This window comes from Enoplosus armatus, chromosome 9, assembly GCF_043641665.1.
Source record: "Enoplosus armatus isolate fEnoArm2 chromosome 9, fEnoArm2.hap1, whole genome shotgun sequence".
NCBI classification, from domain to species: domain Eukaryota; kingdom Metazoa; phylum Chordata; class Actinopteri; order Centrarchiformes; family Enoplosidae; genus Enoplosus; species Enoplosus armatus.
In genome coordinates, this window is record NC_092188.1 from 11,581,674 (window position 1) to 11,652,218 (window position 70,545).

At 42.3% G+C, this 70,545-nt stretch overlaps 5 protein-coding genes across 6 annotated transcripts; 2 read left to right on the plus strand and 3 right to left on the minus strand.

Moving 5' to 3' along the window:
* Positions 1–1,132: 1,132 nt before the first annotated feature.
* Positions 1,133–18,637, minus strand: chrnb2 (cholinergic receptor, nicotinic, beta 2). The gene is made up of 6 exons (XM_070912595.1): positions 18,586–18,637; positions 9,031–9,176; positions 8,140–8,184; positions 6,309–6,418; positions 3,027–4,155; positions 1,133–1,285 (listed from the first exon to the last, which is right to left on the minus strand). Exons 1-6 carry the CDS (start codon positions 18,635–18,637, stop codon positions 1,133–1,135), a joined length of 1,635 nt encoding a protein of 544 aa, XP_070768696.1.
* Positions 18,638–22,385: 3,748 nt separating this feature from the next.
* she (Src homology 2 domain containing E) lies at positions 22,386–30,248 on the minus strand. Its single transcript, XM_070912231.1, has 7 exons — positions 29,802–30,248; positions 29,136–29,262; positions 26,661–26,915; positions 26,201–26,426; positions 26,051–26,110; positions 24,436–24,555; positions 22,386–23,613 (listed from the first exon to the last, which is right to left on the minus strand). The coding sequence occupies exons 1-7, from the start codon at positions 30,246–30,248 to the stop codon at positions 23,421–23,423; spliced, it is 1,428 nt and encodes a 475-aa protein (XP_070768332.1). The 3' UTR covers positions 22,386–23,420.
* Positions 30,249–37,351: 7,103 nt separating this feature from the next.
* On the plus strand, positions 37,352–46,668 carry LOC139290384 (cingulin). The gene is made up of 20 exons (XM_070912154.1): positions 37,352–38,255; positions 38,352–38,449; positions 38,572–38,641; positions 38,767–38,862; positions 39,547–39,668; positions 40,003–40,114; positions 40,448–40,660; positions 41,576–41,724; positions 41,924–41,950; positions 42,487–42,607; positions 42,712–42,924; positions 43,144–43,365; positions 43,457–43,705; positions 43,867–44,037; positions 44,277–44,438; positions 44,723–44,896; positions 45,110–45,228; positions 45,600–45,708; positions 45,803–45,966; positions 46,533–46,668. Exons 1-20 carry the CDS (start codon positions 37,353–37,355, stop codon positions 46,666–46,668), a joined length of 3,630 nt encoding a protein of 1,209 aa, XP_070768255.1. The 5' UTR covers position 37,352.
* Positions 46,669–54,840: 8,172 nt separating this feature from the next.
* tuft1a (tuftelin 1a) lies at positions 54,841–66,272 on the plus strand. Its single transcript, XM_070912660.1, has 12 exons — positions 54,841–54,991; positions 60,836–60,913; positions 61,885–61,986; positions 62,094–62,180; positions 62,456–62,506; positions 62,646–62,732; positions 63,836–63,946; positions 64,058–64,281; positions 64,370–64,475; positions 64,582–64,665; positions 64,879–64,973; positions 65,309–66,272. The coding sequence occupies exons 1-12, from the start codon at positions 54,932–54,934 to the stop codon at positions 65,379–65,381; spliced, it is 1,158 nt and encodes a 385-aa protein (XP_070768761.1). The 5' UTR covers positions 54,841–54,931; the 3' UTR covers positions 65,382–66,272.
* A 116-nt stretch (positions 66,273–66,388) lies between these two features.
* c9h1orf43 (chromosome 9 C1orf43 homolog) lies at positions 66,389–69,258 on the minus strand. Of its 2 annotated transcripts, none has more exons than XM_070912661.1 (7): positions 69,196–69,258; positions 68,809–68,910; positions 68,590–68,698; positions 68,392–68,445; positions 68,135–68,301; positions 67,581–67,639; positions 66,389–67,460 (listed from the first exon to the last, which is right to left on the minus strand). In XM_070912661.1, exons 1-7 carry the CDS (start codon positions 69,256–69,258, stop codon positions 67,244–67,246), a joined length of 771 nt encoding a protein of 256 aa, XP_070768762.1. In that variant the 3' UTR covers positions 66,389–67,243. The 2 variants fall into 2 exon arrangements, with proteins under 2 accessions (XP_070768762.1, XP_070768763.1); XM_070912662.1 differs by having other exon boundaries at positions 68,581–68,698.
* Positions 69,259–70,545: the final 1,287 nt, after the last annotated feature.

Genomic DNA, 70,545 nt, shown 5'->3' on the forward strand with positions numbered 1-70,545 from the left:
AGCTTCATTTCCATGGTAAAAGCCTCATCCATCCCCACCCGTCCATCAATGTAATTTGATTCACGTTACTTTTCCCAATTCTGATCTTTGCTCCATACGTACTCCATCTTGGAGAAATCATGTTCCACAGTCCATCATATAGGAGGTCCTATCCACCATATCCACCACCACCTCAGGAGCTAGACTCATCTCACTGCAGCGGTGCACTCTGGCACAGCAGGCCGCTGCTGTTCTCTACTTAATGTGCACAACTCTCTAAGCAAAAACCTGTCCATGCATAATCTATTACTTCATCCCCTTGACTTGCATCTATTAATGCAACCTGGCTCCTTCTTTAATTCAAGCCCCCTCTATGTATGTTCCTTCACAATCTGTTGCTTTTACACATATTGTGTTAGTGTGCGCATCACAGGCTGTGTAGAGTTTATATCACATTCTTGTTTAATCTATACAATCATACAACACACCGTAGCCTCTCTATCAGCAACAGACCCTCGCATGAGCTAACACATAGAGAAATCTTAATAATATATTCCTAATGCTATACTGTGGTAAGCCGCTACGCTATGATAAAATATACTGAATCAGTTCACTGACGTAGTGGATTTCTGAAAAAATAAAATAAATGTATAAGAACCTTGATATGAACCTCCCTTCCCTTTCTGATTAGCTCCCTCTGACATCAGTCAAACGTGTGAATGAGTAATGTCATAGTTGAAGGCGGGCATGTCATGTGTCAATTAAGCAGTCAGCGCCGAGCGGGAAAATTGGCTGCCGTAAGGTTCAACAAGGAGTAAATCAGAGCATCCTCGCTCCCTGACTGGTTGAGGAGGAGAGCAGGGAGGGACCTTTCCACCAGAAAGGGGAGGTCAGTCCATCAAACATCTGGACAAAAAACTGCAGGTAAGAGTATGATGGTGTTTTTCCTTTTTCTTCATACAAGAAAAAACTGTTCGTTGCAAAAAACGTTACTATAAAGGTAATGGGCGTGATTGCTGTTCAGTTCCAGTTCTGGTTCCAGTTCAATAGACACAATAAAACCCAGACCCGCACCCCCAACCTCCAGCCCTTGTCCTGCTGTGCTGATTGGTCGGGGGAGCTGTCCATCGTCGTGTTCGCGGCCTGGGAATGGTCAGCCTGGCGAGCTGGTGATGGTCTTGACTGTGTAATTCTGGAAGAGCGGCTGCATGAACATGCCCACCGTGCCGAACACGCACACAAACACAAAGATCCACAGGAAGAGGCGGTCGATCACCATGGCAACGTACTTCCAGTCCTCGCTCACCTGTGGACAGGGATGGGACAAAAGGGGATTTGGGATGGGCCGAAGAGAAAGATTAAGGTGAGCAGACATACACTCTCTCATGTCCTCTCATTCTCTCTATATCTATCCCTCTGCCTTTCCCTATGCAGAGGGTTAATGGAGGTGAAGGGTTAATGTGAGCGGAGACTGGTTCTGCCACACAGCTCTGATGAGGTCCCACACGAGTCAAGGAGGAGGAGAAGGACGTGAGAGAGAGTGATGGAGGGCAGAAAGACGGAGGGTGTGCTGACACTGTAACCCCTGCAATGATGACTTGGGGAGGAGGGGGAGGAAGAGGAGGAGGAGAAGGGGAAGGGCTGACACGCCATGCAATGTGCCAGGAGAGGGAGGATTTTAAAGCTGTCGGCATGGCAACAGGATGGCAACTATGTTGGTGACGGACAGAATTACAGAGGATTGTTAATTCCCGTGTCAGTTTCTTTCATTCCAGGAGAGAAGGCTGGTTTCCTAAGATGCCTTGAGGGAAAGCGATAAAACATACCACCCTCACTCTGCTGTCTTGGCTCCTCTATTCCAGCGCCTCGCCAGTTGTACTCCTTCTCTATGCACACGTCATGCCGCTGCTATAATTACATGTCTGTGTTGAATATTCAGAGGGCTGTGATTGCGTCACCAGACCTGTCTCCTTTGCTTATGCTCTGGTGTAGTCCCCCATGCGTTTCAAATGGCAGAGCTAAACGGCACTGCTGCACCGCTCTATCGTCACTATGACTTGATATGGCACTGAGAGGACAGATCTGCGCTGCTCAGGATGCTGTTTGTGGTTAGTAACGTATGCACATAAAATAAGATGATTTATGCTGCGATTCTATCCACACAGAGACAAGATAATAATTCATGTCAATGTGGAGAAGAGCCCAAGTGATACTTTGGCAGGCTGGTATTATCCGCTGATATCAGTTATACAGTATCTTTATTTAAGTGTATGTTGGCAAGAAATTGCAGAGCAGTAAACTGCAGCAATAAAGGATTTATTGGCAGCATCGCCAGCCTGTATATTTTACTTTGTCTATTTGTGTTTAAATTTAAAAAATATAGTTAAAAAATCTCACCTGTTTAATGTGTTTTTATGGTGCAGACCAAACAGATGTAACCCGTAACTGTGACATTATCACGTTATAAAGTTGATATGGCGAACAAGTTAGCTATCAGTTACCTATTTACACATCCAGCAGTCACGGAGCAACAAATGTAAGCCAAGTATTTACTCTCATTTTAGCTTTGTTTCTACCAAACCAGAAATCTCTGGCTCTTTAGCTGCTAAACGCTCCAACGCTATGTTCACCAGCTAGTTGCTAACTTTGTCTGTCTGTTTTTGGTGTTGCGCAGGTAGCATACAGTACAGCGTACTGCCCGGTGTGTCTGGAAATGACACTGATGAGAATGGTGAGAGGGAACCAAAAGAGTAAAGGTTGCAAAACCAAACCAGTGAGCTAAAATAATAGAACTGAGGGGGTTTGTGACTATGAGCGTCATCTTTCACATTACTCACATATATGATATAAAGATATTCATTACAGCAGCTTTAAATCATTTGTTTATATAAATTTTTTTTATATCAGCTGATATATCGTTATCTAATTTTTGTTTTGTCAAGTATCAATATCGCTGTCACCCAAAAAAGTCCAGTATTGGTCGTGATCTGATAAGGACTATTACTGTAATGGTGTAAATGGTATCATTCAGGTAATATCATACTCACACTCTGATCATCATCCTCGCTCTTCATGTGGTTGGCGATGAAGCGTACTCCTTCCACAGCCTCCTCAAAGCCCGGACAGGCTTGAGCCAGCAGGGCCTGAGTCAGAGCAGGGCCTCCTGGTGCTTGCTTCCCACGCGGCAGGTTTCCAGAGCCCCCTTCCCGGCCCTCCCTCACCCTGTTCAGACCATCCATGGATCCCCCTCCTGCACCTCCCAGATCCCCTCCAAACTGTTTAACAGACGCCCGGTTCACATAGCAGGTACAAGGGTCATTGTCCTCCTTGCCGAACACCCCTGTGGAGGTGGCCCCTCCGTTCCCGCCAGCACTGCCTAGCCCGAGCCCCACCATCAAGGCCCCCGCCTCCCCACTGCGCCCACCCTCTTTCTGTTCCTGGGCCCTCCTTCTTTGGCGCAGCCGTTGGCGCTCACAGCTGTTCCTGGGCTGGCGCATGAAGAGCAAGGCAGGAAGCTTGTTGAGGAACACCAGTTTAACCCAAGGGGGCATGGTGTGTGTGGTGGGCGAGCGGTGGTGTACGTTGAGCACACACACACTGGTGACAATAGAGAAAGTGACCAGGACCATGGTGAACATCAGGTACTTCCCCACGAGAGGGACGTCTAGTGAGGTGGGTGGGACGATCTTGGAGATCAGCAGCAGGAACACAGTGAGAGCCAGCAGCACAGAGATGCAGAGCGTCATCTTCTCTCCGCAGTCAGACGGCAGGTAGAAGACCAGGATCGCCAGCGAGGTGATGAGCACACACGGGATGATGAGGTTGATGGTGTAAAAAAGAGGCTTCCTGCGAATGATGAAGTCATACGTGATGTCCACGTAGGTGGGGTCGGCTGGGTTCTCGTTTCGTCTGCCTGGCAGGGCGATGATGTCCCACTCCCCGCTGGGCGTGAAGTCGTCCATGCTGGCCACGTCAGCACGGAGCACCAGGTCAATCTCAGTACGGTCGTAAGTCCAGGAGCGGAAACGTAGCGTGCAGTTCTGCTGGTCAAAGGGGAAGTGCTTGACCTCAATCTTACAGGCTGACTTATAGATAGCCGGGGGCAACCAGAAGATACTGCCGTCGTAGGAGACCACCGCGTTAGAGTAGAATGACACCTCGTAAACCCCATCAGCACTGAGTGACAGAGTGAGAGACAAAAAAGAGAAGGAGTGTCAGACATGAACAGAAACCTGTGTGTGATGATTTAATTAAAAAATATATATAAACAAAAAACATAATGAGAGGCCATGTTTCCCCCCGAGTCTCATGAACAGTGGAACATGACGCATCTCATTATGCAATACAGGTGTGTTAAAGAGCTCGAGGACACACGGATGTGGAGGTTACGGGGGGTGAGGCTTTGAAGTGTCTCAGGGCAGCAGGGTCACACACACCTGCTTCTACAAACACAAGGAACAGCATGAACACGCAGTCTAGACAGGAAACACGACTCACAGGTCAGACCGGGTCCAGTTAAACAGCTCGAATTAGACACTTCGGTCAGAAGTCAGCTGATAACATTAAAGCTGTAGATTGAATTTCCATTTAACTCAAGTTTTGGCAAGAGAACTAATTAATGATGGCTAATGCTGTGAGATGTGACACATGCAAGAGGATAATTCACAAGTTTTGACTGATTGACCCACCTGCTAAAGTACACTCTGAGGAACAGCGACTTTCCTGCAAATTTAGAGATTTCAAAATTGGCAGGTCTTGTGCTGCTGTATCCAGGGCTAATCCTCCTGTTTATGTGACTGACATGAGTTCGAAGACTTGGAGGATAGCGTGTCGACCTGGGGTTTGTGGAATTAACGGGATCATTTTATCCGGAGGTCAGTGGGTCAGGGATCTTTTAATCTTTAGTAAAGTAAGGAGTGAGGCAGGGAAAGAGGAGAAGGCCAGACAGATCACTGTACTCTGATGAGCTGATTTACATACTGTAGGCTGACACTCACTTTCCATTGCATTGAGTGGTCTGCAACATCCTTACCTCCCTCAGACATGCAGGCAAATTCTAATTAAAGATGACACGAGACAGATTTCTGTTTTACACATGTGACGAGTTTTGTGTTACATAATGCATTACAGTGGAACACAGTTAATTGCATTGAAAATAAAATGTACATGTATGTGATTTTGCATACATTTGTCATATGGTTGAGTGTAACCATATCACCCAAACCTACACTTAAGTCTGGATTAACAAGTGGGCAAAGTGGGCAACAGCCCGGGGACCCCAAAAGCCCCGGGTTCACTTTCAACCGTTTTTAGGTAATTTAATTAATTGCAAATTCTGTCAGGGAATTTGCACCACATAAGTAAAATTTCGACAAAGGTATTGGTGGTCCCTGTGTCTAAATATAGTTTTAAGACTTAATTAAAACTAGATTTATAGTTTATTGTGCTCCCATGGTGCATATTCTTAAGTAAATTGGTGTTTAATTAAATTACCTCAAAGTATTCCAGCATCAGAGCACTAGTTGGTTTCTGTGTTTCTGTGCGCACTGATGCGCCTGATGGGAACTTGAAGGTGACAGGGTGCATGCACAATGCACAGAGGGCGGAAATGGGGGTCAAAAGGGCTCAACAGCAAATGTTTGCCCCTGGAGGCCCCTTATAGATTCATACTGGTCTACACTGTAGGCAGTAGAATACAAACTAACAGCAGCATATTTTAGAAAGGAGTAATGCAAATTGTACTTGATGTCATAAATACGACATGGTCTTTTAGAGTACAGACTCTAAATCAAAATGCAATATTTATCAAGCATCGCTGCATGCAGGACACATAAACATCACACATTTTAAACAAGCCAAAAAGAAAAAAGAGCAGTTTGTGTTTGGATGTGTGTAAATATAAATATAAATGCCTCTTACAGGTTAACTGTACGCATCTACTGCATTTGAATACATCTACTGTACATGTATTTGCGCTTACCTATTTGCGTGTGTAGTGCAGATGACTCTATCTTTGTGTGTCTCATGAGACGTGGAGGTACTGTACAGTAATGTAGCATGACTGATATGTGCAGATTACAGTGGACATACTCAGCCATGTGTGACGGTGCTGCATGTATTACACAATAAGACTTCTGGCTTTTAATTGATGTTCTTATCCAAAGAGATTTGTAATGATGGCAGCTGGGTCAAATCACCTGGGTTAGCTTTAAAACATCATTAGTATAATATGAGAATTGTATTTGCTTTTGTTGTGCATGTTTATGAGCCCATGTGTGTCTTCTAAGAGCCATCTGAAATGAGGACAGGAGGGTAAGTGAGTGACTCACTTGTTGTAGAGCACCACGTCAGGCAGCCAGATGTGTTTTGAGGGCAGCCTGACCTTCATCATTCCATCAAACTCCTCAGGGACCCAAGTCAGACGATAGTCCTGCCACTCCTGAGGGCCAATAAAAACAAAATGCTTAGTCACTCATTCACCAATCGCACTGCAGCAAGAAGACATCTTGAGAGGAGAAGGTCTGTCTGTCTGCCCGTCTTTGTGTCCGTCCGTCAGTCAGTCGGTGGTCAATATGACACATCACAAGCCACGTAAGCCTGAGGAACATCCTGTGCTGCCTGTCCCTCTACTCTTACATCATACTTTGAGCCAAAGAGAGAGAGAGAGAGAGAGAGAGAGAGAGAGAGTGAAGCGCTCATGTCAACCCTGACCCTGAATGGTCTTTTAAACGCACCCAGCCACAAACCAATCAGCATGATTAAAATGGGATCTACAGTGAGGCTGTCCCTGTGTGTGTGTGTGTGTGTGTGTGTGTGTGTGTGTGTGTGTGTGTGTGTGTGTGTGTGTGTGCATCAGTAAACATCCTCTTGTCCTCTGTGTAACCTTTTGTAAAAGACAGCATTATCTTGTTCTGTATGTTGTGTATCAGTCTGTGACATTGCCACACTGAAGCCTCTGCGACCTGCGACAGCAGCTCTTCTATGTTATGGCCATGTTGGAGCTGTAATGCTCATGCTAGGTCATCTATAGTAACTGTGATGCATTATGGTCGTTACAGTTTGTCTTGGCTCAGGACAGCTGTCCTTGGCCCCCCTTCTTACAGACAACGAGGGATCCATAGAGCACTGATGGCCACTCTACGCTCCGTTACATGTCATAAATCCTAACATGCTCAGGTGCAAGTGTGTGTGTGTGTGAACATAAGACAGACAAAATACATGAAGCTATAAACAATCTAATCAGAAATGCAGCATCCATGATGGTGACATTATACACATAAGGGTGTTTAGAGAACTGTCTGTTTCATATAGATCAAAATGTACGTCCAAATTGAACACGTCTGTGTAACACCTGCCCTCAAAAGCAAGCACATATGTTGAGGGTGTGTGTGGGTGAGTGACTTCATATACCTAGTGTGTGTAAATGTGTCCATCTACATGTTCTACCATGTTATAGGCCTCAGCTGTAAGCACATAAAGAGCCAGCCATGTAGAAGAGGGTCACAGCTCAGTCACAGGTTATCATTCACAGGTTTCACAGGGTGGGGTTATGGTAGGTCTCAACTACCCAGTTCACCAACTGAGAAATAGGGGTTCAGCATGTATGCAATGCATTTTTGATATCATCAGTTATCTGTGTTTTGTGTGTTTCCTGCTCATAAATTTCAACTCACTTCTCATATGTCTCCTGTCGGATTTTGGGCTGTCGAGGACGTGTATTGTCTGATGTCTTTCTCAATGTGTGACACTTCACCAGTCATGTCCGCTCTCAGAGCTGCTGCTCCACATGAGTATAGGCAGGATTACACTCTGACAGCTACCAGCGAAACATGGGATGCCTCTTTCCCCTCCAGTAACTGGACCACTGCTCATATTCTATGGTCTACTGGTGTGATAACTCTGTGGCCCATGATTATATTATGTAACTCAGCATGCATACTGTAGTATATCGTAGAGAGAGCATTATTCAGTGTACTTGTCACTACCATCCAAGTCCCTTGTGGTATGTGATTAACTTCCCAAAATCAAATTTAGTTTAATATTTAATTCACTGTTTGGTCTATATTTTAATAAGCTTTCTGTCGTCATTTAATTTTTCTCTGTGGCAGAATGTTTACTATGTTACGACGGTAAGATGAGGAGAAGAGTGGGAAGTCTCACCTGTGTTAGCCAGACGTTGGTGGTCATCACCTGCTCTCTTTCATGCTGCAGAAAAAGAAGACATATACTGCACATTACAAACTATGACTAAAGGGGTACCTCAGTGATTCACTACAGCACAACAAACACAACAAGATGAAGGATGTGTTTTTACAGATTTTTTAAAAATGGCATAAGTAGCAAATCCGAGATGTCCTGACCTTTAGTCCCTATAGGCTGAGTCAAGGTTCGATATGTTTAAAATGAGCGGAGTGGCCCTTTAACTTGCACAAAGCTAAAAGGCTAAACTAATAGATTTCAGTGGAGTCATTTTAAATTTATTCTTGAGCTTGTTTGCAGAGGTGGAAAATCAATAAATTTACTAAGAACTTAAGTACAATTGACTTGAGTTACTTGTTCTTTACTCGAGTATTTTAACTTTATGCTACTTTATACTTAAACTCCACTGCATTGATTTGACAGCTGCAGATACTAGTTACTTTGCAGAACCTATAATGAGCATACTGTATAAATACAATGCATTTTATACATTGAAACCACTCAACAGTATATGAAATGAGTATTATTAGCTCTGCCGCAGCCCGCTACAAGATTCAAATGCAGTTTATAGATTATAGTGAGATTTCCTGGGATTTACATCATTAGACAACTTCATTTTCAGCCTTAACCATGTGACCTGAATACAAAATGATTTGTGAAAGTCTCCAGCAGTAACAGCATTAGTCCAGTTTTTGCACCTCTACATGCAATTCTTATAATCTTTTGGAGTCTTTTTTATGTGTAATTCAAATAAAATGATGAATATCATATTTGATTGTCCTCATGCTGTGAAGCATGCACACAGATTCACACACACACACACACACAAGGGCGAGACATGAGCACACTCACCACACTGATGAGTTGGGCCAACGACACCATCAGCTGCACAGTAACCAGCTCGGAGCCATTAGTTGCAGGACGGATCAGTTTGTTGTAGTGGGCTGGGTTTAGGAGATGCTCCACCAACCGCTCCTCTGTGTCTGCCCCGAGGCCGCCTGTAATGAGAACACATTATCATCACCGTCATCTTCCTCTATCATGAGACAAAAATGTTGCGGCCATCTGTGTCTCTCTCTACGTTTTTTCGAAATCGGATATTAAGTGTAATCATACAAGAGCAGGAAATCAGTGGTTGAGTTTGAGCTGTTGAGTTTCTCTGTTTTTGCCACTGTCCTCACTGCTAGCATTGAGAGCTGGCTATCCCTGTGTATTGAGAATGCAAAGCCTTTGAACCATGGCATTACTCATCACTGCCGGCTGGAGCACGTCAGCACAGCTCGATACACACTTCTTACAAGATCTGACATCATAAGAATGAGTCAACCAGTCTGAATGTCTCTATCGCTATCCTTTCTGTCTCTATCGCTCTCTTCGTGCCTCTGTTCTGTTTCCATCTATTCTCCTCTGCTGTGTTGCACTTCTCCCCAACTGCCAGTCTTTTGTAGCTTTGGGTTATTTTCACTCCATCTCTCACTTCGTCTCCCCTGTCCCACCCCCCCGTCCCTCCCTCCCTCCCTCCCTCCCGCCATCCCTCCATCTGTAGCAGACTGTAGTCGTATCTGTGTGAGTGGTCGAGTTCGGGCAGAGCTGTCACAACACCACACAGAGGAGGGGAGGCGTTTTACTGAGAGACGTGATGCATAGAGGAAAACAACTGTTCTGCACCTTCTTCTTCCTTCCTCTCTCTCCTGCTATTCACTCCCTGCCTCTCTGGCATCTGCTCGTTCCTGTGCTGCATCTTTTCCCTCTCACAATTCTCTGACACGTTCCCCCTGAAGATAAACACAGGCTGCTTGCTGTTAACGTGGTACCAATGTTGTCATATTTAAAACCTGCTATTTTAGAGGCTATTAACGGAGCAGGAAAACAAACATGTTAAACCTCATGTGGGCAGAGCGAATGTTTAATTTCTATCTTTTCAAAATGTATGGATAAACCACTTAAGAAGAACCCTTTCGATTTCAAGAGAGTCGTTACATGCAAACAGACAATAAAAAAAACAATACAAACGGAAAAAGAGAACAATCTAGATAATATAGAATAAAAGACCCACGTTTTAAACTCAAATGTATAAACTACAAATGACAAAAAAAGGATTTATAGATAGATACATGAAGGTAGATCCAAGCAAAGAGAAGAACATGTTGAGATAAGCAAATATGTTGCAGTAGTGATGTAAAAATATGGAAATTACTCCACTGATGTTATTTTTCCTGCACTTCTGAATTCTGAATGTCTCTCTGACACTCTGCCCCCCCCCCCCCCCCCCGCCCCCCCCGCCTTGTAGCAGTGCTGTGTTCACTGAACAGGAATGATGGCCTCTGTCTCTGGATCAATGAGGACTCTATTCATGCCCCGTAAACTAAACACGCAACCCCCCCCCCTCCCCCCTTTTTAATCTCCTGCTCTTTCCTGTGTCCCGTCTCTCCCGTCTCATTTTCTTTTACACTTTCTCCGTCTTTCCATCATCCGAGCCAGCCCATATTTTCTTCTCACTCCCCCGACTGTCTCCATCGCTCTCTCCTTCTTGTTATCTCCATCTCCCCGCTGCTGACAGCTACTGTCCATTTATTGCCCCTTCCCTCGCTAATCCAACATCATCAATACACATCCTGTCAGCACATGCATGTAGCACTCTGGTTGTTTATTGTGCACGAGCGCCGGTTAGCTTTTTTATGTGAATATGTATGTGTGTCCTTCTGTGTGCACATACTCATGAGGGAAATAAGCATTACTGTCTGCGTCTGAATCATATGAGTAATGTATATTATTCCCAGAAGCACAAGGCAATAACACTGTCGGATGAGACAGAAAGCTAATACAGTTCACTTAAACAATGATGAGGCAGAAAAGGTCTTCATTTCCATCAGCCATGCTCATAATGTAAAAGGTAGTTTCATGCTCAAACTAACTATGACTAATATAACTTAAATGTCTTGCTAATTTGTCAAAATGATATTTAGTTTTTCTTCTTCAAATTAGATTTGCTATGTATCTTACATTACATTGAGCCTCTGGAGGGATCTTTGCACTTAAATCTATGAAAAAGAAGATTTTAAATCAAGGTCTTTGCTCCAAATCTCACCAAACTGACCCCAGCACCTCAACTAAACCTTATAAGAGGATCATATCATGTGAGTAGCTGCATTAGGAGGAATTATGTGGCCTTTTTACAGCAGTGAAGAGCTCCTCAGTCAGATACCATAGAAGATGACTAAGACCAACTTTACAAGGAGCCACAACAAAGCCAAGGCCAAACTGATTCAGTTGAACTATTGTGTACAATTATTACATAATTCAGTTTCAAACGTCATCTCTGTCAGCCTTTGGCTCTTCCTGTCTTTGACGTTATGATGAGATCTCAACAAATTTCAACAGGCCAAGGAACAAGTGTTTCATTTTTTGTGTAGGTGTGGAAACAGCTACATATATTTCATCTTACAGGATATTAACATCGTGATCGAGGTTGTGTTACATATAATATTGTCACATCAACTACAGCACTATGATAAAAAACAGTCTGGCATATGTATCCCACTACTATGTATGTTGACGCAAATTCCAAATCAGGACATTTTCTATCTATTAAAATAGAATAATACATTTAGGATATTGCGCAGTCTTGGCGTACATATCCACTCTCACTGAGTCTTTGTGTTTCCTGCTTATTTTTAGTTTCACTAAAATATCTGCATGCATGGGCTCAGGATGAAAGTCTAGACTAATGTTTTACGGCACTGAGACAAATTAGAGACCCAAGCAGAGAGCTTTAGTCTATTCTGTTTTTTTTCTTATCTCAAGAACAAGACTGCAAAAAATACCCACACGCCAGCCAGCCTGATCACTGCACAAACACGTTAACTGCTCGTCTTCAGCACTTCGGCTAATGCTTTTAAACAAAGACTGATCTCCCTCCTTCTCCGTGTCCACATACGACGCTCATGCTAAAGGCCGAGCTGAGTGCTTGTACTGTAATGTTGCTGGTAGCTCAGGTTGTTTTCCAGTGCAAATATTGCAAACTTAATGTGACACTATGAATATTTCAGCAGGGCTCCCCATTAGACTCCACAGCTAGGGAAGTTACACACCACATGCACATGCAAACACACACACACACACATCTCAGTGACACAGCACAGGAACAGACGAGATGGTAGCCATGTTCAGTGTTCGATTGCTTCACATCCATTTCTCTCTCCTTCCTTTAAATAGCCACCGATCTCAGAATGCTGATCAACCTCAGAAGGTGTATCGGTCTCATGGTTTTCATAAAAGTAACTTGTTTGATCATATAAAATCATTAATCATTACATTTTACAGCATGTGTTGTCTGCAGTTCACAAGGCCACTACGAGGCCAGAGTCCACACACACCGTAAAGACAAATGTGGAGAAAATGAGGGCGAAGCGAGAGCTAAATTGAATTATCCCGCTAAGACTATTACGGTGATGAACTCTATTTATACAGCTCGCTCAAATGAGAAAAGGTTGAAGGGGAAAGGAGGGTCGCTTTCTGCTCTTCTCTCCGCGCTCTGCCAAAGAGGCTTTTTGGCTGCAGCTGGGACCTTTTATGCTGAAATATTCTCAAATCAATAATGGAGAGATCCATTGATCTACTGGCAACACCCAATTGGCTCTGTAGTGCCCATAGAACTGAGATATTAATATTGATCCTCCATCCGGCCGCAATATCACAGCACTTCAAAAACAAAGCCATCCCACGGTGGACTAACTGAGGGCGGAAGCTTTATTGTCGCCAAATCCAACAAACTCCACAGTCAAGAAAAGCACGGCCAGATGAGTTTGTGCTATTTCAATCACTTATAATGATGAGGAGACATACTTTCCTCTCCAACAACATCACTAACAACCTTTAAGTATGTATCTACATCATGTCTGTTCTCATGAACAACATCATACTACTAATACTAAGGCTGTTTCTAATACTAATATACACTTAATCACAAAGGCCTTGTTTGATTTTATGTTGTATTTGCAGAAATGAAACACAAAGAAAGGGAAAAAAAGATGCACACAAATGAACAGGTTATCATAGTAATAAATACACAAAGACGATTATAGAAGAAACAGGATGGAAAGTTGGCAAGCGTAAAACACTGACATATAAATAAAAAGCAAGAGTGCATTGAAGGATGGGAGTCATGGCTTTTTATAGGTTAACACCTGATGGCACAAATACAATCAATTTTCAGATAAGTTTGAGAAGAGTTTATTAATCCATCAAAAGAAAACTATTCAAATAATCTATTAATAAGTAATTTTTCATTCACTGGTTCCAGCTTTTCAAATGTGAAGATGTGCTGTCGGTTTTACATCATTGTAAATTGATTATCGTCGGGTTTTGGACTGTTGGTCGAACAAAACAAGACATGTGAAGACGTCACCTTGGGGTCTGGGAATGGGCATTTTCCACTATTTTATGACATTTTATATAGACAAACCAACTAATTAGTTAAAATTATTAATCGAAAGAGTAATCTGCTGACTGATCAATAATGAAAATAATCATTAGTTACAGACAGTGATGAAGAATCAGCCATATTAAACTTCAGAGTAAAAGTGGACAGCAGTCTGTGGATCACTGCATTTGTTGAGGAACACGTCTTAGATATCTTTGTAGTGTGAATGTTTTAGCAGTAATGTACCATCATAGTTACAAATAGGCCTTAACGTCCACTTTTGTCTGACCCATTATCATATTAGCATACTGTGGGGCTGATCATTGATCTAACCACTGAAATAAAAATGTACTATTTTACATCTAGAGTTTGAACCCACAAAGCTCCTTTTCTCATTCTAGTCAACACCTCAAAGTTTCCAATGAATCTAAACATACAAATGTTTGCCATTTATTGTTATACAGCAGTTTTTAAAAAACGGCATCTTAGGTTTGAATATTTTTGAATATACAATATACAGTCAAACATTGTGGACAGCGTTTCCCCTAATTTTGAAACCACATCAGGTGAAATATAAAGAGAACACGTCAAAGCAGTTTAGACGACTAAAGAATCTACAGTGTAAATGTATTGTGTGATTTAAAATGTCCAGAAATCCTCCTATTGGGGATAGAAAGTATGGCTTATTTGTGTTATTTACAGCCCAAGGAGCTCGGCTGTTGGATGAAAGACGGTATAGCTTTCTAACTATAGTGGTGCATATTTCAGGGATTGCAATAAAATACATCATTTGAACTGCATAATGCCTCTCATAACAGCTATAATTTGAGCTATTATTTGGGCGCCCATAAATCCTGAGGCCATGTTATCACCAGGTCGAAGCCAGCTCCCGGGAAATGATGTGTGCACATGAAGAGATAGGAGGTTGCCTGTCTAACAGCAATACATGTATCTGGATCACATTTAAGGGCGTGTGTCTTATCTTGCAGAACTGCTGATCGAAGTCATGACAAATATGTATTTTATTTCACTTTTTTACTTTCTATTCATGAGCATATTTTTCTCTTATTTTATTGTACTTTTCCAGGCCAGTGTGCTTTTAGATGTATGTGACTACAAGATAAAATCTTTCATACATGTTATCACCAGAGGAAGGTTATCTTAAATACGCTTCTACATACACCCGCATCAGAGCATCACAAGCACAGCTTTGCCTCAATGTAAGTCAACCTTCCTTTTTTTATATATGTTCTTAGACAAAGTCAAAATTAAAACTCTTAACTTTCCAAATGTCTCTTATCTGCCTCTTCTTCTCCACTGCTTAAGTTTCTATTAAACCTCTGTGCTCTCCCTCTGCTTCCCTCTAATCTCCAGGGCCACACACTGCTGCACGCTGCTACTACTGCTGCGCATACATTCACACAAAACACACTGACTCACGCACACAATCTTGCACAAATCACACATGAGAGCACACAGTTTTACACACGGAATCACACACGTTCTCACATACAAACGCAGGCCTCTGTTGTGTGACCGCTGGGCATTTCTAATCGCAGATCCGCCGATCTGATCCTGTTGCTGTTGTGTATTGGGACTCAGTCCAAAGAGATAGAGACAGAGAAAATGAGAGAGCGAGATAAAGACAGAAAGTGACAGAAAGAGCGAGAGAGAGAGAGAGAGAGAGAGAGAGAGAGAGAGAGAGAGAATGGGAGGGCTGTGGTAATGTGCAGGTTGAGATGCTGCAGAGATCAGTGGGCTGGAACAGTGCAGCACAAAAGTGATGACAGGCTAAACTGACCGAGCAGAACTTTCTAGACTGTATCACTGCCAAGGAAATGGTTAGTTGATATTCACTAAGTGCATTCATAGAGCAGAGGACAGAGATTACACATGCAAAGAGGATGACTTGGCTGCGCCTCAAACACATCTGTTTTGAGATACAGCCGATAAAAGTGTTGCTGTAAAACTAATCCAAGTACACTTCACGTCCTTGGTTGATGAGACTGTCGCACAGCGTGCTCCATATCCAGTAACCCCCGCATCAGGTCAACTCAGCACCACAGACCTGTTTATTATGCATGGCCTGCAGGGGAAATGACAAGAGGCATCCTCCTCACACAACAGGACCGGCCACATCCTCACGGCAGTGTCTGAGACAGGTGGTGAGATGTCCTTGAGCGTCCTTGCACAGCCACTGAATGTTTGTGTATCTGTGTATGTTCAAAGTCTTATGTAAGAAAGTATTATTGTACGTCTGGAGGTGTAAAGTTGTGACTTTTTCTCCTTGTGATTCCGTCACCACCACCAATATTTGCGCTGACATTATTGTGCGTGCATTGTGCATGAAAGAGAACACATGTCTCTTCTCTTCCACTCCTCTCATGTGAGAATGTGATATGAAGGGCTGCCATCATGGGCTAATGTGAATAAATGATAATATAATTTAGTCTGATGTTGTCTTTTCTAAGTACGTATTTCACAATTATGTGTTGTGCTGCGTCTTTGTCGGGGGATTCTCTGAAATGTGTTATCATAAGCTTGTGCTCCAGGTGTGCAAGCAACGTGTGTGTGTGTGTGTGTGTGTGTGTGTGTGTGTGTGTGTGTGCGTGTGTTTGTGTGTGGATTGAGTTTATAGTCTCTGAGGATGATGCTAATCAGATTTTCTCCCTTAAGGGAAGATGACTCATTAGTACTCCACTGCTTGTGAAGCTCCTTAAAGTGATATTTCATGTGCATTTTCTCTTTTAGTACACATACCTCTGTTTGAACTCAGGAACGATCAACCAGCAAAACTGATCTTACTGCTCGGGGGGGGGGGGGGGGGGGGGGGGCAACCAGATTATTATGCACCAAGTTTAGAACAACAACAACACACATTCTTGTCACATCTGATATCATATTAGTTAGTTCTATTTGTAGTTTTCTATTAGTTTTAATTCCTTATATTTGTGCTAACATTATTTCATTTTGTTTAATTTGTATTGTGATTCAAAGAGACCTCAACCTCTTAAACTAAACATTTTACTCCTGTACACTTATATTTTCAATTTATTTTATGTGCTCTTGTGAGTATTTATTAACCAATTTATATCTGCACGGTAAAACACTTTTGTATAGTATTATTAACAAAATCAAACATTAACTTACTACTACTACTATGAAAATATTATGTGAGTTTGCTGTGTGTGTGTCCATGTTAGTGCTTGAACGTAATCTAAAGGTGGTGCTTGAAATTATATTCTTATATCTGTATGTATATCTCAACGTTCTTATATCTGTAGAACCCTTTATATATAAGTTATTATAACTAAAATCAAACATAAGTCTACCATTAAAATGCTGCATGTGTTTGCTTTGTGCGTGTGTGTGTGTGTATGAGTCTGGAGCGGGTGCTTGAAAAGATAAATGGCGGGTTAATGGAGGTCAGAGCGTTTGATCAGTTACTGTATGTCTTTGCGATTGCTTCTGGATGTAATGTGATGAACTGCGTGGTGTAAAGCTCTTTTCCTGTGTGTTTGTGTGTGTGTGTGTGTGTGTGTGTGTGTGTGTGTGTGACAGAAAGAATGAGAGTTTACGTGTGACAGAGAGAAAGCAGGAGCATGTTGTCGCCATGGGTGATGATGAACAGTTAGTCAATGCTAGGCAGATGGCCAGGCATGTGTGTGTGTGTGTGTGTGTGTGGATGGAGGTGTGTTAGTGTGCACTGTTACACAGTCAGCGACAAACCACCTTTTTTGCTTGGAGGCACTGAGCTGGCCTCTGCCCTGTCACTACTATGGATTGGCTGAAAATCTGAAGGCAGCTGTAATTCAACCAATCAGCTGATGTGTTTTCCGCTCTGCTTGGGGCAAAACCCTCGCTGAGCAGAAATTAACACCAAATTAGAGCCAATTTACGGAGGTAAAATATGTCCAAACACCCTAATAGCTTTACACTTAACACATACCTCATTAGATCCCAATGCACTACAGCGGCAACAGCGTCGTAAATAAGACTCATCCGCTCAATGCATGTCCTCCATAAAGACAAACACCATTCATCTGTTATACAGAGGCAGAAGGCTTTTCCCGCACTGCTGGATGACACATCATTTGTCCTTTGATGACAGGATGTAGAAGTTGTTTTAGCTCAACTGTGCCTCTCATTAACCTGCCCACTCAATGCAGGACCTCAGTGTTAATGAGGGAGAGGGAGAGAGAGGGAGGGAGGGGGGTATAGGTGGGTGATAAATAACATAATTTCTTCCTCCCTCTCCCTCTCTAATGTATATTTAGGGAGAAAATGATGCTACAGTGGCTCAGGGGCTTTTTTTGTGTAAGACGTAGGTTAATGTTTTGTAGATTGGATGCTCATTGACATACTATACCTGCTGTGTGTGTTATTTCATGCAACTAATTCAGACATTTAGCAGCAAAAACAATGTGTGTGCTACATTTAAATGCTTTAAAATGTGACATATTCTACTTATTCTATGTGTTGCCAAAGTGTGATTTACTACCAACAAAACCCCCCAAAATACAAGTCCATACAATAATATTACTGTGATACAATTTCACATGGTGTTACTTTATAAAGTCAGGTCTCTAAACGCAGCATACTGAGTACAACAGATACCCTAAATTAAAGGATTTCTTGTAGGTTTTAAACTGATAACGCAGATGATGATAGCTATTGCATTTGCTAGTGTTTCTACATTGTGCGCATGTGATATATGGAGTGGGCAATATTTCTCCACTACATCATTCCGTCGCGCTCGCTGCTGTTATGAGAAAGATGGTGACACAGCAGTGAAAGAGTCATTTTCTCTGCCTCCCTTCAGCATCTAACCACTCCTTTTGTTTTCTCGCTCCCTCCGTACTTTGACGAAACCCATTCAGATCCCCTTGGATGCACAAACGCGCGGTGGGGTTTTGGCCCAAATAAAGGTGACGATTCACACAAAAGCGCGTCGATGGAGGCATTCAGACGGACAAGTTACTCACCTCCCGCAATGGCGAGCAGAGCCAGCAGCAGCGGCGACCAGCCGTCCATCATCTTGCGTGCGTCCGAGCGCGCTCCGAGTCCGAAAGGTGTTCACCGCGATGGAGAGGCCACCCCAAGCACACCCGCAGTGTTACTCCCCTCCTCCTCACGACCCAAACCTCCCTTCAGTCTCTACCTGGCATGGTGACGTCAGGGCTTTCCGACGGTCCACGCTTCTTCGCCCGAAAGGGGGGAAAATAGAAATATCTCGGCGGGGCCAGGTGAGCTCTGCGCTGGGTCGTGCGGTGCTGGCTGTCCGTGCTGAACACCGCTCAGCGATGCGACGCGCTGGAGAGGCGGAGGCGGGCGGGGGGCGCGCGGAGGAGCAGGGGGGGGAGGAGGCGGGAGGGGAGGATGTGGCATACCTCAGAGGCTCCACGGCTCAGCTAACGGTGCCAGTGTCTTCCCCGCACTGAAGTCACACATCACCATATAATATTCAGCACTCCTAGGCACGTAGAGCGTGTTTGTGCTGCTAATAGCGACTTTATAGTGACCTTGTCAAACTTAATGGCATATTTGATCTCTTTCTGCCTTATCATTAATATTAGCCACAGGCCAAATAGTTGTGGCTGAAGTGGTATTTTATATCTTCTACAATTGATTTTTCATCAAGCAGCCATAAGGACACGCAGGCCACATGTAGCACGTGTGATAACGTCTGCATCAAGGCCTTTTTGCCTACATGCAAAATAGTTTACTGAGAAAATAAATTAAAACATATAATCATTTAAAGCAATAAAATGAATATCGTATCTATATGTATATGTCTGTCACACCTCACATCTTTGCCCATTCAAATAACCTCACACCACCTTTCTTTCCAGGACTGCCTGAGCCTAATGTAGTCATTATTCTGTGAATAATCTTCACCCTCTAAAAGCTGGAGGGGCATGTCTTGCTGTCTCCTATGTGATCTCTTCTTCTTTCTAGTGTTCTCTCCCTGTCACTTATCTTTCATTAAATGTCCATTTTACTTTCTTCCCCTCTAGGCCACTGACCTCTAATCCCCGTCCAGAAACAGGCAGGAGCCGGACCGGGAGGGAAGAAAGAACATGGCATGGGGGAAGGAGTTGAGAAGGAAGTGTAGCCAGGTAGACATAAGTTGGGATGAACATATAGAAGCTTGCCGCTCGGCATGCTCAGAGTTGGATGAAATAAGATAAAAGAAATACAGCAACTGATTTGGATGATGAGGGGCGGAGGGAATGCAGCAAATAAAAAGATGGGTACAGGACTCAAAATGCAAGTGGGAGGGAGGGGAGGGGAGTCAAAATAGCGTGGGAGGCAGGGAGGGATGGATGGGGGAAGAGTAAACTAAGTAAACAGGAGTGCAGGACGGAGGGGGGAGGCGGTTGCCGTGGTGACTAAGAGAAACCAGAAAGCTCCAGGAGGAAACGACCTGTTTCTCCTTCATTTTGTCTATTTTCATCGCAGACACACACAAAGAATACACATGCGCAGCTGGCACACAGCACACACGCACACACTCACACGATGCACAATGCATACCCACACAAACGTACATATGCATGCAGTCAAACTCTTCCACTGTAATGTCGTCCTCTCTCATGCTATCTTTATACACCCTCCCTCTCTCCCTCTCCCCGTACAGTCCTTTCTACCTCTCCTCTGCAGTGAATGAGCTGACCTGACAGTGCTCCTCCTCTGCACTGAGTGCTGTGAGTCTCTCTGAATTATTTAAAAGCTGGGACCCCCACAAGTGCTTGTCTTCCCCTAACACCCCCTCTTCTTTGCTCTATCCCTTCCTCTCTTGCTGTCATTCTGTCTTCTGGTGGCTGCAATTACTTCCTGTGGTTCTGTCATATCTAGGCAACACTTTGATTAACAACATACAAATCTGATCTATAAATCACAGACTGATTAATAGTGTAAGACAAAAGAATAAGAAATTATTACTTAGTAAGATACTTATAAAATGTGATACACTGTCATATACTGAGCAATCCAATGGTATAAAAAATTGTAGTCTCTGCCTCAACTAGATGCAACATCAAAACAATTATAATCAATTAATATAATATATAACAAAATAACACTGAAATAACATGGTCATTTTGCTGCATAATAATCAGGCCTACTTTTGATAGTTTTCTGTGAGTATTTTTTGCTGATAATACTACTGTAATTATACTTATGTAACAAACAATAACAAAGGAAGCACTTTTAGTTTAATTTCTTAAATATTTTTGTATTGCTACTATTAGTATTGCATCTCAATAATTCTTCTACCACTGATACATTATAAACTGGTGCAGGTGATTATGCATATCATCCCTGTGAAAATCATGTATCTCCAAAAAGTGTTGCGCTATGAAAAAACATTTTCAATTATGTGACGATGCAGTTTTCAGATCCTCCAAGGGTTTTTAAATGGTATATTTAGCTTAAGAAGTAAGATAATTTTCTCAGGCCATAAAGGAACGCATGATCCTTCAGTTTATCCCAAAAAAAATCAAAACTCTAAAAGCGAGGATGCATGGTTCTCATTGGACAGCGATGATATTTAACAAGCATTTAAGTTGCAGACTAGATTACCGAATGCAACATTCCCAAAAAACAGACAGACAAGCACTGCAATAATCATGTGTCCAGCACCCCGGGCCTCTTGTTTGTTTTGACCTACTTTGTGATTTAATTAAGAGAACATAGAGGACTAAGCACAACAGATCTCATGGATGGAAGGAGGGGTGATAGTTAGCGGTGTCTGTTGTTGTGTAACATTGCCATTTGTGACACGCTGGGTAGCAGAATGGCCAAAATTAGGGATGGTTCCTCAACCGGAAAGTCTGGGTTCGGGCTCGTGCAAAACACATATTTGTTCTGGAGTCGACCCTTCACTTTGACCTCAAAGGGTCAAAGTGAAGGGTCGAAGAGGCTCTGCTTTGTGAGCTGACAGTAAGAGGTGTGAATCACTTTTTACTCACTAATTTCTTGCACAGCTCTGGCATTACATGTTGCTGCTCTCCATTCACAAACCAAGCAGGCTATTCTGTGGGGGAGCTACATTGCTACTATGGCACTATGGCCACGGTTATTCATAGCTCTTTTTATATTGCAGCCTGTCTCTCCTCCCTCTTTCTCTTCCTCTCTCCTCCCTCTCCTCATTCCCCGTAGAGATGGCCCTACCTCACTCTAACTAATCACCATGGCAACCTGGTAATCCCTACACAGAAAAATTCTCTCTCTCACACACACACACACACACATACATAACAGGACTGCATGCACACACTCATAAATGCACACATGGGTGCACACATGGGCACACTCACGGTTGCACTCACGCGCACACACACACACACACACACTCTCTCTCTCTCTCTCTCTAAGAGATACTCATGCAAACCAATACACTGGTGTTTACTGGTAAGAGATATCTTATGCTTTATTTTGTGAGAAGCTTCGTGTGTGTTGGTGAGGATTTAAATACACCACCTTTTGAGTAAATGCTATTTCTGTGTACACTATTTTATGCATGCATTCTGCATGTGTGCGCTCATGTTTGTCTGTATTTGTTGACAACAAATAGGTGACTGCGTATGCATGCGTGAGGTTGCATGTGTGTGTGTAACTGTAATTGATTTCACACTCAGGTCAATGGTTTTACAGCTAGAAGAGAAAAACACACAGATTCACTCTGGTTAGCTTCTCATCTCTGTTCCAGTGCCTTTTTTTCTTGAACCCTCCTCTGACCTTTGCTGCCGGCATGTCTATTAATAACACTGTTTGTCCACAGTTGATATGAATTTTATTTTATTTTCTGAATAAAAGTCTTACAACAATAATATACAGCCCACATCAGTGTGTGGCTGGTGTAAAAAAAATCTGACAATATCCAACAATCACTTCATACATACATCATTTATGCATAGGTACATTTTAGAGTAAAGCAGTTCATTCACAATAAAGTAAGATAGCTTCTTAATCATAACAACCTCATCTTTAGATTACAGTGAAGGCACGTGAATGGACGATGATATTCACATATTCATTTTGCACACTTAAACACACTCAAACAATTTTGCTGACTAGGGTGCTGTAACATTATAAGACCCCTCCCACTACACTTGTTCTAATCATCTGATCAATACAGTCTTTTCTCTTGACAGATAGAGTGGTTGGCAAATGAGCCTGATTTTCAAGATAGATCAATAGACTGATTGACATGTCAGATGGATGAATGAATATACTCCAATCAGGTGTATTGATCTCAGAGACCGGGTCTAACTGGATAGCATGGATGGTGATAATTGATGATGCCAGCACCTCCGTGTAAGGGCATCCCATGAGGAGATTGTAAACCTCTCTGCTTGATTCAAATATCTGATTGGTTATAGTAAGTGCAGAGCTTCAGGTGCATTGTTTCAGGTATTACAAAAATCAATTTGGTTTGCATGGTATGGTCTGTAGTGTCAATGGACAAGACAATGGGGCAAAAACACCCAGCTGTGGAAGAAGGGATCCTGTTACTTTAAGTACATTCATGAGGGCTTGTGTGTTGATTGGAAACAATTCTCACTATAACAATGTGATCAATGGCTATTGTACTGTATGCCTTTGACCACTAGGGAGCGCCTGGAAGAGATACAAACATACTAACTTATTAAGGTAGTACACAGGACAATCCAAAGCAGCATATCTTTGAGTATGTGTGTATGTATTAACAAGTTAATGAGTGTGTCTGTGCGCATCTTTGTGCATAAGTGTGTGATACATGTCTCTGCGCATGTGTACTTATGTCCCGGTGTGTTTGTTTGTCCTTTACGCATGTTCAGTGTGGCCTGGGCACAGGATGCTGCAGGGTCATGTGCTCTGCTCCAGTGAAAGGCAGCCTGTGTGTGCAGTAGTGGTGGACCAGCTCAGGGATACTGGAGAAGACGCAGCTACTCTGATCCAATGTGAAGCCCAAGCCCTTAACGCTCTTAGTCTGGGCCACAATGATGTGCACACAACTCTGACTGGTCCTAATGGAACAAGACAGAATGAAAGACACAAAATAAAAAGATGTATCGTCAGTAGAGCAACAGTTACAGTTAAGAGTTATAAGATGTTGAAGAATGCAAACAAAATATAGATGTCGTAACTCAGAAATTTGCTCACTTATCTCCTCGAATGAGACTGTGCATTTTCCGAGTTCAGTGGATGTGTAAATGGGGTTAATGATGTGGACTCTCAAATGAATGAGCAGCATACAACAAATGTGCACTCAGGCGCATGCACACACACACATACACACTATTGCACCACAGGATTTCAGCCTTTATCCTAGAGAACCTGTTCCTGGCACGCTTATGGGCAGCATCTACTCTACAAATGACACACATTCTCATGCATTAACGCCTTAGAGGCTGCCAGCACTGTGCCAGTTACTGTAGCTCCTTAGTAATTCCTAATAAAAATTAAAAAAAAATAGCAAAACAGAGGTTCAATCACTGTTGAAGGCAAAATCAGTGGGCACCAACACCTAAATACATTTTGTCTATAAAATAAATCAAATGTGCCATGCCATGCTCATTTTTAAAAAGGGCTGTTTAATGTCAAATTGAAGAGACAGAAAGACATGTGGTACTATAAAAGTAAATATTAAAATCAGAAAATGTTTCCCACTGTGATGCTGTATTTCAGCTGAAGAAAAACTGAGATTGTGATGCAGCAAAACAAAAGTGGATAAAAATAGAGCTATAAATAAACATGTACATGTTGCATTATATAGCGTGCTTGTACTGTGTTCAACAAACACACACATGCTCGACAGGAAATACACGTACACACATCGGCACACTCACTTCAGAGCGATGGAGTACTTGCTGGTTCCTGATTCGCTGTCTCTCACCAGGAAGCTGGCTTCCCTGCAGCGGTGCAGCTGAGCCTCAGCCTGCTGCCGACTCACACTGCCATGGTACCAGCTTGGAGAGGCGAGGGAGGGAGGGAGGGAAGGGGGGGTGCAGAGAGAGACAGCAGATCACTGACATATAGCACGGTGACATATGGAGACAAGTCAGATGTCAAGTTAATGATAGGTGATGATGGTGAGAGAGAGAAAAAAAGAGAAGTCGGGAGACTGACGGGAGGAACGCACCGACACCGACAAAGATTTACAGTCGAAATACATTAAACAGACGGCTGCATATCATGGACTGAATGAGTTAACAATGTCAAAGGTCAACGTGGGAGGGCAAATAGATAAATAAAATGGACAACCATAATGTATGTGGCTGTACAGAGTGTCGAGGGAGGCCTGTTTGGACACAAGGTGGTGCTGACAGTGGCTGCAGGTCAGAGCCATATATAAACAGGCTGTGTGTGGCCTTGATGCTGGGAGGCAAAACACACTGACATTCAGCCACAACATGAGAGGAACAAATGCTAACATGCTCTAAGGATGTTCCCCACATGTTCCATCTGAAAAGGAAGGCCATGCTCAATGAGATGAGGATTTCAGTGTTTATGTTCAGTACCTTATCATTGAGGGTGTCCTCAAGGGCTGCTGCTGGCTTACACTCTTAGTGGGAAATGCCAAATTTCACTCAAAAAGTGCCAAGTGTAAAATACAAGTGAGATTTTAGCCAAGAAGACTGGCAGCCTCTGTACTGTATTTGACATTGTGAGTGACCAGATGAGATGTTGAAGGAAATCTGCTTGATTGCTTTTACAACTTTTACTAAATTGATTTTCAGTCAAAACTGAGGAGGGCGCTGTTCTTACAGCGTTTCTTAGAAGCATAGATGGTAAAGTCAAGGCCAAAGGAAAAGAAAAAAAATGCATATTCTTTACTGTCATAACAAATGCAAGCAGGAGGACAGGAAGTGCCATTTACTCTGCAGACTTTATGAGAAATGTGGTGTTAATTTTGATAAGCACTAGTAATACACTGACATGAGATAAAGGCAGCCACATGTCTCAACCCTCATCTCATTTGTTTAATTCTTTCAGTGTTCAAGGTTGAGTGTGCAGTGGGTGAGAGGCAGATCACAAGTCTATCAAAAGACGATTATATAAACAGAACAAACGCTTTCTGTCCTGTGGGTATTTTAGAGTTTCCAATTCACCTGACCTGCATGTCTTTGGACTGAGGGAATAAACCAGGAGGAAACCTGCACAAACCCAGCTTGGATTTGAACCCAGGACTTGTTTGCTGTATCCAGAGCCACAATGGCACTCTTTATATATTAATATTTACCAAATGATGTGTTATTTATTCCAAGGTATATGCAAATTTCACAATAATATGTTGAAATGTATAAAGTTAACTATAATTGTAATGGTTTCCTCCATTTTTTGGGAGTACAATGATGATGACCTGATCAAAATGTTGCCTGTTTCAGTTTGGGAGCTATAATCCGTCATATGCAACATTTCCTTCCTCCTGCCCATGGATAAGTATGTCTTCTCCCTCCTTACCTCTGCTTCTCCAGGGGCAGGCTGGGCTCCACTTTGGCTGCCTCCCCATCCAGTGGGGCACTTGGGGAGGTAGGAGACGGAGGGGAAAGTTTGTTAGGACTAGAAGAGGGTGAGAGTGGTGAGAGTTTGAGGGTGGGGAAAGAGGGAGACGGGGGCGTGAGAGGGGAGAGTTTGAGAATAGGAGAGGAGGGAAAGGAGGGAGAAGAGGAGGAGGATGGAGAAGATGGTACAAGAGTTTTATGGTTCCAGTTCTTCTGCCTCAGGGTGTGTTGTTGTTGCTGCTGCTGCTGCTGCTGCTGCTGCTGCTGCTGCTGCTGGCGGCTGGAGGTTGAACCGTTGTCTTTACTGGGAGAACAATCCACTGCCTCGAACTGAGCTGAAGTAAGCAGGAGAGACAATATCAACCTTTCATAATAAAATTCTATCAAAGCATGCCAGAGCTACCAAAGTAAACACGTCTCTGGAAATTGATTCAGCAGGATTGTTTTGTTTCCACTCTAAAGCAAACACAAAATTGTTGTGGCATTGCTGTACAAATAAAACTCATGGCATCCTTCCTCCACACCCTAAACCCCCACCCTTCCCATCATCCCTCTCTCTCTTTCTCTACCTGACAGCGCTCTAACAATGTCCTCCTTTCTCCACTCCCAGGGCAGTTCGTACTCTCCAGCGGGGCGGACGTCAGACTCTGGCCGTGTGACAGGGATCCACACCCCCCCACTGTCGCCTTCCAGCCCGCCCTCATATGGTGTGTCGTAGATATTTGGGGGCGTGGGCTTTCCCTCTTCTCCCTTCCCCTCTCTCTGGCCTCGATCCAGCAGGACACACACTTTCAGGAGGTCTTTGGAGCCCCGTCTACGAACCTCTACAGCAGAATGATCACGTGATTAGTTAACAGTGTTGAGACGAAGGATTTTTACTTGTCATAATAGACAAAGCATTGTATCTCCTTTCTTTCTTTCTTTCTTTTTTTTTTTTTTTTTAGAAAAGTGTAATGTTTTGACCTCAAATTGGCTCTTCTGTGTTTTGATAGAATTTTTTAAAATGGCCATGCATCTGACAAAGAGCTGATTTGGCCTCAAAACGTCATAAAGAAGAAGCTTTAAATGAAGCAGGTTGAGTCCTTTGAGGGAGAGAATTCATTGTTACAGTTTTTAATAGACAAAGCAGTCATCAGTATGATGTCGTATCACTGTTTTCAGTAGATGAACTGCTTTCTAGGCACATAGTTTAAAGGGTACTTTTATTTTTACATATTTGGGGGTCTAAATGACTAATAGGTACAAAACGTTTTGGAATTGGTCCAGTAGATTGCCTCAGCTGTGCTGCAACGTAATCTTTGGGGGCAATTGCACCCGTCTAAAATATGTCTATTAAAAGTGCTTGTTTTTGCCAGTGACAGGCTCAGATTGTTTGTATCTGGCAACATTATGGAAAGGATCCCTACAGAGATAGACCTTTTTGTTAAAGAGTAAGATCCTTTTTGTTTAACCAGAAACACCATTGTCTTCCTCCAGCTCATCTCGCGAGATTACTTCTCCTTGAGCGAGACTTCTGTTTCTGGTTAAACAAGAAGGATCTTACTCTTTAACATAAAGGCATATATCCAGGTTTGCCTTGAAAGTAAACACTCAGCTGCCAGTTTGTTAGGTACAACTCTCAGTATAGTGCAACACAATTCAACAACACCATACAGCCTTCAAAATGACCATAATGTTTAATCAACATCTCTCTACAATAGTATAAACTAAAATGGAACATTATAACCCTCATGATGGTACAATTTATTGCAGGGCTGTTGTATTAGACTGCATTAGCTTTGGTCAGGTGCACCTAATAAACTGGCAACCGAGTGTATTTCAAATGTAAAATATGGATTTTACAATGAAAATAAATAGATTCACTTCATTCAGTTTCACGTAAGTAAGCTTGTAGTCATACATCAGCTATCAGGTAGAGCAGGAAACTTTACAACAGAGAAACTTAACAGGTACATTTAAAATACACTCCTATTTTTATTACTTTAGAGTAATTTTTTTGTCCATCAACTCAAAGTAAGTGGCATGTTCATTTGTGGTTGTAGGTTTTTTTTTAGATTTCAGTTATACAGAAACTTAATGCATGGTATCCTCACTAGTTTTGTAATATACTTGTGTTCATTGGGCCAGCTGGATTGACCAAATCTGTCAGTCCACTGTGGTTTGCTCTCTAAATTGCATTTGTTTTGACAAGCAGTTAATTTTTGGGGGACTTTCACTTGTTGTATTTCTTTGCTGTCTGACAGGTAGCCTGTGTGTCTGCACTATTGTGTGACCAAACAATGGAGCTACAGGAAGAAAAGGTCAACACAGCCGCTGATTGGCTGGCTGACCAGGCCACTTCCTGGCTGCTGGGAAGTGATTGGGCGAGACCAAGGGGGGGACCTGCAGCTTTTGGGAAGGGGTCTTTCAATTCTCTTCACACGTAAGAGACCATAAATGTGTGTGTGTTGAGGGGGGGGCACTGGGGCCAACTTCCTATCGAGAGAATGGGGCAAAGGAAACAGAGGCAGGAGACAGGAAGTTGGAAGAGGAAGCTGCACCCATTGTCCCTGCACAACACTGTTCCTATGACAACCGCCAGCAGGGAGGGAAGTCAGCAGAGAGACTGAGGGTCCAGTTTGGCTGCAAGTCCCTATAAAATGGCCCTTTAGCAAGAATGTGGCATAGTGAGTGCAGAGAAACTTAGCTAGGATATGGAAAAAAAGTCCCTTGTCCCTTGGCTCGCATATAAGTTACTGAGCTCTTCAAAGATGATGTTTTAAGAGTGTTAAGAGGTAAATAAATAATAAATAATGTTGATGATGTGTTATACTCAACTTCTTTCGTAAAGGCATGAAATGACACAATCATTATAACATGCAGTTTTGGTTTGGTTTGAACATATTAGCTCTTCAAAGTCAATCTCTGAGAAAACAGTCCAACACTCTGGAGAACAGCAGTGAATCACAGAAGGATTGCTTTGAAATATGTGCAGTCAAGATGCCACACTGACCCTGCCGTAATGTAATTGTAATTGCTGTGGTAGATGATGACCATGACCTCACCTGTGATGATGACCTGGGCATCATAGGGCTCCATGTATCCATCATTCACTCCTGCTCTCTCAGCCTCTCTCTGCTCCTTGGTTTTCTCTGCATCAAAGGGATCTGCGTAGTCCTCCAGGATAATCAGCTGTGAGAAGGAAGAGACCCGTCAGAAAGCACAAGGCTGGGCTGCTGTACCTATTCAGATGTTACATTTAACTGGAGACAACAGAGCAGGCAGGGGGAGAGGGATCTGATACAGTGTGTGTGTGTGTGTGTGTGTGTGTGTGTGTGTGTGTATGTGTGTGTGTGTGTGTGTGTGTGTGTGTGTGTGGTGTCTATGACTGAGTGACACCTAACGGAAGGACAAGCAGAGATACTTGTGCAAAGAGGTCAGCGCATTGTGTTTGCCCGTTTGATCTGACACAATGTAGAGAAACTGCATTGTGTTCTTTTGAGCGCAGATGGAAATTGAATACAGGGTTATGAACTGAGGTGGGGAGGGGAAACACAAAGGAAAGCACTGACCTCAAGCACTGTACAGTATATTGACTTTTAATCTGCATGCTGTTATAGCCTCTGTCTGGTTTTGTTTGATTCTTAATAAAAAGCAGGTGAAATATGAAGATCAAAAAGTGGGATGTGTTGGTTGCATTAGCTTTGGTTCCATCTCTAGAAGTTACTCACCGTTGTTTTAATGTCAGACCTTCCCTTTTCGTTCTCGGGCTGCTTCTGTTCACTTATCCCGTTGAGTTTGGGGGTCTTGTCTTGTTTATCCACTTTGATCATCCTGCTGATGTACGCTTGCGCCAAACTAGAGGTCCTGACCTGGCGGTTCTCATCTAATGTCCCGGTCTCGACCTTGGAGTTCTTGCGACTTTTTCCAGTTGTGAGAGTGTCCCAGACTGTCCCACCAGAGCCAGCGTTGTTACGACCCAATTCCGTAGCCGAATTTTTCCTATTTCTCCCTGCCAATAAACCCCCCACTCCCCCATCTTTGCGCTGATTCCCTTTCAGACTATCACGAGAAAACGAGGGTTTGGGTCGAGTTTGTGGACCCGATTCAGAGGCCGAACGCACCCTTTCATTTCCGTTCTTCAGGTTGATGGGAAAATCTCTGAACCATTTTGCCATGGCTGTCAAGGTAGTCACGCTTTTCACCGATTTAAAGTCTAACAAATATGATGTATTTTATACGTTCTCACATTGGCTGCCCCACTTTAACTAAATTTGAACCGCGCGCAACAGCTCCAACTTTACGCACAGATATTTTACGCACGCCTCGGTTGAAGTTACTGTGGTCTGAAATGACAAGAATCTCCTAGTCGTCAAATTTAGAGAGTCCACTTCATGGTGTTACACTGATTTCTAGCGTCTGAGTCTCCCTGACAATTGCTGGTGCGTCTTGGAAGTCATTGGCCAGTGACTCTTTGTTGCTGGCACTTGCAGTAACAACTATCCCTGCAGTTTGAAAAGTAGCTTCTGGAGAGCGTAAACTCGAAAGAACTCGAAGTTTTTCTTTGAACCCAGTGAAGATCCCATTCCCGGAGCGTGAGATGGTGCGTCCAGTCTGCAGACCAGATGAAGTGATGAGATGGAGAGGGAAGTCGTGTGCTCAGACTGTTGGGATGTCGCTGGATTTGGGGGAGGGGCTGTGTGTACGGGACGGGGTAGGAGATTTACTGTAATGGTTTCAATGGATACACAACTGAAGCATCTGAAAATCTCCAAACTTTATCAGAAGTTGGTCTAATGCCAATAGATGCCTAGCAATAAGAACAATGCATGAATCCAACATGTACCAGTTAAGTGTACTGCACTACAGCTGAAATCATATTTGTGCAATTTGGAGTTTGCATTTGCAGTGAATTATCACTAAGAACTGAGGAGTTATCCTTTGCCTAATTTTCCTGGCCAAGATAGGCAGCGATAACAATGGATTACAGACAACACTAAATATTTCACAAATTGGACAGAAATTAAATTAGCTATAAAATCATAAAAATCAATACAAAAGACAAATCATGTAAAAGATTGCATCATAGAAACAAGCTACATGGCATCTTAAAACAACCCAACACATACTTTCCGGAATAAAATGTCTGTAGAGTAACAGTACTTCCACTGGATTAGGATATTGCATGTGCTTTCAACTGCTGCTAATTTTTGTAGTCAGTTAATGTTGTTGGATGTCTTGCAGCAGAGGGTTGGAGCTTTTTGTCAAGGGCCCTGTATGATGCTGCTCGATAGTTGCGCCATCTACTGGTAAATTGAAGAAACAAACATATGGAGGCACCAGTCTGTACTCACCTTGGTCCATCACTGATCCTGAAAAATGTTTGTTTATCTGGGCCACACCGGTAGTTTTTTTGTTTATTTCATCTGGAGTAGAAATACAGGCTTCCGTTTTTCAGCAGAAAGAGTGGTGAGTGGTCCAGCACAATGAATGGCTGGCGTCGAGAGCTCACCAATGGCAAACGTAGCCGATATCTATAGTCCCGCCTCCTTACGCTCGCTGGTCCAATCACAGCGCTCCATCCGGAGAGGCTGGGCGGGACGGTTACATCCCCGACAAAGGTAACAGGTTGCAGTCGTCGCGTAATGAACTTGTTTCTGTGTTAATTTGCGAAGGAGTTGTTTTTCCGCCTACTTTTCTGCGTGGACTTTGATGAATGTCTGCGAACATATTTCACTTATCATCGACATAAAGGAAGCGAAGTGTCAAAGATTAGCAGAGGAGTAACTTCAGAGAAAGAGGTAACTTTAACTGTTACGCTTGGTTTTTTGGACTTCACACAGCCAGACAGCTAAACCAGACAGACGCGACCTGTCAGACAGTTATGCTCTTTGTGGGAGGTAGTTTGGTGCTTTGTGGCGCTTGTGTCTTCGTTTAAGTTAGTTGTTTGGTCATTTCTTATAGCATTGTGTCACTGAGGTTTTTCTGTTAGCCAGTTTAGCTTGGTAGCTAACGTTAGTTTGATGGGATAGGGATCAGTGCTCCCAGCTAGCGTTACTTGAGGATAGCCTTTGAATGTGCCTGTCTTATGTTATGAGAGAGATGTGTTCAAAAGTATAAATGCTCTCAGGGTGACTGCACGTTTCTGCAAGTAAAATATAAGACTTATACAGGTCGTTTAATGTCTATGAATTCAAATTTTAAAGCTGTTTCAGTCCAAAGGAGGTGTTATTTCTATACATAAGCTGTGTCTCTGCCCAGTGCTACCAGGGGGATTTGTCACTGGAAAAACTGCAGTGAGAGACCTCTGAGACAGTCTGTAAGACTCCAAGGCTACATGTAACCACATTTCAAATACTTCAAGGCCTTGAATCTATTCGTACATAATAATAAAATAGCCTGACATGTACCCTCTGCGAACTCTGTAGGACATTTTGAAGAGCAGGTCTACAATACACAGATGCTCTTCAAGATTGAGCTTCAGACAGGTGAAACTGATGATGCGAGCAAGAAAGAAGTGCAGATTATAGTTTTGAAGTTCAATAATTATAGCACAGACCTTGCTAAGCCTTTGACCATGCTGACACAGTTTCACTTTAATACAGAGTGGCAAAAAGTTTAACCTGGTAGCAATTCCTAATTCTGGACAGAGTGGTGAAGGTAAGTCCAATGTTATAGGTACAAATACTCAAGTCTTAAAATAAAATCCCATAAATCTCTCTCACACACTCACACATACACACACACACACACACACACACACACACACAGACACACACACTCTCAGTCTGTGTAAGTGAGAAGGACAGAGTGAAACAAGTGTCTGGAATGTGGAGCAAGGGAGGGGCGTATTTATGTGCTCCTAATATGGTGTAATTTGTGTACTATTTGGTAACACTGAAGTCTCTCTTTGTTATGCCAATGAGTGGATTGGATTGGATTTGAAAAGAGGAATAAATGGCTGTTTGTTTGAGTGTGAAAGAGGAGCAGTGGCAAGTTTGGAGAGAGATTGACCGCTTGAGAGAGGAAGAGGGCCTGGTTTTATGTCAAGGATGTAATGGAGATGGAGAATACCCTGAGGACTGAGTGGCTGCCTGTCCTTAAAGGACACAGAAGGCGTGGGCTACTGTTTTGTCCAGCGCTCTTACTTACACTTTCATGTTTCTATTTTCCATAAAATAATCATGTTCTGTATACTAAAAACTATTGAATATTACACACTGTTACATGCAATTCAGCATGTAGGATGGAAACATTTGCATATTATATTGAACACAGCACAGGCCCAGGTTAGTTGTTATCCAAAGTGTTTTACTGTCTTAGAATAAGTTTTGAGTAATAACCTGCAGCCTTTGCTGCCCTCTCTGCTGCTGCTGTATCAGTTTTAGGTCAGAGATGATGTGATCACATGAACCATGCTCACTCGGTGAGTCAACAGAGGCACTTTCATGACTCCACACATTTCTGTTGTTTCATTTCTCTCCACACCCGCTCTAATCGCCTAATTATATTTTCCGTTCCATCTCGGATCTTAACAGGGAAGCAGCTCCAATTCAATTTACTGTGCGAGAATTCAATTTGAGGCCAGAGGCAGAGAGCTCGTCGGCGTAACTGCAGGGTAACATGACTGGCAACAGGATCCAAAAGCACCAGATACACTATTAGCTGGGCAAGCAAGCCTGAAAAAGCTGGTCTGTTGTTAAAGTTGAATCCTATTAATGATGTGGGTTAGAGACCTTTGCTTGAGAGCCTGCTTAAAGAATACTAGGCAATTGCAACTAATGATTTTTTAAATTATCTTCCCGTCATTTACTCGTTTGATCTATAAAATGTCCGGAATGACCTAAAACCTAAGGTGATATCTTCAAATCACTTGTTTTTTTCAACCGATAGTCCGAAACCCAAAGATAATCTGTTTACTAATCACATAAGATAAAAAAAGCAATAAATGCTCACAATTAAAGGGTAATTTCGATGTTTTTACACCTGGGCACTATGTTTACATATTTTGGGGTGTAAATGAATAATCGGTTCAAAAAGTATTGAATTGGTCCAGTATATCGCCTCAGTTGGCCGTGAAACAGGCTGCAATGGCTGCAATGTAATCCTTGGGGCCAATTGCACCTGTCAAAAAGTATGTAAACTAAAAGTGTTTGTTTTTGCCACTGACAGGCTCAGAGTGTCATTCTACGTGTCTGACAACATTATGGAAAGGATCTCGACAGAGATAGACCTTTATGTTTAAGAGTAAGATCTTTTTTTCTTTCCTGAAATCTCAGGAGTCATTGCAGGAAGACAACGTTGTAAACATGAGTCAGAGTTGGAGAGAGGATACTGAAATTACCCCTAAAAAGCTGGAACTAGAGATTACCATTTAATCACTAATAGAGTGATCAATTAACGTTTAACAAATACAGAAAGCAATAACATTTGGTGTAACTGACGTGTGCATTTCGCAGCACAGGCAATGTGCAACCAAATGGATTACAGAAGAACTTGTTTGATGTCCTACTTTCAGAATTGAAAAGGATGTTTATTTTAGAGAGGTGTGGAAAGAAATTAGCTTTGGGGTGAAAACTAAAAGGGAGGACAGAAATGCCAATGTTGAAACAAAGTTGTTATTGTAATCAGATGAACAGTGTAAACAAGGGAATGAAAGAGCTCAGGGATCGTTTTGGCATTCTCAGAATTGCTGCCCTCATTTTCTGCCCCACATCAGCTGGACAATAGGATGGGTTCCCCCTCACCCCTGTCCCTCTTGGGTCTGGGACTGCGTTCTTCCTCAGTGACATAAAAAGACACAAAAAAAAATAATCTGATGAAGAGATGGAGATGAACAGATACTAAGAGCGGAAAAAGTCTTGTCCTATCTGTGAGTCAGTTTGGCACACTGAGTCTACAGATCAGCCTGGTTCGGATCAGCGTTTCACGTGGAATCAATGCGTTCCTCATGTGGCGTGTCTGTGGCTCGATCGTCAGTGCATGTTTGCCTGACCTTGCTGCGAAGACAGTGGGCTGCAGACTTCATGCTCAACTGCACAAATGTGTTGTGACATGGTGCTTCCTCTGTGGTTCCCAAAGGGTGGGGAAAAAAATCGACTAACTGCGCGCGTCTGATGAGCAGGTCTGTCTGCGGACGATGCTTACGCACCACTAGCACACAGATATCCTCAGAGGTTATTCATGTCGTGCCCAGACATTTTCCTTCACCTAGTCTTGCTCCAAAGTGGTTTGATATATTAGTATTCACTTTCACAGCAGGGACATATAAGATTATCAGTCATGGCTCACTTTGCTGACTGCATCTTATTCTGCTCTTCTTCAGTATGGCTTGGCGTCTTCTGGGCTGAGTCATACAGCTTTCAAAATCTGTATGGAAATACAAAAATGTGTGTGTAGGCATTCAGTAATGTATGGGTGCATATGTCAGTGCCAAACAGAGTTCTGTATTTGATGGTTACTTTTGTAGTCAGTCCTTTTGTGCATGTGTGTTGAGGGGGGGGGTGCACAGGAACAGCTTGACTTTGGATTTTATCACACAAGGCACTGATAAGAGAAGAAACACTGAGTGTTTTTTTTTCTCTCTCGTTCTCTCTCACGTCACCCTCCCTTTCAGTCTCCCAGCCCACTTTCTGTCTCTCACCTTGGAAAGCTGTGGAGAAGAAGTAAAAGGTGCGGCAGTCAGGAGGGAGTGTTGTAATAAGTTTGAACGGAGTTTAATGAACCATACCAGTGGAATGACATGGGGATGGGATCTCACAATGTGACACAAGGCATGATTAGTCAGTCAGCTGTAATACCAGGAATGTTCAGTTCAGGATTTTATATTACTGCCTGTGGCAATTAAAATTGGCAGTGATATAACTGATCCTTGATATAGATGTGATCAGTTGAAATAGAATCGACATAGTTTCAGAATTACTCACCAAGAGCTATCAGAGTATAGAAAAGGGAGGATTAGGGAGTCGAGAAAATGAACAGGTCTTTAATAGTTGCCATGGTTAGTGAGGGAAATAGGTTTTTTGGAAACTTTCAAAAGTTGGGAGAGGCTTAGTTGGTCCTTACAAGGGGAAAGTGATATGTGGGTGTGTGCTTTCAGGTTAATGACTAATGGAGTCCACTGAGGTCAAAGTCCACACAAGCAGTCAAGAGCCAGAAACCAAGTGTTACTGCCTATAAATCTGTGTGCCTGTGTTTGTTCAAAGCAAGGCTGCATCTCTGCATTTGTCTAACAAGGTTTTGACATTTCAGGGTTGCGTGCTAATGAGTGTCTAGGTATTCTTCGTGTGATCTCCTAATTTGAGGGAAGAGCTGGTTGTCAGTCTATTTTTTTTCTCTGCGTACATGAACCTGCTATTGTGAGTATAGCCAGACTGATACTGGCTTTATCAGGCCGATACTGATATCGATATTTGGGAGTTTAAAAAAACAGATAGCGATATAACGGCTGGTAGTAATTTTTTAAAACATAAACTCAGTAACATAAAACAAACAATCTTGGCACAGATCCCTTAGAGTTGTTTTTTTAAAAGAATCGTGACCAAGACACATACTAAGCGGGACATGTTTCAGTGCTATCTGGTGGACAAACTGTAATGGTGACATTGTTTTTGAGTTGAATTAAATCTTTGGCATTTCTGTACTGCAAGGTTTTGTTCCTTATTGGCTGGCATATACACGGATAGCAATATATCTGCAATAAACTAATATTGGCCGTCATGGACAAATTATTTGTCTACCTCTAATTGTTTTTAAATTTTAGTCATTTTTGTGGGAACACCTACACAGATACCTCATCCAAACCCTGAATACACATACAAAAGTATCTTCTTGCTGTTTCTTGGTGAATATGACTCCTGCAGAAATGACTTTCTTGCTATAATATCCAACAACCATTAATCTCTTGTACTTCATTTTGTTCTGCTATGTCAGAGCTTGGAGCAGAGCGTTTTGAGGTGTGGCTGTTGCACAGGTGGTAGAGCAGGTTGTCCATTAATCGTAGGGTTGGTGGTCCACATGTCGAAGTGTTCTTACACAAAACACTGAACCTCAAATTTTGTGCATGTAGACTAAAGCATCTGCCAAATGAATGCAGTGCGCTATAATAAGACAAAACAAAACAAAACTAACATTTTGGGTGTTAAAATTTTAGACCAAAGCAAGTATGTAGCTTGTTGGTCACGTGCAGAAAACTAGTCAAAAGCTCTTTTCTTCTGTGTGATCTAACCGCTTCCTTGCTTCCTTCTTCTTCTCCTTACCCTGCCGTCTGCTGTGTTACCAGCATGAGCACACCATCTTCAGGTCGGAAGACCCCGGTGGACTGTGGTGTCCAGATTCGCTTCATCAATGACCTCTACGACACTGGCGGCGGGCAGCCTGGGTTCCAGCCCAAGACCAAGACTCCCACCTCTAAGTACGGTGTGGCAGTCAGGGTGCAGGGTATTGCTGGCCAGCCATATGTGGTCCTGAAGGACGGAGAGAAAGGAGACTCGTATGGGGTCCAACTCAGGACCCAGTACCCCTCTGGTTACAGCAGCCTTCCCCGGAGGAGAGAGAAGGCAGAGCCAGGAACACAGGGCGTAGATGTAGGAGGACAGGGAGGCGCACTACGCCGGGCTCAGTCCCATGGCTCGTTACTGGACAGGGATGGAGAAGGAGGGGCAGGCAATGAAGATTTTCAGCTATCTAGGCCACCAGGGGATGGAAAGTCCGGTAGTTATGGGAATCTGGATGGAGGAATTGGAGTAAGGGGGGAGAGAGAGCAGGTTCAAAATGTCGGTGGTAGAGAGGGCGACATGGAAAGGAATGTGTGGGATGGTTCATACAAAACAGGACTCAACGGTTCAGTGAGGAGCAGTCAGTCCCACCCTGACCCTCCTCAACAAACAAATGAGCTTCACTCTCATCTGAGACAGACTCCTGTCAACAGACTAATAAACAGGTTTGACAGTGGTAACGCTGGAGGCCAACAGAGAGGACTCCCTCCTGCACAACAAGATCCCAGACCTACATCTCCTCTCCTCACCCCCAACCCTTACACCTCACCTCCGTCCTCAACTCACAGCAGCTTGGGACGCAGTCAGGCTGCTGTCACCAAATTTCCTGGACACTCCGCTAATCAGTGGACCTCGCCAGGCAGATACGCTGCTGTGGAGATGCCACAGGCCAGTCTGACTGAGGCACAGGTAAGAGTAAAATATCTTGTGGCTGATTTTCAGTGAGCTCCAAACACCACACAGCATGCAACATTGCAAGAGTAGTTTTCTGATCTATGTCTCAAGGTGACTCCTGACCTTTTGCTGGACCAGGGTCAGAGTGCAGAGATGAGCAGTGAGGAGGAGCAGGTCATCCAGACTATATACAACATCCTGAGACAAGGGTATGGACCTACATGTTATCCTATCTTAGCACAGGATTTAGTTATTTAGTTATTTATTTAGATGACATTTATTACATTCATATAAATCTGTTATATATTTGACCATTTTCACTTTCCCTCAGGACCAACGAGAGTGATGTTGTCATCAAGCACAAAGTCAAGGTCATCTTTCAGAAGATTCAGACTCTAAAGGTTTGTCCTTTTTGAAAATATCTAATTCTGTGAGATATTGTTCTTGCACTGGTTCATATGTCAGGTACAGAAATTGTGAGCATACTGCTTACATGAATGTCCCCATATACCTTTTTCTCCAACAGCCCAAAGAAAGACTCCAGGAAGAGTGGATGAGAGAAAAGAGGGAGCTTGAAAGAAAGATGGCTGAACTACAAACTGCCCTGCAGGAGGAAAGAAGGGTAAGCAAACAGCAAATGTTCTGTATACGTTTCTCAAGTGGATGAGACAAGATTTGATTTTTAGATAGAATAAAAAGCACATAATGTAGAGAGCGTGTGCTAGACTTTTTGGTTGTTACTGTAGTTTCGGTGCCTGGATGACCCACCAAACCTCCCTAAATTCACCTAGCTGCCAACATTCAGAGAGTAACCTGCCCCTTTAAATCAGCTCTAATGACATGGTGCACTTCCAATGCCACACGTTAACACTCATCCAAGTGTCCTTGAAATGAAAGCACCATCTATCAAGTGAAGGAAAGAGCTGTTGGTTGTTTGAGTAGGTAACTGTCCTCACAGTTTGTATGTCTTCCTAACTAATCTAACTAGGAGGGCTGGGGATTTTCTTGGAGTGTGCTTCAGATTAATCCTCAGATTAATCCTTAAAGCCCTCTGGGCTAGTCAAAGGTGCACACACACACGATAATCTAACTTCAATAAAGACTCATTATATGTTGGTTTAAGGAAGGTGGGCAGGTCTTAATCTCAAATAGCTCCTAAGAACTTAATCCCTTACGCATATTGATTGGTGGGCACATGCAAGCTATCTTTAACATTTCCTAAAAGCCTGTTGTTAATGCCACCAGAGCTACCTGATGTCTTGTGTTTCACTGCTCTCATTTATTCATCATGTCTGCTTGTGTGTAGGACTCTGTTAGCAATTCTGATCCAGCTCTGAAAGCTGAGCTGGAGTCCTGTCTGGATGAAAATCTGCAGCTCCGGGAGATGCTGGACCGGAAGAAGAAAGAATTAAATGAAACACAATCAGAGTGAGGACACAACATCATACACACACTCAAACACAGCCAGGCAGCCAGACAGACAGGCAGACAGGCAGACAGGCAGACAGGCAGACAGACAGACAGACAGACAGACAGACAGACAGACAGAGGAAAGCAAGAAGGGGCATGGTACCATTGTCTGTGAGTCTTGGTGGGCAGGAGTGAGAGGGGTGCATGACAAGCCCACTTTGTTTTCAAGAACCACACTCTTCACAGTTTCATGAAACAAGCAGTTACTGTAACTTATTCAAGGCAAACTAGTATGCCATAGTCATTTGAATTCAAATCATTCAGTAGTGTGTGTGTCCTCTTTTCCTCGCAGGCTGACTCAGCTGCGTATGGACAGGGAGAACGCAGAGGTACGGGTTAGAGAAATGGAGGACCATCTGGCTGAGCTTCAGGATGAACTGAGACGAGAGAACGGCAACAAGACGGTATCACAGAAACATACTCGCACAAATACACCCACACTGATATACAGGGAGGAACTATCTCACCTCACTATTGGAGTTTTTAAAAATAAGCTGAGACTCAAATAGACTAGACTAAATCACTTCTCAAGACAGCAATTTATCTTGCAGAAATAGCAGTTAAAAGCAAGATTGATTATTATTCCTGTTAAGATTGTATAGGGTTTGTGTAAATGAAGAGCAATACTGAACAAACGGTAGGCAGAGAGATCAAAAGTATCAGGTAAACCTATATCACAACTCATATGGCTTTACACATAGTATCATGTTAACCGTGTATGCTCCCTGTGTCCGCAGGACCTGATGTCTTATCAGGCGCAGCTGATGGAGGTTTGCCAGCTGAAACAGAAGCTGGAGGAGACACTGAGGCAGAGGGAGAGGGAGCTAACAGCTCTCAAAGGAGCTCTGAAGGAGGAGGTGGCCACACATGACAAAGAGATCGAGGTGCTCCGAGAGCAGTACAGTGCTGACATGGAGAAGCTGCGCAGCAGCATGGAGCAGGTGTCTCAGGTGTGTATATATAAACACAGTAGCCAGCTCATCGTCTCATCTCAACAACAGATATCATGAGCAAAACTCTGAGAAACCATTTCCACATCCTTGTGCCTTTTCAGTGACAATATTTGTACTTTTTCTTATTTGTAGATTTTCTTATTGAGAGTGATTTATAAGCGTCAGCTCGGAGAGTCTCACTCAAGGATGTTTTGACAGGATACATGGGTGCTGTTGAGATCTAATCTGAGCCCTACAGATTTAGTTTCACAGTGTATATAATTGATTACAAAGTTGTTTCATGTTCCTTGTGGCTGTTGGTATCAGCACATTGCTGGTGATTGGTGTTCTGTGTGAAGTACGCAGGTCTAGCTTCTTCAAAACTAGAAAGACAACGGCACCATACACAGGAGGCCACCACAGCACACAGATAAAGGTGGCTCTTTAACACCAGTTTGAGTTTAGGAAAACACTGATAATGGTTCATTCTTACCTATGAATACCAGTATGTGCAACCCTCCAGTTTCCATCCCAGCTCTTTCCATAGCACCAAAATTTAAAATAACCTGTTTTGCACATACAAAGAAAATGGTTTCATGTGAACTTCATGTGAGTACTTTGGTGAAAGCTGAAACTCCCCTGATGAAAGCCGAAGGACAAGAATACAGGAGTGTCTGCAGAGGAGAAGCTACATTGAGCATGCTCAGCTTAGGTGCACTATCTAGCAGCATTTCCCCCCACAAACTCTTTCTTATATTAGAGAAATATTATATTTGTTTCTTTCTAATATTAGAAAGAGACAACATTTTAGACCTGATCCCTTCCATTAAAACAATGCAGAGTGGTCTATATATCTACATATTTATTTACATATTTTCATATTTATCAGTGAAAGGGAAGGGATGCTCTCAATTCTTCGGTCTCCTGTTTTAGTCTCACGCAGGGATCGAGGCGGAGCGGTTGCGCGTCAATGCATCAGTTCGCTCCCTACAGCAGCAGTTGGAAGACTGTAGAGACGAGAGCAGCCACTGGATGGAGCAGTTTCACGCCACCAGAGACGAACTTCGGACAACTAAGCAAGAGTGAGTCTGTTCTAATGCATTATATTGTTCAGTGTATTCATTTTTACCTACCTGGATTTGGGATTTCCACTGCTTACTTGGACATGAATTTTGTCACTGTCTTTTCATGGTTTCTTTTTGCACCTACTGTGCTACTAATGCATGTCCATCTTTTCTCTTTCATTCTACTTGGTCAATGTTTCTCCCATCTGTCTGTCAGAGAGCCACCCAGCAGCCCAGAAACACCGTGAGAGTCACTAATTGAAGCATTTGTGTTTAGACCCCGTAGATGTGGCTAGCTGTGCTAACAACTGTCTGATTGTAGTTCCAAGGCCATCCACACTTACAGTCCTAATTCATGACTGTCTACATGATCCAAGTTTAAATGTGTACCATTAGCCCTCAAATACATGGGTCCTAAAGGGAATATGGGCCATATTTAGTACTGTGGTTGAGCAGAAATGGGGCTGAACACCAGTCACAGTATTCTAAACTATACAGATAGAGAGGAGTGGTGTGGATGATCTTAAATTTCTGTGTTTAGCAAAAAGCGTGTTCTAGACTTGTTTCCTGTCAGTATGCCTGTCTGTTGTGTGGTAAGAGGGAATGCTGAATTATTTCCCGTTGATTGAAGATTAAATAATGACTTATTTTCTCATTTACAACATCGAAGTAAATGAAAGTAAATCCAACTGCTGCTGATGAGATAATCAAGCAGTACTTGCAATACTTTTATATAGTACAATTTGTTTAGATCAGCTGTATTTGATCTACATGTTTTAGACTCCTGCAAGCCCGTCTGGAAAAAGAGGAATTTGAGGAGGAACTAAAGGAGCTCCAGGAGAAAGTGAGCACCATGAAACACCAGAAACCGGACCCTGGCCACACACAGACTCTCAACCAGGTGTAGTAAACACACACTCAGCCCCACATGATCACTGATGCACAGGTGAATAATCTGATCTGTTGAAACAAAAATGAAACAATTCAACCATCATTTGTTTTCAGGAGCTTCAGCAAACCAACGCTGATCTACAGAAGGCCAAGTCTGAGGTGGACAAGCAGAGGACAGAGTTTGACAAGAAGGTCATGGAGGTCATCTCCATAAAGAAATCTCACCAGAACCAGGAGGCAGAACTGAAGTACGAGATTGACAGGCTAAAGGATCAATTACAAAGGGCCAGAGAGGAATTTACCAAGGCGCATGAGAAAAACAAACGGGTTAGTTTATTCTTACACTGAGGGGCTAAAGCACCCTGAAGGGACTATTTCAACTTTAGTGAGGTTATAAAATTGGATATAAAAACGTACTAGTATTTAAAAAAAAAAAATTATTAGGATAATGACATTTGCTTGTATATGACTAGTTTTCTTTAATTCTCATCTTTAATCTCCATCACCTCGTTTGTATTTTTCATCATTATCATTCCCTGCCTATAGCTCCCAGACCCTGCCATCATCTCAGAGCTGGAGCAGAAGCTTGATGAGACACGTAGTGAAGCTAGCCAGCTCAAAGAGACACTCTCATTAACTGAGAAGGAACTGGAGGCCACTAAAATACGTCTCAATAGAGCTCAGATGGACGTTAAAGCATTGCAAGATGCCCAGCAGGAGCAGGAGGAGGCCAACACGCGTCTCAAAGAGAAACTCTCACGGTTAGAGGTAGGTCACATCCTCTCACACAGCACAGTGTGGCGTAGACCATCAGTGTGTTTGATAGCCTTAAAACAGTAGTCCTCTGTGGTTTCCTCAGGCTCAGCTGCAGACCAACGCCACAGAGAGCTCAGAGGCAGAGCTCTCCCTCCACACTGAGGTGAGAGGGCTGAGATCTGAGCTAGATGAGGCCAAGAGAAAAGCTTCCAGACTGAGCCAGGAGCACCGTGAACTTAGCCTGCGCCTGGAGGATACAGAGAAAGACAAGGAGACACTCAAACAGACCATCAACCAGCTGGAAGAGACCAAACGACAGCAGGGAAGAGCTCTGGAGAAACTCAACACAGAGGTAAGGAGGAAAGATCCTTTTATACCTTTGCAAATAAATGAAAGCTTCTGCAGCTTGGAGCATCCAACTGCTCATTAGAGGATTCACAGCACACACACACACACAAAAGATAATCATCCTCTTTGTTTTTTTTCCTCTTTCCCTCCCGGTCTCTCTGTCAGTATGAGTCTCTGACCGTGTCCTCAAGAGAGGAGGCGCAGGCTCTCAGGGTTCAGCAGGAGGAGCACAGAGAGAGAGCACGCAAGGAAATGCAGGAGGCGCAACGTCACGGAAACGACGCTCAAAGTGAACTGGAAAGGAGTCATATAAATCTGAGGAGACTGGAGGAAGAAGTGTGTGTTTTGAGTGTTTGTGTACATGCTTACTCGCTTGCTTGGCCTGGTTGTTGTTTGTATTCTAAAAATGGTCTGAATGTTTTCACTAGTTGTGACACATAATATTCATGGTGCATGCTTGACTGATTGTATTCATGTGTCTGTATGATATAACATGCAAAAACCACACATATTTCTTTCATGATGGAAATTCAGTCTGGCATCACTGTTTTTAATATTATGATGAATCTAACTAGATGTCACGACAAAAGAAGGAGCTTCTGCTTGTAATTGAGGAGAGAGACAACCACCAGCTGGATAAAGAGCTTATCACCAACAGACTGCGCCACCTTGAGGGAGAGATAGAGGCCAGCAAAAACAGCCACAATGAGAAAACCCGGGAGATTCGCATCCTGGAGGTAAGATATGTGCAGCTGTTCGCCTCATCCTTTTGGAGAATAAACCATGACTGCAGGGTTCTCAGCTGTTAATAGGCTGTACATATTTCTGGATATGTTTCCTTTGTAAATCAAATAAACATGATTAACAGATTAGCATGTAGACTTGTTTAATATACTTAAGAGTATTTACATGCTTACATGTCCAAACTCAGCACCATCAAATCTCTCACCGGGGCTAATCCAGTACACACAGTCTTCTTTCTGAACATCTAATAAAGTTGACCTCATCTTGTCTCTGTCAGGACAAGCTGAAGCGTATGGAGCTGGAGCTGGAGGAGGAGAGAAACAGCGGTGAGATGCTGACAGACCGAGTGGCCAGGAGCAGAGACCAGATCGATCAGCTCCGCTCTGAGCTCATGCAGGAGAGATCCTCCAAACAGGACCTGGAACTGGACAAGAATGCCATGGAGAGACATGTACATACACACACCACACACACACACACACACACCACATCAATGTGTTTGCTGATTTGTCATCATCAGTAACTGAAGTCTTCCAATCTGCCCAAGTACACTTTTCACTCTCTGTACTCCTGCATCTTCACTGAAACTCACCATTTGGATGAAAGTCCAAAGCATACCCACCCTAACCCCTGACCTGCTGTTTGTCTGTGTGTGTCCCTGCAGCTGAAGGAGCTGAGGAGCCGTGTGGCTGATATGGAGGGCCAGTCTCGCTCCTCAGCTGGAGTCTCGCAGCTGGAGAACAAGATTCAGGAGCTGGAGGAGCACCTACGGAGTGAGGAAAGGTGCAGTGCAACAGATCTTCATTCTGGATCACATTTTTTAACCATTTGTTTGACAACTGAATATTGCAAATGCACCTGTTCATTTAAACTATGAAAGAAAGTGAAGTCCTTATCCTAAGGGAATTTTTTCAAGTATAAGTTATAGTAGCCATGTGAGCTGTACTGTAACATCAAGTTTGGTGTTGTTTGATAATCAAACCAGAGAGGGTTTACTTACAAAGCGTGCTGTTTTCACACTCATTCAGTTATGCGTATACATACCCATAGGTGGCAAATGTCTTGCTCAAGGGCATTGTGGAAGTAGCTGAGACAGGGAGAGTATTAACATGCTTACATGTCTTATGCTCTGTTCTTCTCTTGTATACGTAAAGGGAGAAGAACTCTATGTTGGCGTCTCAACGACGTCTGGAGAGGAAATTGAAAGAACTCAACATGACGCTGGATGAGGAGAGACAAACGCACACTGAACAGAGAGACCAGGTATACACATTCACCTCCTACTGTATGTCAACATCTAAAGATATATATCAACATCAAACACATATACACTTTAACCCTTTATCCTGTGTTGCAGCTTGCTCTGAGAGTGAAAGCTCTAAAGAGGCAGGTGGACGAGGGAGAGACTGAGCTGGAAAGGATAGATGGAATGAGGAGAAAGGCTCAGAGAGACATGGAGGAGCAGATGGAGCTCAAAGAGGCCTTGCAGACCCGAGTCACAGCACTGGAAACTGATCTCAAGTGAGCATGTCCTTTTCTACAATTTTGTTTGTCATCCAATTTCTTACTCACTGTGTCATCTTTTGGTAACCGTTATGCAAGAAGACACTTCCTGGCAGCCAGAATATCACAGCGATGTGTGTGTGTGAGTAAGAGAGAGACACACACCATCTCCTCCTTCTTATGTCACAGAATGAATAAAACTGCATGTAAATGACGCTATTACCAGTGAACCCAGATTCCTTGGCTGTTACACACACTTACAGACACCTGGTAGAGATTCACACAGCCTCCCTGAGGTGCAGTATTTCACAACGTGATGTGTGTAAAACAAATCGGCAATCACCCACGTGTGAAAAGGTATTTCATTAAACTAAAACGGCACATTACTCATGTACCACGAGGGAAATTAAATTCCAGACATGCTCTCACTTAGTTAAAAGGAAATGTTGTTCCCTTATATTGCCAACAGAGGGAGTACCATGATCACCACTAACAGTTGTGAATAAAGCAACTGATAAATAAATAACAGTGTGTGTCAACAGTTAATGATGTCATTGATAATATCTGATTATTATGTGTCACAGGAGAAAAACCCAGGCAGCGATGCGCCCAGTTTTGGATTCATCAGCCCTCAGCTCGGATGACGATGACAGCCTGTATGGCCCCTCCACCATCACCTCCATCCTCACTGAGAGCAACCTCCAGACCAGCTCCTGTTAAAACAGCACTTCAGGGACAGGGGGAGGGTGGGAAAACATAGCACTGTTTAGGAAAGAATGAAGGGAACTGTAGTTGTAGAAAAGCATACGCCACAGACAATGAGGGAGGGGCACAAGGACCTGGGAGGTAATTATACATAGAGGTTAGTAGGGGAATGATTTTCCACATCAGAGTGAATGGAAGGAAACCAAACATCCTCTGCATTTTACAGAATTTCCTTCAGTCTACAGTGTACACAGATGTGCTCACTGGTACAGTTGGAAGACTCCATTGCAATTAATGCAATACAGCAGCAACCACAATACGCTAGGTACTCCAACATACAAAAACTCACCACCACACACAGTCGGTAACTGGATTGCTTGGAAAGACAAAAAGCACAGAAGAAGAAGGACAGAAAAGTAGATAGATGGAAAATACCTCTTGCATTTTTTGGTACAAATTCAGTATGTCAAACCATTTCAGAGTTGAAATTCTGGGTCAAGCACTTATAGTACCAAGTCTGGTTTTGACTGAATAATCAAAAATTCTTTGTAGCACAGCCACCAAGTGACTGAACTCACAAATTCTGTACCCCAGCATGCACAAATATTAGGTAGAGCTATTCAAGAACATGGACCAAACACTGACACCGTGTGCACACTATAAGCAATATAACACTACACTTCTTATGCTGGTTTTCTGAAAGTACATTTGCATAACCAAATCTAATGGTTTAAATTCTGCAAACGATTCTTATGGAATGAAATCTGGAATTTGTTTATGTGAAACAAAATATATTTTCTCATGTTTTTCTCAAGTATGGAATATGCAATGTCTGCGCTCAAGGAGAGTTTGGGACAGGAGTTTATTCCACCGTCCAGTCTTTAATGTCACACGGTACAAGTCTAGGAACTGTGAATTATAAAGTTCACACAGTGGGGTCCAAAAGTCTGAGACCACCTGGCCCCTTTGACTTCTGACACTTTCCCTTAGTTCGGACGCCATGTTTCCCACTACCACACTGCTACTTAGTAAGCAATGATCTGCTGGAAACTTGAGGCACAGCCATATTTATAACGGGTGAATTCTGGCTGCAAGCTGAGTTAATTGAACGAGCCTCCGATGAGTAGATCAAATCCACCTGAGTGTCATCTGAATGCTTCGATGGGAGGGATACACCTCAAAGAAATCTGACCTTTTGTGCGAAGGAGTTAAGTTGGTCAATGCCACAAATTTGTTCAATTTGATTGCTGACCTAAAAATAGCGGCGAATCAAAATATGTCTTCATTTTACATGTCATAACTTCTTGTGTTTTTTAAATGTGGTCTCAGAATTTTGTACCCCACTGTATTTAAGTATGACACTAATAGTGTAATAGCATCTGAAATGGATTGTCTTAGACAGGAACACTATAAATGTGATAGTAACCTCATGTTGGTGTAAAGGTTTAGATTAGTTTTGTTGTTTATTCACTGTATCTGATCAGTTTCCTGATTTTGTGGTTTATAACTTTGAGTGGTTTTCTACTTTTAAAGCAAAGTAATGGCCAAAATATCTTCCTGTCTGATGAAAAAAAAACTGTACAAGTTTATTTGTAGAAGCTGCACAATTTCTATGCATTCCCTGATAGCAAGTCACTGAAATATATTCTCATTATTTCATTACGATGCCTTAAAATTGTTAAAGAAATTTGTAATTCATTTGAAATTCTTACCTGAATGATTTTGTAAAGTGTTTGTATTTAACATGTGTAGACTTTTTTAGTTGATTTTTATATACAGTTTGAACAATCAGTTGGAGCTATAATTGTATTATTTTGCTGCAATGTAATGTTTCTATATCTTTTCAGTCAAACTGGATAATGGTACTTAATGTGATTTGTTAGATTTTGAAGATGCTGGTATGTACTGTAATTTCACAGTGACTGTTCTTCACAAAATAGATCTTTTCTTCTATTGCATATAAATGTAGCAACAATAAAACTATTATGTGAAACTGATCAATGTTTATTGTCCCTGTAATAATTACAGAATGTTAATTGTTTTCGCACATTTCAGCACAAAGTTTGTTTTTGTACATTTGCCTTTAACAGAAGGAGTCAGAAGTGGCTTTCTGCCCACTAAAGTCCAACATTACAGCGGACATTACTTCCCCATGCCAGTAAACTTATTAGGAATGTCATTTGGCTTCATTGGAAAAGATCACTGTTGGAGGAAGTCAACAAATCTTTTTTCCAGATAAAAGTTGATGTGTGATAAGAAACACACCTGTTCTTGTTCAGTAAAATGTATTTAAGAATTCACCATTAAATTGCTCATGGAATAATCAAGATGAAAAATGTGTTTAATTTAATGCTCTGATCCCTGAAGTATAATGTACCAAATTTGTTTTCAAAAAACAGCTAAAGAGTGTGAATACAGGACTTTCATTCATCAGGTGGCCACAAACATGACTCCAAATTAATGATAATGTTGCTCCATATCTGCTTGATGAAAATTAATAAAGGTTTGCTAACAAGCTCAATTATCAACTTGTCAGCATTGTGTTCCCTGTTCCCGCTACCAGCTCTTCTCTGCATAAAAGAGTAAAATGTAGAACACACAGATTTTTATGAACTTGTATCTGTGTGATAGACAAAAAACAACAAACTAACGTTTATTATATGGACAGTATATGCCACCATTTCCATGTTTGAAGGAGCATAGATGTTGTAGAAATGTCTGTAATAAAGTGAATTTAAAAAAGCAGTTGTCTTAGAAAAGATCCTCAAACAATATATATATATATATATATATATATATATAACGAGTACACCTGGCTGTCTTCCTCCTTCCTCCAGAGACAGTTTAATTTATCTCTGTGAAAGAGAAGGGAGGAAGAAGGGAGGATGCTTGATGGCCTTACACACCGAAGTATTTCAAAGCAGCAAGATAATAGAGATGGATCATGCTTTTGTTTTGGCAGCAGGGCGGTGATTGTCTGGAACTGTGAGGTTTGATATCTGAGCCTGAGTTACACAGAAGTGTGTTGCTGAATGAGTGATTCAACAGGACCTACAGGAGCTTGCTGAGCGAATAATAGTTATTATGACTGAGCAGTCAAAACAGATGACGAGGACTGTGTGTTTCCACAGTCCTTAATTCACACTGCCTGTGCATGATTACAGCTTTGTCTTTTTCATGTCTCAAACGCGGACTTTGAACAGGCACATTGCTGTGACCCTGCAGACATTTCCACGTCACAGCAGGAAAAGCACAGGTGTAACTATTAACATTAATTCTTTATTAAAGCTTCCTTCCATGTCGGTTTACCTCTACGCTGATATAATGCCATGCTTAAATTGCTAGTTTATCTCTTATCTCCTATGATGTACAGATTTCTAATTTTTGTGACAGTATAACATCTAAACTGCACACGCTTTCCTTCCATACTGCATGGAGCGAAAATACTGTACAGTAAGTGATCCGGCTATGCAAGACTGTAGAAAGTGAAGCAGCTGTGTCACAAACACGCTGCATTACCCCCCAAAGACACAACACTGTATATGACCTGTACTGTTGATGTTTGCATCAGCTGCTCCAGCAGAGAAGTACAGCATGTGTTGACATGCCGTTTACTGAACCTGCAGCGGCCACGAGTGAGTGCCAGTGTTGTTGCTCTGCCCTCTTATCTCTTGTTGCAGAGTTGTTTTTGTTCATCATAACTGTGATAAGCATCGTGCATGGCAGAAATCAACTCGGCTGATGCGTTGATACGAGAGGGACTGCGTTCCCGTGTGAGGACTCATCATTGTGTTCACACAAACCTGGATAAAAATAGTTCAGGCCTCTACTTCACCTGCTGGACCTCAGCTTCCCCCTGTAGCACAGCTGTCAACTAACACAACTGCATCTGTAGGTCACCGTGCACAAAATCTACTTAACTACAGAAAAACCCAGACTGTAATAAGTTAACCAAATTTAATGGTTTACAGGATGAAATCTGGAGTTTGATTCTAACTATTATAAAGACAGAAATCAACTGAGCTGATGTGTTGATAGAAGAGGCCTGCGTTCCCATTTATGGACACATTCACAGATCTACATAATTATTATGTTGACACACACCTCCTTCTTCACCTTAGAGAGGCGAGTACAGCCCACCTGCTACACCCTTGATAGATTCAAGACATATTAATAATGTCTGTTAAATTGTGTAATCAGGATGATGCTGTGAGTTGCAGGCTGCTACAAGCAGCAGAGGCCGGTGTCTTGTAGTTGGCGCTGTGGGGTAGTGATGGATGGTTTGTGGCTGGCAGGAGCAGCACAGGGTGAGGTTTGTTAGGAATGTACAGGGTCAACTGAGATATGTGTGATGATTTCTACAGAACAAGATGTTTCTAAAATAAAACCTGACATCAGAAGATAATCCCACTTATAACACCTGCGACTGTTGATCCAACTCATCTCTAAATCTCTTTACAGTTACAGGAATAAATCCATGTCTTTACGCTTCCAGCCAGAACATTTTTACGACTTCAGGCATTTGTTTTTCCTACATTTGAAAAAGAGATGAAAGTCAGCACCCTGGAGGGAAACTTCGGCAACTCCTCAGGTTTTTTATGTGTTTACATCCTATTTGGCACATTGGAACACGTAACAAGACTGTGTTTGACTATTCTGAGACATCACAGTGGCGTCTGTGCCTCAGAAGTGTTCAGGTCTGTTTGACTAACTGTACCCCCAGTGGTGCTATTGTGTGATTGATCTATGAAAGACCAGAAAAAGCCCCTTTCCTCTCCTGGTTTTAAATTCTTTACTTGTAACTAATTTGTTGGCAGAGAGTCACACCTACAATGTTTGCGGTAGAACCAGATTCAGTGTCCATGATACTACGTGTAACCAAACCTGTACAGTGCCAACATGTTGTGTGCAGGACCTGTTTTGCTAGACTATAAATTATGATTGAACATACTTTCCATGGGAGGGATTGGGTTTCCATATCATTCCAACTTTTAACCCGAGAGCTGATTTGCCAAGAGCTGGGTGTGTTGTGTTTTGAAATCATGGTGTGTTTGCTATTGCATATGGTTGCTCAGAAAGAACGCAGCCCTAACACAAAAATATTTCCATCTGCCTCCAGGTGCCACACACGTGGGAATGCAGGTCTTGTAGGCATGCAGTAGTTTGGATACATGGACAAATATGTTTTAATTGTTCTGCATTGATTAAGATTTAACAAATAAAAAGATAAGGAGTGGGGGAAAATACTGTCATAGTTTTATTACGTTAGTGCTATAAATATCTATCCCTGTGTTCAACAGCACGTTAGTCAGGGCCAGGACTTTAGAAATACTGCTGTCATGACAACACAAAAAAGTCTCTTAAATGATTAAATGTTTGGATTTTTATATCTAATTTAATTAGATAGGTGTTAGATTATATTTTGTGCAATTGTGCAACATTAGCTCATAAACACAACTAACTCAACTCTAACTAAAATAACTGTCAGAACATTCTCCATTTTCCATATAATTAGTACCAAATAGTTAATTCCAGGTATTTTATAAGTAAATGACAGACCTGTAAAATAAAGTGTTTTCATTATTTCTAAATGCTTTATGCTGCCAGGAATTAAATTCTGGTGGGAAATGTGATCAAATTTAAATCTAGTAAGTCTAAAAATACCGGAATCAGCATTAAAAAAATTGTAGGTTTTAAAGTGTAGAATGTAAACGGCCCCATCCAGGTTACTGAAACTCACGAATCCACAGAAAAAATACAGAGGACCTGACCTCAGTGTCCTCAGTAGTAAATAGGGCTCTGATGATAATGAAGGAGTGGAAAGGATTGAAAGTTGACTTTTCTGAGGTTCACTTTGCTAAAATAGAGTATATGACTACAGTTACAGAGTGTCATCATTGTTTTCGAGAAAGCAACATTACTGTATCACCGAACATGACTCTGCGTCACCCTGGTGCACTTTTAACCCCGATCATCTATTCCCACACAACCAAAATATGAGCTGTTTCTGTCTTTTCCGGTTTATTGGTCAGTTTTCAGTCGTTCAGATCATCTGATTGGATCTTTAATCTTTTAATGGTCCCACTCAGACAGAAGGCAACGGAAACATTATTGTTATTATTATTATTTCATTTATTGAAAACAGTATTCTATTCAGCATTTCTCTGTTGCTTTGGGCACTAACAATAAAAAAATCTTATTTTCAACTGAACACACAATTCTTTAATTATAATCCTCAGTTGTGATGCACATTCAACAGTCAGCAAATAAAAGATCAAATGTCTTTTATTTGCTGACTGTTGAATGTGCATCACAATTGTGTGACAATGTGTAAAACTTGAGAAATAAAACATTTTACATGTAATATAAGCATGGTATTATAGAAATGATAAATAGATGAAATAAGATATTGAAAACATTAACTAATGGTCATATAAAAAGAACAAAAAGTTATGTAACATGCAGTTTTTGTAGAACAAGATTAGATCTGCTCACCCTGGGAATTATTTGTCTCATTCGGGTTGAGTACAAGTTAGTTTTTCAACAAGATATTATAACTCAAAGTCTGCCCCACCAAAGACCTCTGAGAAGACATTAAAGTCTCATCAGAGGAGACGGAGTGTGGACGGATGGCAGGACTCTGACTCACGCCACAGTCTCAGACATGGATGTATGTAAACACACGGACCTCTCATACTGTAACTGTCTGCGGTCTGATCTCCGGATCAGTCTGTCTGAGTGTGGTCAACTGTGTGATGTAAACACATAATTATGGCTCATATTATGGCTCAGTGCCTGGGACACATGATGACATAAGGTAGTGAGGTTTAGGTGTGTTTGTTGGTCTTCTGGTTTTGTAGACGTGTGCATGTGGAACAGCCTCATTCCAAATGCTAATCAACCATTAAAAAACATAACACCCTCCCTGATGCTACATTAACATGGTTAGTCTTTGCAGGTAAGAGTTACCTTCAAACATTTGCTTTGGAAAAAGATTCATGGTTTTCATTAGCATCTGAAGAATGTGAGATTACCACATATTTCCTCTTCACGTTATGCACATTGTTTCTGTGTGTTCTTCTGTGAGCTTGTTTCTGCTCCTGGTTCAAATTCACTTAGCGTCATCCCTTGTATGCCACTGCAAGCTGTTGTTAGCTCCTCAACAGCCATTAATGCCATTAAAGTCTTTATCCAATTTGAGGTCTGTGCCGGCCTGGATCAGCTGCTGCTGGAATCAGCTGAATGCCAGCAGAGAAACTCTCGTGGTGCTGCTTGTGCTTAATCATCTCTTCCTGTTTTGTGACCTCAGTCAACTCTGCAAATGTGTTGTTTATAATGTGTAACATTGATGCTGTATGAGCACTTATAAATAGACAAAACATCCACATCACTGATTACTTGTGCATGTTGTAGCCTATTTACTACGTATCTTTCATTGCTGTTGATGATTGATTTGAGGCTGTATAGATACAGTTGACTCGACTTGACTTTAAAGGTCACAGTGAGCAAGCCTACATTTATTTTTTGTAATAGCTGCATTGTCCTTTTTGTGGTTATATAGTACAGGCTGAACTGAAACATCTGTGCTGTATTAACCACACGACTTTGACAAAACAAAGCGTAGCTTGATGTTCACTGTGGTAGATAACTTGTCATACATGATGAAAAGTGCCTTAAATCACTGAGTTTAATACCTTGCTTTCCATTGCTCTGTAAGCTTCTTTAACAGGTTCAGTCAGGGGTTAAACCGTCTGAATGAATAATGTATTGGTAAACTGAGCAGTGTGCTGTTACTGTAGAGCGCAACATTTAGCAGGAGATGACCATCCACAGTCTAACTTCAGTGTTTCACACCTTTTTACAGCCCAGCTTGACAACACCACCATCATGTGATGATGATGATGATGATGTAAAGTTTCTGGAGGTTATTGTTGCAGAAGTTGGCAGCAGGTCCCTCCATCAGTCCTCTGACCCTCCCCTCGCAGATATTCCCGGTTTTCACAGTTCCCTATTTGGCTGTTTCGGTCGGGATGTGGGCGGGTCGCTCACTCCCACAGTGACGTGGTGAGAAAAGTTCATACAATGTGCTGAGAGGAGAGGGGAGGGGCGGGAACAGACTCCTGAAAACACCGGGGGAGAGGACCGATCACAGCAGCAGCTACTGTGGAGAGCCACCGGGAAGTTCTTCTAACGGAAGGAGCTTCAGATAGATTCCACTTTTATTTATTTATTCACTTATTTGTCCGCGTGGGGAGTATTTATTATATTTCTGTCAGAGATGAACGGAATGACGAGAAGTCTGTGCACATTTGAGGACATCAGAAATCAAGAATATGGGGTAAGTTACTCCATATCATCAGCTTTTTTGTCCTTTTTTTTTATCTATTCAGGGATGAGTAGGCCTGTGTGTATTTCTGTGTGTTTATTTCCTGCATGGATTCATTATGGTGAAATAAGTTGTTTATGAATCAACCAGGAAGACATTCTTATTTTTGCCTACTGTAATGTTTGGATCAGTTGGTCCTTTTTCACATCAAACTGTTTTATTTACATGACTGTTCAGTTGTTGGACTGGATCAGAGGCTCTGTGTGATTTAGTGATGGTGCCACAGATCCTCAGGCTCCATCAGCTCTAAGTGGTGGTGTCTATGGCCTTGCAGTAATTAAAGTATTAGCCCCTACCCCCGCCCCAAGTCCCAACACACACATAAAGGCAGCAGCTCAGAATTAGTCCAAATAACATCTGTGCCTGTCACAGGGGCCTTCTGCCCACATCATTTAAGGGCTTACAGTTGCAGTTGTGACAGACAGTGAACGCAGCTCAGGACACAAACCTGTAAAAGCTTTGCTTGTGCACCACCTGTGCATGTGAAGTTTTGCTAAACAGGATTAAACATCACACTTTCTTCATTTGCAGAGCACACTGCTAGATACTTGTAAATGAGTGATCAGCCGCTCATGTCACGCACGGTTGATGGGTTTTATCCTCCGTCTGTGGCAGCAAAGGTTTAATCATTCACTTCGCCTGAAAAAGCAAACTGTTCACCTGCGCTGAGGTTTATGAGGTTGCGGAGCAACATGACACTTTCACCTTATCAGCAGCCTCCTGCTGAGATCCGTACCTGCCAGCAGGGACAGATCCACTGAAACCATATCAGATGATATTCTCTGAAGAAGCGCATTATAGTCTCAACCACGATTATGTAAAATAAAATCTAACTGAGTATGATTAGAGCAGAATTTGATTTGTGTCAATGGTCTAGACAAATATCAGTTGCTGTTGTGTAACTATACAACTGCCAAGAAGGTCAAAGTGTACAAAGGGCAGCTCCACTCACACACCTAATAAACTGATCATTTGTGTTGTAGGAATGTGTCGTTAAACAATCGCTGAAACTCCATATTTGTTCAGCGTCTGTTTAATGTATCACACATTACATTTTAACATGTGACTGACAGCACATTTGCATCAGCTTCACAAAAGAAAACAAAGTCATCTTTATCAAAGTCAAATACAATAGTCAAATAGTCACCCAGCTAAATTATTTACATATCTGATGTGGTTATTCAGGTCATCAGAGGCATTTTACCTCTACTAAATGGCACCCTTACTGTTCACCAGGGTCTATAAGGATACACGAGGAACAGGAATGTGCCCGATGTAGCAGAGAAAGGCCTTCATTGGATGTTTTGTGTGTTTCCTGAAACTGAGATGATATGATCTGAACAAAAAAAAACCAGGAGGAACAACCAGGCCTGACTTTGACAAACAAAATGTCCTATAAAGTTTATAGTAGTGATCAAAATTCAGATTCTTCAGCTATATTTGAAAACGAAACTTGTGGCACAATTTCTCCCCCCTAAAAACCCAGTGCATTTTGAGAAGGACCATGAGGGCGCTTTTTAAATAACGCCACTATTATCCCTCCAGACGTTTATTTTCCATGCCTTGTGTGACTTAACACATTCCCTCAGTCTTTCCTCATCCTCAGTCATCATCTCAGTCAGGAGTGTGTGACGTAACTGGCTGGGAATGAGCCAAACATGACATATAAGTGCATCTATGTAGAGGAACGACTGGAATATGCCAGAGCACACCTGGTTCTGCGGGTAAAAAACCCCCAAAGAGATTATCATTGATTATTGACACCTCAGGGAATTTATTTATTGAGTAAAGTGGTTGTATAAATTATAATGTTCTGTATCACTGTGGAGTCTGTCCTGATGGCAGCTCCCAAGTCATAGACTCAGATCGTGGACTAGCTGTCAGGTTCTCGCATAATGGTAACACTCATCATCCATCCATCCATCCATCCATCCATCACACGTCAGCTTGTCTCTTCCCTTTAAAGTTTACTCAACCTTTAACTTAACCTTTTAGTTTGAACAGACTGTTTGACTGACTGACTGACTGACTGACTGACTGACTGACTGACTGAAAGGGCCAAGTCTGACAGACAACTACACCCCTCACTGCCCTGGGAACTGGATCCACACTACAGGATGTAATCCCAAGACAGGACATACTTAAAACTAGGCCTGCAACAAATACATTATTTTCATTATTGATCAATCGATTAATAATTTAAAAAGCACCACATTTCCCAGATCCTGAAGTGACATCTCCAAATTTATGTTGTTTTCCAACCCACAGTCCAAAACCCAAAGGTATTTCATTAACTATCATGTATATCAAAGAAACACAGAAAATCCTCACATTTAAGAGGCTGGAACCTGCAAAAGTTTGTTTGAAAAATGACTAGAATGAGTAATAGATTATCAAAATACATTTTCTTTCAGTCCACCAATCAGTTAATGGACTGATTGTTGCAGCTCACTTGTAGTAAAACTCACTCGAATCTGTGAAGGTTGGATATTAAACCTCAATGAAGTTGAAAGTTGGCATTGAATGCTTTGATTCTTAGTCTTGTTCTTTGATCAAATATGTCCTGAAGTTTAAAACGTGTTTATATATCCTAATTCCTTGTTGAAGGAAGGTACTGTAACTCAAGTATCGTATTAAAAATTTGAATCGACACCTGCAGCACCAGCTCTGTCCCCAGTCACCTCACACCTGTTGCCTCAGAGGCCGAGGTTTATAATGCAGCTGGAGCAGGTATGTGCTCAGCAGGTATGGGAAGGCAGCGTGTGAGAGGGATAGAGTGATTTAACAGAAGATGAAGTGCACACACACCCACAAACTCACACTTGAGTTTTTTTATGGAATTCAGGTCCAACACCTGGAGGATGTTTTACTATTTATGGCCATGATACCTGCTGCTGCCCAAGTTCAGAGCTCTCTGAAGGACATGTTGTTTTTTTGCCCCAAATTCAGCAGCTCTGTCTGTTTATCAGCAACATTCCCAGGTTGTTGAGCTAATTCAACTGATTTACAGGCCTCCTGATGCCAAAGTCCAAAACAAAAGCGTCTTCATACCCTTTAAGCCTTTCAGCCTGGCCGTACCCCCGTGATCTTTTGTGCCCATTGTCGGTGCACCCAGCAGTGTGGACGCTGTGTGTGTGTGTGTGTGTGTGTGTGTGTGTGTGTGTGTGTGTGTGTGCTTAGTTTCAGGTTTCTGCCCTTTTATAAAGGTAGTGTGTACTTTGGGTCGCTGTGTGTATTTTCCTGCGCGTATGTGTGCATGCATACGTCACAGTCCACGAGCACATCCCTTCTGGTCCCTTTGTCTGTGTTCCCAGGAAGTCTAGTATTACAGGTTGTCTTTGAAGGTGGCATTTTTGTGTGTGTGTGGATATAAAAGTCGGCAGAGAGACTAGCGTGTAAATAGTCGACGGCAGAGGGAGGATTAGCCGAGTCTTTGTTTGGTTGTCTATAAAAGGCCAGAGAAGTTGTATAATGATGGATTCCTTCTTAACAGCCCTCTCACTGTTCCCCCTTTCTCTCCCCCTCTTCTCTTTTCCTCCCCCAATCGCTGAGCCTTATTAGAGCTTTCAGGTGTGTGCAATCTGAGAGGAAAGCATGTTGAACAAGAAGCGAATCTTTTTGCTTTCATTTCAGTTTTGTTTGTCGTATTTCATCACACCAACTCTCAGGCTATTTCCTCTGCCTTTTTTATTGGTCTTGTTGCCAGTTTACTCTCTCTTTCTGTCCCATCTGTCCCTCTCTGCTCTTTCCTCCATTTCTGTATTTCCTGAACAGATAACCAGGCGATCATAAAGGCCTTCTTTGTATGGCTTTTCTTTTATAACCTCTCATCGCTCTTTATCAATATATTACGTAACATAACCCAGTTCATTTCCCTTGTCTGGCTAACATCAAGGCCGGGGCATTCGGCATATCAGACATGGTTTCTTTACAGAGGGAGAGATTCAGTAGAAGAGCCTTTATTCACTTTGATGGCCTCTCTTACTGTTAACTCCAAAAACATTGAGTTTAAAACAGGGCTGTGACTAACCATTATTTTCACTCTCCAATAATCCGTCGATTATTTTCTCCATTCGTTTCAAATCGTTAGGTCTATGAAATGTCAGAAAATAATGAAAAAAGCCATAGTTTCCTAAAAGCCCAATGTAATGTCACCAACTGTCTTCTTTTGTCCAAAAACCTGAAGATATTCAGTTTATGATCATGTGAGAAGAGAAAGAAAAGCATCAAATCCTCACAACTGGAACCTAGAAATGTTTGTTGGCATTTTTGCTTGAAAAATAACTAAAACAACTAATTGATTACAAAAATAAATGCAGATTATTTTTCTGACTAATCTATTTATCGACTAATCGTTTCAGCTCTAGTTCATTCTTGATATTGGCATCAGTGGTTGACAAAACAACGTCACATCAAGGTCATTTTTTTCTGAGCACTTTAACTGAGCTTCTTTTTCAAGCAAAACAAAGATAAACTGAAAAATGTAAATTTGAACATCTTATTCCACATCGACTGGGCAAACTCTGTTGACGAAGATCATGCAACGTGATCGAAAAGCTCCATAACAACCACGAAATGGTTGGGTGAGATTATTTTGTCTGCTGCCAAAACAATGTCTTTTGCAGTCTAAACAGGACGCACAAGTCACTGGGCCTTTTGTGCTGCAGGTTATGCACCAAAAGAAAACAAAGAAATGAAAGTATTACTGTACAAGAGGCTAAATAGGGACAAACAGATGATGATACATATACACACACACACACACACACACACACACACACACACACACACACACACTCAAACATGCTTCCTGGTCTCATAGACACACACACATGATCAAGACTCTGTTATCCTCTACCACACTCGTTACTTATTAACCAATCAGGCCAGTATGACATATCACGAATGAATCTGATCACTTGTGTGCGTGCTCTTCTGTGTAAATGATTGCATGTGTGAGTTTCTTTGTGTTTACACTGTTTAACCACAGCAGAACATTGCGGCCATTTCTTCTTTGCCTGTTCTGGGTCTCAGAGTTGACATGAGTTTAAACACCAGGAGGACGCAGTGAATACACACGGGGAAATAAACAGGACAAGATGTGTTGGCTGGAATGAGTTACATAATGTCTCTGACCTCCTCCCTCACATTCGCATACTTACATACTCACACACACACACACTGGGTATCACTTATAAGGGGGTTCCCTGTGCTGGAAGACACACACCCAGTCGAGTCCCGGTCGAGACTTTTCCTGTTAAAGTGACTTCTCTCCTGTGACTGAAAGACATATCTGGGGAGGTTTGTGTGTTTAGTGCTTTTTAAAGTGCATTGTTTTTTCTCTGGCTTACTCCTCCCCTATATTGTTAGCGTGCCAGATAGTTTATGGCTACTGTGAGGTTTTGTTGCCATGGAAATGTTCCGTCTTGCTTGACATGACATTTTCTGCCCACTTTCCCAGAAATCCAGCCTCTGCTTCCAATTGGCTACGAGCGCCTGGAGAGTTACCGCCTAAAGTCCCTCTGACGTCCGTAGCACACAATTTAAATCAAACAATCTGTCTCTGGTGCAGCTGTGAAAAACTTTTGCTTTCTCTCTGACGCTCGTACCCCTTCTCTCTTACTGGTTACTGCCCCCTCTCTCTCTCCCTCCGTCTGTTTCATTCACTGAGTATGACTCAGTCTCTCCTCCTCTTTTTTTTTTCCTCCTCAAAATAGTCCTCAATCAGTCTCTCCATCACATAACGGTCTCTTTGTGGATTCACTTCATCGTCTCCTTTTTCGTTGCCCTTTTCAGGAGGGGTGCAGGCGGCTGCGGCTCACACTGCACAACCAGAACCAGGCAGCCCGGAGCACAGAGCAGCACAGGGACAAGGTAAGAACTTTCTGCACCTGATAATTTGGGTTATAATCTGGACTGTAACACCAGTGTAGAGAACCGACAGAGAAGTCCTAGGAATTAGAGCTGTCGGAGATAGGAGGAGAAGAGCGGTCATTGTATTAAATGAATGGTTTGGATACCTTAGGGCAAAGTATCTGCTATAAGATATTTAAATGTACTTTTCACCTTCAATGGATACACTGGATCGGATTTGTTAGGAGACGCTGAGGAAAAAAAATCAGCACTATTTTCTTTAGAGGTGAAGGAGCTCATCATTGGGGCCATATTTGGATCCAAAAGAAAGACAGTTAATCTTCTCAGTGATCCTAAGGACTTAGCTCAGAGCATTCACACATGTATTACGCCACATTCCTACACACAAACTGTCCAGAGAAACAAAGTGCTTGTAAACATGCCGAAGCTGCCATCAGCTTTTCATTAGCGTGGTTCCCACACAAGTCCACTCAAAACGTCTCAAGCTGACAACCATTGTTCCACCAAAGCTACAGAAAAAAACCCACTAGAGAAGCGGAGTTGCATAACATCTCCCCACCTCCTTCTGTCTGTCCTTCCAGAGAAGCACCAGATGCTTATGGGTTAGTCTCCATAGTGATTATGGCTAAATGTTTCTGCCTCCTGATTATGGAGACTTGCAGTCACTCACACGCACACAGGAATAATTTCAGACAAGAAATATATTCTTGATGTTTTCAGTTTTGCCTGTTAATAGTTTAACCGCATCATTTGTGTCAGACGTTCCTGATGGATGTTTCATAATTACTATAAAACGGAAGTTCCCTTGGCTGTCCTTCCAAATGTTGTGTTGCAATATAAGCATGCTCCAACTCCTCCTCTAGCGTTAGGAATTTGCTTATGATGTTTGGAAATGTATCACACCCATCCACCCATGCTCACGCGACACGGTACATGCCACATTTTTGACTCCTCTGCTCTCTACTCTTCAGCCAATCGGACGTGCGTTTGCTCTGGTGCAGCCGGCCAGCGACAGGACATCTCTGATCCCGGAGCCGGTCAAATCTACAGAGGAGCAGGTGGAGGTGATTAAGGTGGGTGTGGCACATTGACTGTTATTTTTAAAGAAGTAAATGGTGTATAAGTATGTTTGTTTCGTGGTCACGCTGGTGTTTAACATCCGTGTCTCTCCCTGTTCCAGGTTTATTTAGAAGCACGCAAACAAGAGCAGCAGAAGCACCAGGAGAGCCTGAAGATGCTGTCAGACGAAGTTTCACAGATACAGGAGGTCAGTCTCTGGACAGCATCTGCCGTAGCTCTGACTGTCTCACTAATGCACAAACACACACACTAACGCTACAGTCTCTCAACCCTGTCTCCTGGATTGTGTAACAATTTGCATGTTTGCATCATGTAAATTCCTCCTCGCTCAATGCCTGCGTCTCTTCCAGACTTGTTTCCTCTCTTTGGACGGAAAAAATCTTGTTCATCATGTTGAAACATTATAAAAAAAGATATGATAATATCTCAGTAACTCACGGTATATGTCTGTATTTCACACAGGTGAGGTACTGCCTGAAGACACTGAGGGAGCAGATGGCAGTCAAAAACAAGGTAGGTCTATTTTCAGCTGCTTTGTTGTGCCTTCACCATTGTGAACCTTACATCCTGTGTGCTTAATGGCATTTCCTCCACCTCTCTCACCTCCATCTTTCACTCTTTCCTTGCTGACTTCCTCCTTTTCTCTGTCCAGCCGCTCACAAACGGGTGGAAAGTGAGCGTTCCCTTCAGAAAGAGCACCTCGTCTGCACCCAAGGGAGGAGCTAAAGCTGACGGACAGGTGAGCAGTTCACATGCACGACCTCCATTCAGAGTGGCATACATACAGTACATGTGTGAGTCTTTTCAGTGTTTTCAAATCTTACGTGCATATCATGGCCGCAGTCCACTGTCTGTGTTTTCCGCTGGACGAAGTGTGCCAGTGTGTTTCTTGTGAGGCCTGTAAAGCGATCACCTCCCAGAGGCACGCAGGGAGAAGGAGGTGTTAAGTTAAACAGCGAGACAAACAGAGATGTGATATAGGAGGGGAAAAAAAGCATTAAAATTACAGCAAGAGAGTGAACACCCCGGGGTGTATGAACATGTGTGAGAGAGCTGTTCCAGCACACATTGTTCCTCTCCCTGCATGTGTTGTTGCATTCAGGCCCTCCTCATTGTTCCCAGCATTCCACAGATGCCTCTCCTTTAATAGTTTTGTTGCTTTCTTTGAGCCACGCATTTTTAGCAACCACTACTGTCTACATGTCAGTAATGTTTTGTACAACAGAACGGACACCACTGTATTTGATTTTGCTCCAATTATAGCATTTACCTGTGAGTCACACTATGGCTTACTCACAGACGTGTTGCAGAAATAGGAGGGAAACATGATCCAACTGCTTCAGTGACGCACATTCTTCATGACAGCCAAACCCACTGAGCTCGACTGACACGAAGACATTACATTACATCATCATAAAAGTATCTATCCATCGTAATATTGATGTTTTTAAGCAATTTTTTAAGCAATTCCTGTGAACAATTAGATACACAAGATTAACAGAAAATAGATTTAATGTCCAACTGAAAACAGATCTCTACAAAGTGATCTAAATTAATTACAAATATAAAATACAAAATTGTTGTATTAGCACTCACTCCCTCCAAGTCAGTATTGAGCAGATGCAGCTTTGCATCTATCAGCTTTGCACATCTGGACTCTGCAATCCCCCCAAAAACTGCCCAAGCTCTGTCAGGCTGCGCAGGGATTGTGAGCGAACAGCCTTTTTCAAGTTCAATCACAAATTCTCGATTGGATTGGAAGATCTGGACTCTGACCTGTCCGCTCCAGGACATCACAGTATCTATCTCCTAATCTAATACTTTACATTCTGTCTCTATTAGGAAGCAGATGAAGAAGCAGAGAGGATCAAGCTGAGGGAGGTCAGCAAGCGCTTATATGCGCAGCTCCAGGAGGCAGAAAAGAAATACCAAGAGGAGAAAGAGAGGCTGCAGGTAACAAACATATACAGAGATTATTTTTACATTCATTATGCATCATATACTGCATTTCAGTTGCTCTGAAGCCACATTTTAAACAAACTTTTTCTCCCCTGTCTCTTCCAGGCTGAAGGCAGCAGGCTCAGAGAGCACCTGAGCGACCAGGAGGAGAAGTTGAAGACGACAGAAGAAGCCAGTGTGAGAAAAGACATGCGCATAGAAGAGCTCCAGAGGCTGCTGGGAGGGATGGAGCAGGAGAGCGCCACCCTGCGGGAGGCAATCCGCAACCGCGAAGAAGAACTCCGCGAACTGCGCAAGATCAGAGAGGAGGGCCACAAGGGGGAGCAGAGGTCAGCTAACACACACAAATGGAATAGGAGAGTCTTTACCAATCAAATCATGTGTAGTGTGTTATAACTTTCTCTGTGTGACTTTTAGGACTGAGCAGTTGGAGAAGGAGGTGGCGATTCTCAAAGAAAAGATCCACCATCTGGATGACATGCTGAAAAGCCAGCAAAGGAAAGTCAGGCACATGATTGAACAGGTGAGGCGCACATGTGTGAGGCTCTGTCAAGCAAACACGTTGTCTCCGTGTTCATATTTGTGCAGGATTCGCTCACTGTTTGACTGTGTGTTTGCTCGCTCTGCAGCTCCAGAACTCTCGCATGGTGATCCAGGAGAGGGACCGCGTGATCAAAGAGCTGGAGGAGAAAGTGGCATTCTTGGAGGCTGAGGTGACGACTGCTTATTGTCTTCTCCTATGAAAATGATTTTTTTATGGCATTTGAGTGGAATTTAGAATGAAGTGTCAGGGTTAAGTAGAAGTGAAGGACTACTCAGCCTGATGAGAGAGGTATATGAAAGGGAAGGAGATGCAAACACTGTCTGTTCGGTGGCCACATTAATTGGTATCATGTGAACTGACCCCTGACCTTCTGTGTATGCAGAACCGAGAGATGCATGACCAGATGGACTACTTCCTGGGAGGACAAAGGTCAAATTCCTACCTTTCGTCAGAGCGCAATCCCCAGATTGTCTACAGGTAACTTATTTTGCCCCCCCTCTTCATATTTGTTTCACCTGCAAACCTTGCAAATTGTAGACAAAGTCCTAAAGAGCCATTTCTTGCTGATGTTTGTTTTGATTGGTGAAATTTGTCAAAATTAACACAAAAGCAAATTATCTCATCTTGCAAATCTCAGCTCGCAATTTGCAAATTTGGGGAAACGCACATGAAAACACTCACATAAGCTTACTCATACTCAAATAATCATCACCTATGCTAATTGTACGTCTGCATAAGATGCAAACTGATTATTTGTTTTTACGCTGTTTCAATATAAAAACAACTAATTTCTCTTCCTCTTGTCCCCTCAGTAAACCAATCAAGCCATCCACGTCATCTAACAAACCGCTCCCTTTCATCAAAGTAATTGAGATCAGGTCATGAAGTGACTGCTCAGAAGAAAGACACCGTAATCACCAAACCTTTTCAATGCAGAATGAAACCAAACAGCATCACATCTGAAGCCATGAATATTTGGGATGTCACAGCTGAGCTTCCCAGACTCTAACTTCATCAACACTTCCGCTAAAGCGTTTTAACCACAAACACTCTTGAAGGAAACTGTGTGTTGTTTGGTGGCACACGTGCACTGGGGCCTGCTGTGTGCATATGTATAACGAATGAGTATGTGTGTATGTCAGCTTTAATGTAGATACATTAAGTGTACTGATTCAGCTGATGTGCATTTGAAGTTTTACATGTAATACCACATTCTGTATGCAGGTGTTTCTATTTTGATCGCTTTTTTAACCTTTGAGTTTATGACATCGGCATTTTTGTATCAAAACAGAACTTATTAGACACTCACTCATGACTCTGTTAACTTTGTTGAGTGAATGGTATGATGCTTTAAACATGTAAATACTGATTGCAGTTTATATAAGGTCAACACCCTGTGATGAAAAGAGCTATTTTTGAAAAGAAAAATGTGCTTTTTAAGCCCCAAACAACAATATGGCACTTAATAAAACTGTGAGGAAGCAGGACAAATGATAATGTCAGTGGTGATGAAGGTATTTGACAACATTACTGCTTCATAGAAGTGTCATTATTCTACATATTTCTTGTAAAGCATTTCAGTAGTTCGCCTCGTTTTGTACATAATATTAATGAATGTGATTTGACGTTTTAATTTCTGCCTAACAGCTTTCTCCTTTGTATTTATTTATACTAAATAAAACCTCTAGACAGGTTGTGTGATAGATTTTTTATGAAGTGCATTCTGATCTATTATCTGTGTTTGTGGTTCTCAGAATAAATTACTGAAAATTAAAACTGTTCTTCTGACTTCTTACTGTAATAGAAAGTAGATTACTATGAAGGGAGCGCCCTCTGCTGGACACTACTATATTGTGCTGACCGCATGTAAGAACTTACAAGAAATATTTTGACTGTATGTCACTGTTTTATTTGGATGGCAACTGTACAATAAGCACCACAGAAAATAAAATTATTCAGGCATGAAGTGCCTCCCTGGGAACCCTGAATACTAAATGAAACACACAGTTCAGACATCTGGGGGCCAGTCTACCTCTAAAACAAGACAAAAGTCAAGAAAGAGACTTCCCCTGATGCATTACCTCACATTCAGAATGCATTAATGCACTGGAATACTGTTAAATCACTTTGCACAGAAATAACTAATTAAACAAAACGAGCACTTAATCATCAAAATACATTAAATCAAGTATGGCTTCTGTAAAACAAACGATTAATGCTCAAAGAAACAGGCAGCAGAGACATACACAGACGTAAACAACAGTGACATAAACAGTGTTTTTCTCAGTGTGAGGCATTAACACTGGTTTTCTCTACAAACAGTGTTAACTATTAGCATGTTTAAATGCAGTTGGTTAATTTGAACAAGTTGGCAAAGGCCTTTACATTACTGTGCAATAAATATTGATTGTCTTGTGCCATTGCATAGCCCGATAGCTCTGGTTTTGTTTTGGTCAAATCAACCCTACTTACTATAGTCACTCACTATAGTCATTTTCTACCCAATCATAGCACTCAAACATGCATTAATACTGGATATACGCATAAGCTTAGGTAAAGAGCACTGTTGTACAGTAGTCTGATATGCACTTTAATGTAAACCAGGCAATATGTATTAGTATATGAAGGCAGTGTTTTTACCACTTCACTCTAAACTATCAGGCGACAGTGACCCGTCGCTAGGCACTTTAATCACTGGCAGCACCACCTTGTCCTCGACCTTTCTTTTGGACTGGTGTCACAGATTTTCAGAACGAACTGTCCAGGGTGTTGTAGTTGTCTTTAAAGTTCTTCAGCTCCAGGAAGTGTCTGGGCCGCTTGCTGCGCTGCTGCAGTGTAGATGTGAGGTAGGTGGTTTGGGTGGGGGAAGAGGAGGAGCTTGCGGGATCCGTGGTGCTGGTCAGGTCTTTGGCTGCAGACTGGTGGTACTGACTCGGAGTGCTGCTGCTGCTGTGAGACTTGACACTAAAAACAACGGAGGGAGAAACAGATTGTTCCCGGGGCATAATTAACATTCCATGGCGGGATTAGCATTAAAGGAAAGCTGTAAGGGAACACTGTGAGAAAAACGCTGTGTTTACTCACACAGAGGCCAGTTCAGTCAGAGCTTCCTGGTATTTCAAAAATTCTGCTTCACCAAAAGCCTACAGACAAAAACCGGAGCCAGAGACAGGACACAGTAGTCAGGACACAGTAGTCAGTACAGACATATACCAACTCTAGATTGCAATCTTCACACACTATTGTATATTTCCCCTTTAAACTGGAGGACACACATGTTTACGCATCCTCCAGTTTGTCAGTTTTTCATGCGATCGCAACATACAGTACACAGCAGGACGGGCTATATGGTAAAAAGGAAAATTGTGCTAATCATAAGGATACTATATAAATGTGTAACAATTTACAGTACGCCACAATACAGCCCACATGTGCAAAATCATGTGTCACATATGTAAATGGTTGTTTATGGTAGTTCTGTTATAAAACAAATTTGACTTTAGCCTTTAAAATGTATCACATGTATATGATTTTGTCAACGATTTTAAACTCAATTTTCTTGTTATTAATTTAGACTAGTGACTGTAGCACAATATCACACTATAGTCATGATGTGTTTGATGAGATGATGCACCGACCTCTGCTCCGTGCCGTGCTTTATTGTACCCGTCCAGCACCGTGTCGATAAGGGAGCTCAGGCTGTCTCGGAACATGCAGTGGGAATTTCGTAGCTGCAGCAGCCATGTCCGAAGTCTTTTACCCGTCACAGCGGTGGACGAGCCACCCAGCTCACGGAAGGGGAGATCTATTGACAGAAAGTAAAGGTGGTATTGTAACAGTGGGGAAGGACTCATAATCTGTCTGACAAACTCAGATCAGTGACAGGAAAGCTTACCAGTGTCTCTGATGGCATCCAGTGCTCTCATCCTGTACAGGAAGTCACGGGAGCCTGCAAAACACACACACACAGATTATTGTACACTGGCATAAAAACTACTCATGTAGATAGTTTCAGGACTGGCATGTATGTATGTATGTATGTGTGTGTGTGTGTGTGTGTGTGTGTGTGTGTGTGTGTGTGTACCCCTCTCACCAGACTGTTCTCTGGGCTTTAGCCGGTCATCATCTGGGGATAGCAGACGAGGCTCAAAGTGGATTTTCTGGACCAGGCACAGTTTGGCTTCAATTTCTTGTTTCAACTCCTGCAGCACACACACAAGAAACACCCAGCTTATAGTGAATCTGCAAAACACTGTACAGCATCACACTTATGGTTCATTATGGTGTGTGTGTGTGTGTGTGTGTGTGTTACCTTAGGAGCATTGTGGCCAAGGGGAACATGTGGTCCTCTCCGAGACTTCATGGCAAATCGCATAATTTGTCTTTTGACAAAAATGAACAGCAAAACAAACACCTGGAGGAGACTCAAGAGTTAGTTTAAAAGGCCTTTTTAGAGTTTTTTTTAATACCAAATAATAAAATAAAATACACAATAAATGAGTAAATATGTAAATAATTAATAAATTAAAATAGAAAAAAATCCTATTGCACTTACTACACACAATTTCATGTTTAACTCCTTTGTTTACACATATTGTTGGGTTTCCTGTTTTAAAACAGGGCTTAACTTTGTGAGTTTTAACTTAAACTCGACTTGAATATAACAGTTATATAATATAACAAAGTGACACGGACTCACCAGACTTCCGTAGGCCATTACAAGCACCACGTTGACGCTTGACAGGAGAGAATCACTCCGCATTTTGAAACTGTGCGTTTTTACGTAAACTTACCAACGGTTAAAGCTAGCTAAATGATGTCTCAAAGTGCGTCAAACTGTTGACCTTTGAGAGGCATAACGTTGCAGTTTCTTTTAAGTGGTCGTTTTTAAAACACATGAAGCTAACGTTAAACGAAAGACAGACAACGGGGGAGTAAAGTAAAGTGCTTTTAGATGTTACATTTCGCTGCCTGGTTTGTTGACTTCCGCGGTAGTCACGTGACCGGTACAGGCAGGGGTGACGTCAGGTTTGACGTCCCTCTGGCCTCTTCTGCCATCTGCTGTTGAAAGTGACTTCACAACGTCCCACCCAACAAACAAACAAACACCAACGATAAAGAAACGCGTCTCTAACAGAAAATAAAGGCAAGTGAATCCTGTAATTTTCCAGCTCCAACAGTCACATAAACAAAAAGATACACATTAAATCGCACAATTCCCCAATTTTCACATTCTTGGAGTTTATTTTTGTGTTGGTTGACACTGAATTGCCTGTACACTATTTATATCTACTGATTAAATACCACAAACTGCCCGTTCTCATGGTTCTCTGAGTCCTACACCCTCAAGAATGAATTTACAGAACCAGTGTGTCTGTGTGAACAAGACAGTGATTTGCATCCATCCTGCAGAGACACTGAGTGCCATTCTTCTGTCGGGGAACAAGGGTGGGTGTCTGTGGAGTCGCACTGGAGCTATTTGCCCCTACTCACAGACTTATCTCTGTCCCGAGAAAACCATGCAAACTACCAGCCCCTCTGTCTGTGCGCCTAATCATTGATTGGATCATTAGGATCCTAAGACTAGGCCCAGGGTCAATGTTTCTGACTCAGTCTGTTCTGAGTTTTGACAGGCACAGAGAGACATTAAGATTTCCCTTATTTAGCCTTGCAGCATGCTGATGTGGTAACCACAGTTTCCTCTGTATCTGTGTCAACGGAAGACAGAAGCAGGTGCATATAACAAAGCAACAGTAAGAACTTGAGCCTCTTCATGCGACCAAAACTGTAAGTATTTCTTTTTTTATCTTATATATCTATCTCTGCTTTCTAGTCTGCTTGCTCCTTGTACATCTGTGATTCAAAGGCTTTTTGTTCACCTTCCCACTCTGCAGAATCCAGTTTTCCAACAAACAATACTTCTTCTTTTTCAGCAATCTCAGATACTTTTCTCCCTCGGTCGACATTACAGTCCCTCAGATTCTCAACAAGTGTGTCTGCAAATGTTTTGTTGAACATGTGTCATGGGAGAGGTGTACTTTTAACAATA

Excerpts from the sequence above, each read along its gene's own strand:
- she (XM_070912231.1), bottom strand. The coding sequence starts at position 30,248 with ATGGCAAAATGGTTCAGAGATTTTCCCATCAACCTGAAGAACGGAAAT. Across the intron at positions 29,263-29,801 it reads GGTCTGACATTAAAACAACG|CTGATTATCCTGGAGGACTA; the intron begins GTGAGTAACTTC and ends TCCTTCTCACAG. Across the intron at positions 24,556-26,050 it reads CTGCCCCTGGAGAAGCAGAG|CTGGTACCATGGCAGTGTGA; the intron begins GTAAGGAGGGAG and ends CGCCTCTCCAAG.
- chrnb2 (XM_070912595.1), bottom strand. The coding sequence starts at position 18,637 with ATGATGGACGGCTGGTCGCCGCTGCTGCTGGCTCTGCTCGCCATTGCG. Across the intron at positions 4,156-6,308 it reads GACGTGGTGCTCTACAACAA|TGCTGATGGGGTTTACGAGG; the intron begins GTGAGTCACTCA and ends TCTGTCACTCAG. Across the intron at positions 1,286-3,026 it reads GCGAGGATGATGATCAGAGT|GTGAGCGAGGACTGGAAGTA; the intron begins GTGAGTATGATA and ends CCCTGTCCACAG.
- tuft1a (XM_070912660.1), top strand. The coding sequence starts at position 54,932 with ATGAACGGAATGACGAGAAGTCTGTGCACATTTGAGGACATCAGAAAT. Across the intron at positions 54,992-60,835 it reads TCAGAAATCAAGAATATGGG|GAGGGGTGCAGGCGGCTGCG; the intron begins GTAAGTTACTCC and ends TGCCCTTTTCAG. Across the intron at positions 62,181-62,455 it reads AAGTTTCACAGATACAGGAG|GTGAGGTACTGCCTGAAGAC; the intron begins GTCAGTCTCTGG and ends TATTTCACACAG.
- LOC139290384 (XM_070912154.1), top strand. The coding sequence starts at position 37,353 with ATGAGCACACCATCTTCAGGTCGGAAGACCCCGGTGGACTGTGGTGTC. Across the intron at positions 44,038-44,276 it reads TGAGGAGACTGGAGGAAGAA|ATGTCACGACAAAAGAAGGA; the intron begins GTGTGTGTTTTG and ends GAATCTAACTAG. Across the intron at positions 44,439-44,722 it reads GGGAGATTCGCATCCTGGAG|GACAAGCTGAAGCGTATGGA; the intron begins GTAAGATATGTG and ends TGTCTCTGTCAG.
- c9h1orf43 (XM_070912662.1), bottom strand. The coding sequence starts at position 69,258 with ATGCGGAGTGATTCTCTCCTGTCAAGCGTCAACGTGGTGCTTGTAATG. Across the intron at positions 68,302-68,391 it reads GGATGCCATCAGAGACACTG|ATCTCCCCTTCCGTGAGCTG; the intron begins GTAAGCTTTCCT and ends TTCTGTCAATAG. Across the intron at positions 67,640-68,134 it reads AAGCACGGCACGGAGCAGAG|GCTTTTGGTGAAGCAGAATT; the intron begins GTCGGTGCATCA and ends TTTTGTCTGTAG.